This window comes from Triticum dicoccoides, chromosome 3A (genome assembly GCF_002162155.2).
Source record: "Triticum dicoccoides isolate Atlit2015 ecotype Zavitan chromosome 3A, WEW_v2.0, whole genome shotgun sequence".
NCBI classification, from domain to species: domain Eukaryota; kingdom Viridiplantae; phylum Streptophyta; class Magnoliopsida; order Poales; family Poaceae; genus Triticum; species Triticum dicoccoides.
The window spans coordinates 666,878,041-666,950,129 of record NC_041384.1 but is presented as its reverse complement, the minus strand read 5'-3'; positions in this window follow the sequence as shown (position 1 = coordinate 666,950,129).

Genomic DNA, 72,089 nt, shown 5'->3' with positions numbered 1-72,089 from the left:
ACACACACACACACACACACACACACACACACTGCCCGACACCTAAGGAGTAGGGTGGCACCTCGATCTTGATAGTAATCTATCTACTCCTCTTTCAAACACACACACACACACTCGCTAGTTGTGCCTCTGTGCATACCGCGCACAATCGATGTGTCTTTCTCTCCCTCTCCCTCCCCACCCCACCCCAACCCCAACAATGACAGCAGAAGGGTGACAACTCGATCTGATGTTAATCTGTCAATTGGTTTCTCTCTCAAACATTGTGTCTCTGTGCCTCGCTCAGACACACTCAATACATCTTTTTCTCCGTAGCGCACTCGATATGTAGACTTCTCGCGCGTGCACAGCTGTAGTGACGATGACGCTGAACCCAATGTGCTTTGTTTTTACCGGCCTCATGTGATAGTTTTCACCCTGTTTTCTATTAATTAGCAAGACAACCTTTTCTTTGCTACTACTAGTGAATCTGAAATCATTCGTGGCAGAAATAAAATATATCACTTCAAACAAATTATCGCGGTAACTATTTTAAAAGAAACTAGCTAGATGCTCGTGCGTTGCACGGAACATCAAGATACATTTGTATCAGTAGTTTATCTTGTGAGAGACTAGCAAGATGCCCATGCGTTGCATGGAACATCAAGATACGTTTATATGAGTAGTTTATCTTGTGAGAGAAAAGGATGAACGAGGGAAGGCCTTATTTGTAAATGTGGAGAGGGGTGTGGGTATCTTTTTGCAAAATTGCCATAGTTTCCTTCCTATCCGCCAGATATAAATCGGACGGCCTATATTGCAGGATGGCAGGCACACCATCATCACCAACTCTGTTTTTTATCTCAACTCCTATAAAAGACTTAGTTGGTGATGATGGTGTACCTGCCATCCATCATTTCTGACCATCAGATCTGCATCTAACGACTATGATGTAAGTCGTGGCTTTTTGCAGCAAGACCCCACTTCCATGCTCCAATTTGCAGAAACCCCTTAGTATATTAAAACCAACCACATCCCTCCCCCACCTCATCAAAACAGCCACAAGGAATATATTTTGAGTGAAACCTAATACGATTATATTTTTTAGTGATATATACACCAAACTAGAGTGTTTTTCTTTCAAGTTTGTGAACATGTATTATTATATTTTGGATCCGTTGCAACGCACGGGCACATTGCTAGTAAGAGTAGAGAAAAGGATGAATGAGGGAAGGCCTTATTTGCAAACATGGATAGGGGTGTGGTATCTTTTTGCAAAATTGTCATAGTTTCCTTCCTATCTGTTAAATATAAATCTGACGGCCTATATTGCAGGATGGCACGCACACCATCATCACCAACTCTGTTTTCTACTCCCTCTGTTCCTAAATATTGGTCTTTTTAGAGATTTCAACAAGTGACTACATACAGAGCAAAATGAGTGAATCTACAATCTAAAATATGTCTACATACACATCCGTATGTGGTAGTCCATTTGAAATCTGAAAAAGACAAATATTTAGGAATGGATGGAGTATAAGAGTACACATGGAGATATATCTACAACATGGTGTACAACAAAAATGTGCTGGACTGGTTAGCGCCGGATGCTCGCAACGCGATGACCTGAGTTCGAATTTTGTCTTTAACTTTAGATTATTATATATATATTACTTATTTAATATATACTTCTTTCGCTATTGTACTGACAGTGGAACCCACAGAGTACTTAGAATACAAGATTAAGGATGTACTTGTTTCTTTTTAACTTTCTGTACGAAGGTGTAGCCACCCTGCAAGTCACGTGTACACTGTACATGCAATTAACTTTTTATAGAGGGAAAATCATATACACAATTAACTCAAATAGATTGGATGTGAATCTATTATTTCCAGCATAAGAGACTTGTTTCTTTTTAACTTTCTATACGAAGCTGTAGCCACCCTGCAAGTCACGTGTACACTATACATGCAATTAACTTTTTATAGAGGGGAGAATCATACACGCAATTAACTCAAATGGATTGGATGTGACTCTATTTTTTCCAGCATAAGAGCATATCCAACGGCAGCCGGCAAATTTCCTCCTGCTTCCTTCCACGGAGGACGACATCAAACGCCAGTGGCATACATTTTCACAACTCTAACCACCCAGATGAAATTCGTGCAAACACGAACAGTTTTCATATAAGCATGCAGGATTTCGTATAAAAAATTCAGATCTTCATATAAACATGATGGATTTCATTACATTTACATGAACTAAGCGGTGCTAATCCGGCTCTCTTGGTATAAATAATAGTCCCTCCGTCCGGAAATACTTGTCCTAAAAATGGATGTATCTAGACTTATTTTAGTTATAGATACATCCAATTATCCATTCTTAGAACAAATATTTCCCGCCAGCCGGAGAGGGAGGACGTAATATAAATGGCCGCCCGCGGATCCCTTTGTCTTCCTCATGTCCGGTAGACACTTGCGGGTTTCGACGAAGGTCCTCGGAAGAGACGAAGCAGCAAAGAAACCACCTAAATGTGCCGTCGTCGCCTCGGCGGTAGCCTTCATGGGACCTGTCGTGGAATTGTCACAGGAGATGTTCTAGTGTGAGGATTTAGTCGTGAGGTCAATGCATCTATTTGGTAGCTTGAGAGGGGTTGAGCAGAATCGAGAGACGCAACACACAAGATGAGGATTTAGACAGCTTCGGGCCCCGGGAAACATCATCCGGTAACAACCCTACATGTTGTTTGTGGCTAGGTCTCATTATGCTCATGAGGGAGTCGCCGTGAACAAGCTCTCCTAGTTATGTCTAACCCTTAAGATTATTTCCTCCCCCCCCTTTGGGGTGCCCTGCCCCTCCTTATATATGTTGAAGGGGCGGGTTACATGTAGAGTCCAACTCGGATTAAGACTTAAACTATTTTGACTTCTCTTCATGGGCTTCTTAATGTCTCGGGCTTGTTAACCCCAGCGACTTTGTCTGCCGGGTTATGATTGTCTGTCGGGTTATGACTGTCTGCCGGGTTATCATCTAACTTAACACATGCCGGGTTATCATCTAACTTAACACCTGTCGGGTTATCATCTGACTTAACACCTGTCGGGTTATCATCTGACTTAACACCTGCCGGGTTATCATCTGAAGGATTACCATACGTTATAACCATCTGTCTTAAGTGTCTGTCTTAACTTTCTGCCGGTTTACCATCTGCCGGTTTGCCAAGTCCCAGCTGGGTTATAACTCCGGCCGGGTCATACCGCGGGGTATATCCCCGACATTAGTCCCCAATTTAATTTGGATTTATCCATGCTAAACTTATCCTGATCATCCTTAAGTCCTTGTCATTTCCTTCTTCTAGAAAATCCAGGTCAATAGGCCAGCTTCATAATCAATTTGCTGACATTGGTTTGTCATAGAGAAATATTGTGAAGAATAATTCATTTGATTCAGCTCTCAATGCTTAACAAAAATATTGGTCCTTGGAATCCTCATCTAATATTCGGTCGGCTTAAGGATGTAGAACTTGCCGCTTTATCATTGCCAAAATTGCCGGTTTATAAATATTGGGTCATAATTGTAGTTAACATCAAGCTTGAAAATATACCTCTTATATGCCTATCACTTGTAGCCCCCAAGTCTTAAGAAGGTAGCGTAGCAACAGCTTAGGACTTGCTTCAATATAAATGTCACCGCCTTGAAGAAACCCGATTTGTTCATCTCAGTCATTAGTCATAAACTGAGTATTCCACATATGTAGCCCCCAAATGCCGGATTGTCTTGCTTGCAGCAACCTGGGACTTGAAATTGCCTTATGCTCATAAAAACTTCAACCAGTGTAGCCCCCAAGGGACGGGTCATTATGCAATATTGAGTATGGACTTTGTAGATATGATCATGTAGACTTGAGCAGCAACGTGTAGCCCCCAAGGGCCGGCTCAGTAAGATAATACTGGGCTGGGACTTTATATATATACTTCATTGAAAATAACTTCATATGACGTAACCCTCACCATGGGGCTTGAACCCACGTCCACAAGGTTAAGAGCTTTGTACTCTACCAACTGAGTAATAAACCTTTCAACATAATGGATTAGAGCTTGTTTGCCTTAAATTTTTGACAGGAGCAATTGGTAGCCCCCAAGGGCCGGCTCATTATGATGTGATGAGTCGGGTCTTCAATAAGGCCAATAAAAATGACTTTGCATTAGCCCCCAAGTGCCATGGTGCATGCTGGCAGTGACATGGGACTTGCATATTTGATATAATCTCAACTTGAATAATGTAGCCCCCAAGTGCCGGGTCGTAAGCCTGCAGCGACTCGGGACTATTCCTTCCATTTGCACATATGATGTATGCTACGATGATGTAATGATGATTCAATGCATGATGCAATATATGATGATGTATATGTATGTGGCATTGATCCGATCAAGAGGGTTTAAGCTATGGTTCGAATACGACCAAGCCCCCAAGTGATTTCCCTGGTGGCCTTACGCCGATCAAGAGGTGTAGCTATGGTTCGAATACGACCAAGCCCCCAAGTGATTTCCCTGGTGGCCTTGCGCCGATCAAGAGGTGTAGCTATGGTTCGAATACGACCAAGCCCCCAAGTGATTTCCTTGGTGGCCTTACGCCGATCAAGAGGTGTAGCTATGGTTTGAATACGACCAAGCCCCCAAGTGATTTCCCTGGTGGCCTTACGCCGATCAAGAGGTGTAGCTATGGTTCGAATACGACCAAGCCCCCAAGTGATTTCCCTGGTGGCCTTACGCCGATCAAGAGGTGTAGCTATTGTTCGAATACGACCAAGCCCCCATGTGATATTGTGAGCTGTGCTCAAGGGCACCTATGTTAGAGCTGTGCTTTTGCAACAGACTCTCTTTGGTCCCTTTATTTTTTTCTGAGAACTTGAACTTGCGAGAGATTATTCTTTTGAACCGGAAATTCTTAAACCGGATATTGAGAGCTTCAAAGCTTTGTGGGAGACAGCTTTACCTTGAGCCGGATTTTAAACCGGAATCCTTCTTTTTAAGCCGGAAATTTTCTAACGGCCTTTAAATATTCGCCAACAAGGCAGTAGCCTCCAGGGCCGGGTTATCTTCCCTCCACTGACCCAGAGTTCTTGAATTCACTAAAACCGGCCAATTCTGCCAAGTCACATCATTGTAGCCACCGAGTCTTAAGGCGACTCAAGGAGTTGGCTTGAGATTCTCCATATTTGACCGTGATATAAACCGGTATGAGTCATTCAACATCTCAGTGATATAAAAATCCCTTTTGCAGTAGACAACTTGCCCTGCATTGAAGAACTTACAAGCCGAAGTAATTGCTCTTTTAAAAAAAGCAATATAATATAAAAATATACAGGATGGACTTCACCTGATATGTTAGGCCAGTAGTTATCCACTGCGGAGTTGATGATCACCATGGTGAAGCGGAAATCAATCATGGGTGAGTCCACCATGGGAGCAAACAGATGAGTTGGCCGCAATATTATAGGCCGCTGCGGACGGGCAAGTTGTCCTCCATGTTGTAAACCGGTGCGGACGCGTGAACTGGCCATCCGTTCATCGGGTAATGTGACACGGAGGAAAACACTGTTCTAAAATGTTGCAAGTGTGTGCTTTATACCCGCAATATAACAATAATTTTTCCTGTATATAAAAACACCAATAGGGAAGTGTAATGGTGCTCAGAGGAATTGAAATGCACAGACAAAATATATAGAAAGGATAGCACCTGGTATTTTTTATCGGATGAACATGGACGGTTGCCTTCCCCCTTCTTCTTCATTTTTATCCTTAGGTAGGTCAGAGAGGCGGCGTCCACAGGCGGCTTAGGAGGCCATGGTTGACCCATCTTCCAAAGCTAGCTTATAGCGAGTCAGTCAACTTGATTGACCAATTTTAAGTAGCCACACCATTCCTCTTCTTGTAGACAAAACCATAGCCCGATTTTTTTACACAGGGCGGCTCTGCCTCTTTTCCTAATCCAATTTCACACAAACACCCGGCCCACATCTCTTCTTCCTCTAAGAAGGAGCGGCGAGCAAGCGGAGGATCGGGCAGAGCAAGTCGAGGTGGTTTAACGCCCAATGATGGTAGAAGAGCAAGGTCACAGCGAGGTGCAACGGATCAGCCACGGCGAGTCAACGACGGCGGGTCACGGCCATGACGGATCGACCACGATGGGTCAAGGCCACAACGGATCGACCACGGTGGGTTAACTACGGCGGGTCAAGGCCATGACGGATCGACCACAGTGGGTCAACCATGGCGGGTCAAGGCCACGATGGGTCAACCATGGCGGGTCAAGGCCACGACGAATCGACCACGATGGGTCAACCATGGCGGGTCAAGGCTCGCGGCGAGGCGAAGGCCTATGGCGGCTGGCCAGCGGAGGCAAGTGGCGACGGACTAGAGGTTCCTGGGCCGACGATTTCGCAAAACGGCGACGGCGATTTGTAGAAGCCCGAGCGAGCGCATGGCCAGGGCGGTCCAAGGCAATGGAGACGAGTCGCGTGACGGCGGCTCGTAGGCGAGGCCAAGAAGATGGCAGGGCTGGACCCGGCCAGACAACATGATAGGCAGAGCGAAGCAAAGCACACGAAGCCAGGGGAGCACAGCGGCGAGCGGAGACGGACGGGGCCGTCGGGCCTGTGCTGGACAACCGGGGCGGTTTGCCGGCGCAGTCGCGTGGAGGCGGGGCGCCGCGAGGGAAGGAGCAGCACGGGGCCCGGCGCACCGCGAGGGTGGCTCGGACTCGAAGGCGGCGGACACGGCCACCATATAGATGGAAATTGCAGCCGAAGCTTTCAATTATCTTGAGTTCGTGGACTTGTAGTGCGGTCGTCGGGTACCTCGGTGTGGTACGGAGCCATCTTTGAGGTACACGCAGTAGCCACGTCTCACCACTTCGCTGTTGTTGCAGGAGGCACACAGCTGGAGTAGGCGACAGGGGAACAACGGCAGGCCAACGGAGGTGGAAACACGGCCGTGGCGGTTTAGCAGCAGATGGCCAGGCGGCGGTTTAGCAGCAAGTCTGCGGGCGCACGCGATAGATGCAAGGAGACTCACATCCGGGGCGGCTCAGCAGATGGTGATGGCGCTCAAGGCATCAGGCCAATTCGAGGTGCATCGGCTGACTTGGCCACTGCGACAGAGGTGGTCGAACCCAGATGGGGAAACGTTGAACCGCTCCGAGACAGCTTGACACAGTCGCGGAGGCAGAGTGAGGAGGCCATAGCGGGGTGATGCAGCCGGTGGGTCGATGAAGGCGAGCCACGGTGAAGGCGGCTTGACGGATGCGAGGTGCAGCACTCTCAACCACGGGTTGTAATAGAGGCAGAGGTGGCGCCTCCTGCGTCCACAGCCGTGAAGTGCTTTGACGGCGGCTTGGCTGGCGGTTCAAGGCTGACGAACGGTTCGGGTGGCTCAGTGAGGCAGAGTCGGGCAACTCGAAGCAGGAAGAAACTCACTGGATGCGGCGGCTCACGAGGTTTCGATGTAGGAGGCGGCCCAGGCAAACGGTGGCCCGCGGGTAACACATTCGATTTTGAGGCAAGTCGCCACGGAGAGGACGACCGATGAGGTGGCCCGTGACAGCAGCGGGTCAACAAGACGATAGCGACTCTACACAAGGCAGAGACCGTTCACAGGCGAAACAAATCAACGGCCAGCTCGTGCAGGGGTGTTGACAACTCGAAAGCAGCAATTTGCACACGTATGAGAAGGATTGCGGTGGAACCTTGGTGATGTCGAGCCGACCCGAAGGAAGCTTGGTGGAGATGCGGGTGTGGACACGGCCCGGAGCAGAGGCCGAGCAAGGGCGAGTCGGAATTGGATGGTCGTGGTGAAGGAAGCAAACCGGCAGGGCGGCTTAGGAAGTCCGCGAGGCAGCAGCTCACGGCGGCGGCTCGGAGAGAGGCCACGATAGAAGCATCAAGCCGGCGGGGCAAACCGAGTCAGTGGCCACATTCCCTTCCTTTTGACTTTGACTCTTCAATTAAGATGAACGTGATCTGATTAAGGCCTTGACTTGGCGACTTGACTTGGCTTGGCGACTTGCAGAATTCTAACTTGTCGGGATCGAATCTGAAATTGTTGTTTTACTGCTCATTGATGATGTTGATCTTTCCGCTACAACCTTTTTCCATCCCATGAAATTTTCTCGAGACATGGGATAGCCACGGAAAACTGCGAACTTCTTGATCCCTGGAAAGATCCCTCCAAGTACTCAACACCACCATGCGTGAGCCCCACGGTGGGCGCCAACTGTCGTGGAATTGTCACGGTAGATGTCCTAGTGTGAGGACTTAGTCATGAGGTGAACGTATCTATGTGGTAGCTTGAGAGGTGTTGAGCGGAATCAAGAGACGCAACACACAAGACGAGGATTTAGACAGCTTCGAGTCCCGAGAAACATCATCCGGTAACAACCCTACATGATGTTTGTGGCTAGGTCTCATTATGCTCATGAGGGAGTCGCCGTAAACCAGCTCTCCTAGTTATGTCTAACCCTTACGATTATTACCCCCCCCCCTTGGGGTGCCCTGCCCCTCCTTATATATGTTGAAGGGGCGGTTTACATGTAGAGTCCAACTCGGATTAAGACCTAAACTATTTTGACTTCTCTTAATGGGCTTCTTAACATCATGGGCTTCTTAACGTCTCGGGCTTGTTAACCCCAGGCGACTCTGTCTGCCGGGTTATGATTGTCTGTCAGGGTATGACTGTATGCCGGATTATGACTATCTGCCGGGTTATCATCTGACTTACCACATGTCGGGTTATCATCTCACTTAACACCTTTCGTGTTATCATCTGACTTAACACCTGCCGGGTTATCATCTGCCAGATTACCATCCGTTATAACCATCTGTCTTAACTGTCTGTCTTAACTCTCTGCCGGTTTACCATCTACCGGTTTACCAAGTCCTAGTCGGTTTATAACTCCGTCCGGGTCATACCGCGGGGTATATCCCCGACAGGACCCAAGTGGTGGCATCCTCCCGTGTTCTACTTCTCCTTGATGATGGTCGTAGACACGGAGAAGTTGGCCATCGACTCGTCGCTCTCCACGCACCCGGATTCTGTCTCTGTCTGCATGGCGTTTCCGTAGGCATGGGAGGTGCGCCCACACACACAGGAGGCGCAGCCACCACAGACACGGGTGACGCGGTACGACATGGCAGCGACGACGCCCGTACCGGGGTGCTCGCCGCCGTACCAGTGTGGAGCAACTCGCCACTCCTCATCGAGCTGAACTGGAGCAGCGAGTTGCTAAAGCACGCGCCGGATTGGGTGGCAACTGGCTCCGTCGGGCCAAGCGAGGTTGATGAAGCACCGAGCAGCCTCGGCCGTATCCGGAGGGATCGGCAGGCCACCCAGCCGGGTAGTATGCCGGAGAAAGGCTCCTCGGTATCCATCGGAAGAGTGGAGAAAATGGTGAAGGAGGAGATGGGGGAGCAGCGGAGGGGTGTGATTCTTGCCCGCTGTCTGTCTGGCCTCGTTTAAATAGGGGGCAGACGGTAGGAGCTTGGCTGTCATCTGGCCTCGTTTAAACTGAGGGCGGACGGGAGGAGCTCGGCCGGTGTTGCGCTTAATTCCGGCGTACTCATGAACGGACGTGTGGCCGGAGTAGGTTTCTCGGTTTGCATGCGGGTTTAACGAAGGGGTTTGATGGAGGCAAGGTTTCATGCAGCGAGCGGTGCAGTACTATTCGATTTGACACTGGGTGGCACAGTTCCCGATACGACTTTAATGCAGATGAGGGAGGGGTAGCGGTTCCCGAAATGTTGAATGACCAATGATGCATTCTCCTTCAATTAGCATCGTGCATGCATGAGGGAAGTAATGGGAGGAGGACCGGGAAAAGAGGCTGCACGATGTGAATGCAACGCAGTTTGCACGCATATAAAGGCGCCCCTCCATTCCAATGCATCTACTACATCGTACGCACCTAAGCATTTGCCTAAACACCTATACTAAGCGCAAAAGTGCTCACTCCAGACCCATGGCAACGATGCGCGCGAGCGGCAAGCGGCTGTGCCAGATGGTCCACAATGCCGACCTGCGGCATGGCGCCGAGGATCGTCTCTAGATGGTGTTTGCGACCGGCTGGTGGATGGCCGCCGTCGACGCCAACTACGACTCTCAGTTGGACCAGATGATCGTTGCCAACACCAACAAGTTCACTGTCCTCAAGAAGCTCAGGGACGACATCGCCGTACTCTTCCAGCCCGCGCACCCAGGCTCCTCATTGCCTGCCACCCTAATCGTCCTCCATGGCTGGAACCTATTTCAAGCACTAGTGGCCCTGCGACTGCCCGCCGACGCCACGAAGAATGTCCACCTAGAGGTTGCGCTCGCCGTGAGGCGCCTCGCCCTGCAAGAATTCGTCGACCTACACATCCACATGTATGAGCAAATCGTGTACATAGGTATCTACAAGGCCATTGAGAACGCTATGACGTTGGCCTTCCTCAACAGGATGGAAGACTTGGATGCCTTTGCTGAGAAGCACCTTGACCTCGCCACAAAAGCCGCCGCTCCTTAGCCGCCGGTCGGTGGCCCGGCGCACTAAGTTAAGGAGGAGGAGGAGGTCGTACGTTCATGGATGCATCTTTGTTCTTGCCTCCTATAACCACCACTCCGATCGCATCATCATGGCCTTAATTCTTATTGTGTTATTGCATTCTCGTTCCAGTCAATACCGACATAGGCGATCCCTTTGCTTAATTTTATGCATCACTGTAACTAGTACTCCATCTGTCAATTTATAAGTTGTGCTTACCTTTTCCATCAACTTCGTGCAATGCATGGGCATCTTGCTAGAAACACTAGAACATGTCGGACTGCATGTGACCAAATCGACGATGCACCAACCTAGCTACTACGTACCCTGCTTATCTGGCAGAAATAGCCCCGCCCTAGCGTTTCCAATCGTTATTTCTATCTGTTTTTGAAAGTAATCATTATTTCTATGTATCGATCGTGCCAAGGAGCAGAACCAAATGTTATAATTTATACTTTTTTCTCTACTCCTACTCCTATAAAAGACTCAGTTCGTGATGGTAGTGTGTCTGCCATCCGTCATTTCTGACCATTAGATCTGCATCTAACGGTTGTGAGGTAAGTTGGGCTTTTTTGCAACAATAGCCCACTTCTCGGCTCCAATTTACAAAAAATCCCATTATTATCTTGGAAGCAACCACATCCCTCCCTCACCTCATCAAAACAGCCTAAGAAATATATTTTGAGTGAAAAGTAATATATTAGGAGTATGTCAAAACAAGAGTGATTTATTTCAAGTTTGTGAAGAAGTACTACTATTCTTCTACTTTGGATCCGTTGCAACGCAAGGGCACATTGCCAGTAAAAGGAAAAGGCATGTCATGTTCGCGTCGCACCCCCACATGCCCGGGAATCGGGAGTACTCCACGGCCCATCCGGCACGCCACATAGCTAGGGAAGGCGTGTTGCCTAGCATTTTCACTTTCATGTGGGACCGCCGTTGAGCAAACCGACCATTGGCAAACCGTACCCCGCCCGCCGCCAGGTTGGAAAACAGAAATGAGAGGAAGGTCTAGCTGTAGCATGGAAGCCAAGAAATTTGGTGTCTGATGGGGCTCGTTGATAGAGTGTGTACGTATTTATTCATAACTAGCAAGATGCCCATGCGTTGCATGGAAAATCAAGATGCATGTGTATGAGTAGTTTATGTTGTGGGAGAAAAGGATGAACAAGAGAAGGCCCTATTTGCAAATTTGGAGAGGGTGTGGATATCTTTTTGCAAAATTGCCATAGTTTCCTTCTTATCCGTCAGATATAAATCGGACGGCCTATATTGCAGGATGGCAGGCACACCATCATCACAAACTTTGTTTTTTATAAGAGTAGTATAAGAGTATAGATATAGATATAGAGAGTAGAGAGTAGAGATTTGGGTGCAATGCATGTGTACCTTACTAGTTGGTTACCAAATCTCATTCGGGTTTGGCACGAGCTCGTACTGCGGAAGCACCACAAGGCATGTCTAGGAGTTACATTTCCCTCTTGGGGCCCACAGGACCAAGCTTCTGTGGCTTAGTGCACCGGCCTATGAGTCAATGACATGTGGACCTTAAATGCGGCTGGCCCACATGTCATTCTCATGGTGGTGGCATGGTTCGCAACTCACTTGTTCGAGATGAACCGGCCGGTGGTGGCGTGGCCTTGGATGGCCACACCGGCGGGTACTGCCTATAGTACAAAAGTACTCCACCTGAGTATTGATGCTCGGGACGAAATGTGTCACAGACGCTGGATGAAATTTCGATGGTGCGGGAGTACGGATCGAAGCACAGGAGCAGAGCAGGCAAACCGCATCCACTTGGGTGTGGTTGTGGTAGAAAGTTGATGGTCGCCGCAGTTCAGCTGGCCCGCATGTCATGCATACAAAGGCAGAGGAGCGGAGGGGCCGAGAGGGATGAGCCGCTCGTCGGGGGACGTCGTGACGTGGGTTGGAGCGGCATCGTGGGAATCGCGTGTGGGTGTGGCAGTGGTAGAAACAAGAAATGTGATGGTCGTCATGGTTCAACTTCCATGGACAAGCTATCATGTCTGCTGACACATGCATTGCATACCGCTCACTGCAAGGAGCAGTAGTAGAGAAAAATTGTTCCAAAGATATCATTTTTCCGATAAAATTCTCGAGATATCATTAGTTTTTACACATGGGATTAATCCTGCAAGGGTCAATCACAACAGGTGTTTTATAAAAAAATGCATCTTGATGTTTCCTGTAATGCACGGGCATCTTGCTAGTTATAAAAGAAGCTCACATGGGCATCTTGCCGCAGGGTGTGCCACCGACCCAAACTCAATTTTTTTCAGACGCTTAGGTGCACTGGATGCCGTGAAAATGCTACAAAATTTAAAAAAATAGCTCCAATTTTTTTAAACCTGATATCTTCAGACCATCAAAATAGCCCGAGGAATATATTTTGAGTGAAGCATGATTTAATTTTGCTGATATATGTATATCAAAACTAGAGTGTTTATATTTCAAGTCGTGAACAAGTATTATTCTACTACTTTGGATCCATTGCAACGCATGGGCCAGCACATTGGTAGTAGTAGTCTCTATCACTATCCCTACTCTACTGCTATAAAAAAACAGAGTTGTTGATGATGGTGTGCCTACCATCCTGCAGTATAGGCCGTCCGATTTATATTTGACCGATAGGAAGGAAACTATGACAATTTTGCAAAAAAATACCCACACCCCTCTTACACTAGCAAGATGACCGTGCGTTGCACGGAACATCAAGATGCATTTGTATGAGTAGTTTATCTTGTGGGAGAAAAGGATGAACGAGGGAAGGCCTTATTTGCAAATGTGGAGAGGGGTGTGGGTATCTTTTTGCAAAATTGCCATAGTTTCCTTCCTATCCGTCGGATATAAAGCGGATGGCCTATATTGCAGGATGGCAGGCACACCATCATCACCAACTCTGCTTTTTATAAGAGCTCTTATAAAAAGCAGAGTTGGTGATGATGGTGTGCCTGCCATCCTGCAATATAGGCTCTTATAAAAAGCAGAGTTGGTCATGATGGTGTGCCTACCATCTTGCAATATAGGTCGTCCGATCTATATCTAACTGATAGGAAGGAAACTATGACAATTTACCCGCACTCCTCTCCACATTTGCAGATAAGGCCTTCCCTCGTTCATCCTTTTCTCCCACAAGATCTTGATGTTCCGTGCAACGCATGGGCATCTTGCTAGTCTCTACTCTTATAAAAAACAGAGTTGGTGATGATGGTGTGCCTGCCACCCTGTAATATAGGCCATCCGATTTATATCTGATGGATAGGAAGAAAACTGTGGCAATTTTGCAAAAAGAAACCGACACCCCTCTCCACATTTGCAAATAAGGCCTTCCCTCGTTCATCCTTTTCTCTCACAAGATAAACTACTCATACAAATGCATCTTGATGTTCTGTGCAACGCACGAGGATGTTTCCTTGGGGGTCTCTCCAGCACGGCATGGCCGTAGTTGCAAGTTGACGTCGACATTGAGGGGCACTCAGATTTTGTCCGATGAGCAGGTAAGATGAGTTTGATCACGTAGTAAATGCATTCTAAAGACTACTTCCGTGTCCATTTCCTAATTCTCCCCTGCCCACTGTTTCACAGGTTAGGCTCGGTGCGAGTGGAGATTGGCTTGCATAGGTACGGGAGAGTACACACATCAATTTGCACAACATTTACAACGGTGACACCGTTCCCGTAGAACCTTTGTCCAACATTGGGATCAGCCATGCAACGGGCCACCGCCTGAATTGGTACGATGGAACCATGGTGAGATTGAGGAAGATAGCACGAACCTTGCACATGGCGGTCAAAGGTGGACGATGTTGTCTGCGGCTGATTTTTTGCCGTACGAGTACGAAGACGCTCTGCTCCTTTCTAACCGCATCTTCGTGGTGACAAACCAAGGGACTTTTTTCGTATGGGGCACATCCTACGGGATACTCCCTCTCTCCCGGTTTATTGGTTTTGAATTTTTTTTGTTTTATATGTTTCAAATTCAAATTTAGAGCTCCCCATCACATGTTGAGATTACAATGTCCATTAAATCGTTGCGTGCATGTATAGTAAAGAAACAAATCTCGAGTTTGCCATGAGTTCGTGCAGCGGTAGCACCACAAGGCTTGTCGCAGGAGTTACATTTACCTCTCGGGGCCCTCGGGTCTGAGCTTCAGCGCCTTACGACACCTGCCTTTGAGTCAATAACATGTGGACCTGATAGGTGGCCGGTCCACATGTAATGCTCCCGAAGGCAGAGGGGCAGTGGGGCCAAGAGGGGTGAGCCGCAGGTCGGGGGACCTATGGTGTCATGGGTTCGAGCAGCATCGTGGGAATCGCGTGTGGCTGTGGTAGAAACTTGATGCTCGCCGCATTTCAGTTGGCCCACATGTCATGCACACAAAGGCAGAGGGGCAGTGCGGCCGAGAGGGGTGAGGCGCATGTCGGGGGACGTGGTGCCGTGGGTTGGAGCAGCGTCGTGGGAATCGCGAGTGGCAGTGGATGAAACATGATGGTCGCCTTAGTTGAACTTCCATGGACAAGATGTCATGTCTACGGACACTTGCATTGCATATCGATCACTGGAAGGAGTAGCAGAGAAAGCTAGGCGGATAAATAGTTCCTTATAGTCAAGCGGACCCATGCTACTACTTGTTCCAAAGACATGCACACCATCGAAATAGTCCATCTATATCAATATACACAGAGAGGGAATAATTTTTTACAACAGAGGAAATAGTTCATCCATCCATAATGCCCTGCTGCTGGTGCAGCATCTTATTCTTGTTGTTGTTCTCATTTTCTATGGGAGACAGCTTCGCAACAAGCTCTCTGGACCTTGCAGCTATCTCAAAACTCACACGGGCATCGAGGGCAGCATATTTTATCTGCTTGTACGTCAAGGGATAATTCTCCCATCCAGACGACCTTAATACTAGCGTCTCATCACCCTTCTGAACATTTGTTCAGAGCACAAAATTTGCTACGTCAAATAGGGATGGTGTCGGTTTATCACAATATTCTACATGAATTTTTATTTTGGTTTGTACGTAAGCGATGCTTTTCAAATCATGGTTGTATGGCTCCAACTTCTGTTTATCCCTTGCGATGGCTGCCCCACAGAAGTATATGTCCTCCCGAGACAAAAAATCATGAAGCTCACCTGGTATGGAGGGCGTGTGTATGATGTGGTACACCAAAACATCATCTTCGAGGCACAGCTGTTGGACGAGGCACATTGGATCTTCCCAGTGGGACGCTCCGTGTACTCTGCATCGAGACCGATGACCTTCATCTCCACCTTTTGGAGGGAGTTGGATACATTGTTGATCCACTTCCGAACAACCCTTGGGTGGTCGGTGACTGTGGAAACTATGCTCAACGAGCCTTTGACGAGGACATGTTGGACGCTAAAAACCTACATCTCGATCTCTTTCGCCATTTGGAACCGCTGGACCGGAGGGCTATGGTTTCGAGAATTAGGATTAGATGGCTAGTCTAACTCAAGAAGATGATTATTTATAGGGGCTTCGGAATTACTCCAGGAGGATGTGAATAGGTTAAAACAATGTGAATGCACTGTGGTTTGGATGCAAATGAAGATGAAGGAGTAGTGAAGAAGCCAAGGAAAAACGGTTCCTGATAGAGAAGTAAATGGGAGAAGTGGCCTGCAGGCAGTTGATTAGACGGCTAGGTAGACTAAACGAATAGGCTACGCGGGTAGACTGAGGAGTGGGGCTTGTCCCTGTACGTTCCCATCCTTCTAGAGCTACATGTGCCACTGGCTAGTTGAGGTCACTCTTTCGAATCACCGTGGCGAGATATTTTATGATTCCTTTTTATTTCTGCACCCCTCCTGACAGGTGGAACCTATGCAAGCGGATAAAAGTCCTTCTTTGCGCTTCCGCATGCACGAGAATTTGGTTCTTCCCGCAATATGGATGATACCTGGAGGATGAAGTGAACCTAGAGGAATGCTAGCATGGGAGTACTCCCTCCTTTTTGGTTTATAAGGCTTATCTCAACTTTTTGGTTTTTTCCAATTTAAAGGGCTCATCTCCATCTCATTTTTAGTTTCCAATGCGCATTCAATCTTTGCATGCAAGAATTAAAAAGGAACACACCAATGCATGCAATGTTCCTACTCATCTAGTGGCCAAGCATACATGCACTGTAATTAATCCAAATTAATGCATGAGCTTAATTGGGTTAGTTTTGTAAAGTACGATATACATTCCTCCACTCACCAAATGCCTTGGTTGATGAGATTTGAGATTTGAGCCCTATAAACCGGAAGGGAGGGAGTACTACTCATGTTCCTACTACTCCTACTACTACTAGTAGTAGTAGTAGTAGTAGTAGTAGTAGTAGTAGTAGTAGTAGTAGTAGTAGTAGTAGTAGTAGTAGTAGTAGTAGTAGTAGTAGTAGTAGTAGTAGTAGTAGTAGTAGTACAACTATGGTACACTTGATGGTCAAAATACTATTGTATTATTCATCCGGTCCTCATGGTGAAGTGACAAGACCCTGCGCCCGAGGTGACACCAGTCCAGGCGGCGTGTCTGGGTTACCAAAGTCAGCCTCACCTTGTGCACTATGCCGTCACTGTCACCGCCGATGTATAGCATGACTCGCCTTGTCTCACTCTCCCCTAGCACCACTCCATCTTCATATCCATCTTGCCGGAGATCCTGAGGTCACTCTTCATTTTCACACAAAAAATAAGTCACTCTTCATCATCTCACTGTGCCCCCATGTACCCTCACCTCGCTCGCCTCCCCCAGTACCACTATTCCCTCGCTAGCCGCTCCAGCACCGAGAGCCTTCTCCCCCGTAAATCAAGCCCCCCAAAACCCCACCTTCCAAACTCCACCATGGCCGAACACGAATCGCGCATCATCCATATGAGCCGCGATTGGAGCAATCTCCCTAGTGACATCCTCGACCTCTATTGTTCGTGTATGGATACGTTGAGCGCCCTATGGCTGGCTGCATGCTTGAGGGGCATGCACACGACCATCATCGAAGCGAGGCCAAAGCTTTCCAATACACCCTGCTTGTTGCAATCTGGTCTTGCGAGATTTTCTCACCATGATACGGAGGCGTACATGATGCCCCTCGACTTCAATCCGACCTCCATTAGCCAAAACTTCTTTGTAGGTATGTAGTGGGTCGCCGTACATCATTTCCCTCGACTTTGATCTGATCACCATCGCCCAAAACTTCTTGCAGGTATGTACTGGGTCGGCATGAACTCCCACTGGATGGCTGCCGTCAGAGAAGATGGGAAAAAGTTGGTTCTCGTGAACTTCCAGACCTCCCATGAGATTATCCTTCCTTCGTTGGATGATATAGAGTTTTACCGTCGCGGTCCAAGTCATCTAGATTACGTCATCAGTTGGACGCACCTTGTTTTGCAGAAGATTGTAATCTGCCAAGTGCCCACATGACAGGCGGATTACGTAGACTTCAAGCTAATTTCCTTGTTCGACAAGGGACTCACCTATCTTTCCGCCGGTGCATTCTTTAGCTGGAGACATCTCGGCTCACAGTGGATCATCGTCAAAGTTGATACACACTTCTGTGATTCTATTGAACGCAATGGCATCATATATGCGATCGACAAAGGAGATGGCACCATGTATTGCTGGGACGGCGCGTGTAAGTTGTTTCCGTCCGATGTTAATGTAGAAACATGCATCACACTATAGGTTTCATCTAACCATACATTAGGGAAGTAAATGTGAATATGGAGAACTCTATATTTGGAAGTAGTGAAATCCTGTAATGCTTACCGTGTGTACATACCTATGTTCACCCTTCAGCAATCAATGTCTAGAATAATAAGCTCACAAAAATTTTGTGTAGGGGAACGTGACAGGAAACAAAAATTTCGGTATAGCGAGCACTATGGAGACTGCATACAAGGTTTGATCTGATCCATACCAACTCGAAGAGCGGCGGAAGAAGAGTCGGTGCAGATCCCCGCAGCTAGGATTTACAACCTACCAATCAAGAGGATGTACTCCCTCTCCGGACAGCCCCTCGGGGGGCGGTCGGATAGTCCCCCGGACAAAGTCGCAGACAGCCCTTCGGGAGGACCCTCAAAACTCAGACGATAACTTGGATAGCTCTTCGGGAGGATATTCGAACAGCCCCTCGGGCAAAAGATCAAAACTGCAATCTCTCTACGGGGTTGCACACATACGGTGTCAGCTATCCGGCAGGGCCTTTCCTTCCAGAACTAGTTCCAGCCGGAACCCAGACAGCCTTTTGGCTCTACGAACCTATTTTGCTGGGAGGGAGAGAGAAGATAGAAAATTCATGACATGTGTATGAGAGAAAGGGATGAAGAGATGGCAGCCCTCACCTCCTCTATTTATAGGAAAACCAAGGGGTAGTGTGCCTCCACAAATTACCAAAAACTCCCATGCATTAGGTCACACATGAGAGTGTTAAGGACAAAATGGGATGCCATGTGGAGCTCCAAGGAGCTCCACCACCCATGGACAGCCACCCCTAGGGGGGCCCCCAAATGGGGTTCCTTCCCTTGTAAGCCATTTCCTTCTAGAACTTTGACCAAGTCCAAAAAGGTGGCTCTCCAAAAATATCCCAAAAGGCACTTTCACTATTCACGACGACATTTTTCAGTGTCCGTTCGAACTGAAAATATTTATGTGGGCTTAGAACATTTGCAGTACCCACTAAAATTATTTTCAACGCATTCTGAAATAATTTCGGTTTAGTGATTTTCATCTGTGAAACGCATCTAAAGTGGCTCCAGCAGCTCCAGAACATTTCCTGTTTTTATACCGGAAAATTCCCAAAAGTTTCCATAATGATTTTGGCACCCTCCAAGAATTATCAGGCATGTGCCGAAACCAATTTGACTTAATAGTATATCCCGAAACAACTTTTCGGTTTCACCGAAACTCATCCGATGATCTCTCTTTGCGGAACTTTTCCGCTGTCCGAAACCTTTCCAGTGTCCGAAACTTTTCCGATGATATTCTCTCAGACTCCCTGTCTAGTATTCAGCAGATAGATGACCCTTAAGCGTGTGACCCTATAGGTTCGGTGAAGTATAGACATGACCCAGAACCCCTTCCGACCAATGATCAACATCAGAGCCGTGCACACCCATATTGACCCCTATACCCACACGAATGAGATTCGAGTGAACCTCCAGTTGCAGTGAGCTATTCTTGTTGCTTCACGATATGTCACGAAGACCCGAGGTGAGATTTCTTGCATCCCCGTGGACGAACAATTTGTCCACCATACAAGTTACCTCGTTACTGGTTTTGTTCTCTTTTCTCGTTTCCATGTTCCGGCATCCCAATGATCAAATCACAAGGTGTCTAGCCAGACGATTATGGATATCATAACACCGACAGGGCCCAAGAATATCTCTCCATCATCGAAGGAGCAAATCCCAATCTTGAGCTATCTTGTTATTTGCCATACTTTTTCGTGAACCCGTAAGCCACCGTAATAGCCACCCAGTTACAGATGACGTTTAACAAACCCCAAAGTTCACCAAGCAAGCACGAAGGAACTCGATACTCTCATGGTCTGAGGAATTATGCAAACATTAACTATCTCTGTGATATTAACCATAAACTTGTGACGAAATGTCGGGACTCCGATTCTAAGTCACACCGATCTAGCATGTAACACCTCATATCACCTTGCGGCCTCACGCACGGTATTCCCACGGGTATCGCCTTACCATGGCCCGGGACCATTTGCGCCTTTTCGCTCACATATATGATAGTATCGCTAGCATCCATATGACAGAGAACCCGGGCCGACATGACTAGTCGTGAACCCAAAGTGGCACTAACTTACAGGGACATGCATACATGAAACAACATCGAGCATGTCGGTCAGCATCGTGTGAATCCGGGTTGTAGCAACTGGGCTAACAGGGCTCCGGGAACCCAGGCTGTAGCAGGCTAGACAGGACTCCGGATGTCACCGCGTGACATTTCCCCGAAGGGACAGACACAGGAACAAAGTGAATCACATGCCGGCCAGTCTAAGTGTTCCGGAGCATTAGTGCTGGGCAAGTAGGACTCTGGGTAAACCGGGCTGTACCGGACTACCATGGCTCGGTGGAAGCACTAGAATGCATTTCCCCATAAGAGAGGCTACCAAGGATAGACAACCAGGTTGTCGGATCCCACACATAGCAATACACGTTACACGTACTCATAACATGCAAGTATGCGCTGTACAACATGGCATCACAACATAACGCGAACTCATATAGATAAAGGCCCAGAAGAGCCACATAGCATTAAATACAAACATGGGTCACATGACCCATCATTCAGAGCATACAAGCAACGGAAGCATTACATGTCTGAGTACAGACACTACAAAAGAAAAAGGCTGAGAAACCTGACTATCTACAAGTCCTTCCCAAGGGTACAGGATCGTAGCTAAGGTAACAAGCTACTCATCGAAGTCCAAGTGGTACTACTAGTGAGACAGATGTCTCACCTGCAAAACATAAATAAAGCAAACGTGAGAACAAAGGTACTCAGCAAGACTTACATCAGATCCTATCATACATGCATTTGTATCAGAAAGGTAATGTCGGGTTTAGTTGCAGCAAGCCAGCTTTGACTCAGTGGCTATCATGTTCTACGACAATGAGAAACTTCTTTGGGGTGAGGCAGCACACACGAGTCCACTAATCACCACAGCAATACACTACTATGGATTCATCCCCGTCTCTCTATGAGAAGGCCATCCATAGCACTCACACTTGTCTTGAGCATTTTAGAGTATCCACTTTAAGTTGTCTATGTACCACGTAAGCCTCCAAGAAGTCCATAACTGAGGACACGGCTATTCGAATAGATCATGATAACCCTGCAGGGGTGTACTTCTTCACACACGCTCTCACCACTTATCACCATGTACACGTCATGTACCTCGGCAACCTTCAAGCGGAAGCCTGGCGTGGGTGTCAGCCATGACCTGACTAACCACACAAGTCTCTCATCCAGGTTTATCGCCTATTCGGGTTCCATCCGCAAGGAGGTCCGTCCGGGGTGTCACTCACGGCCCAAAACAATGTGAGCAAGGTTCCCAAGCCCACCATCCGGGTGTCACTTGGTACGCTGTGCCACTGTGCCTAGTCTGTCCCAAGCCCACCTGGCCGGGTGCTACCTGGTAGACTACTAACACTACCTACAAACACTAGAAACTAATTGCAACTCCTGGACAGAGATCAAGTTGGCTAATAAGTCGAGAGGGGTCGAGTTACCGGAACCCAATGTGTGGTAGTATCTAGTCATTGGACAACATACACAGAACTCAGTTCTTAGGGACGGTTCCAGTGAGACAACCCACCATGTACTCCTACATGGCCTCTCACCGCTACCTTTACCAAATCGTGTTCACACGCTTAACTCTCAGCACTAGAACATATCATACCACTCCAATTCATTCCTGATGAATCAGACCTGACATACTCTAAGCAATAGCAGGCAATGCATGGTTGGAACATAATATGGCTCAATCAACTCCTACACATGCTAGTGGGTTTTAATTATTTACTGTGGCAATGACAGGTCATGCAGAGGAATGGGTTCAACTACCGCAGCATAAAGTAGCAGTTGAATCGTTGTTGTCCTAATGCAATAAATGAGAGCAGGAGCGAGAGAGTAGGGTTGTATCGGAATGAACAAGGGGGTTTGCTTGCCTGGTAGATCAACAGGGGGCACAGCTCCTCTGACAGGTACTCTGGATCGGTCTCCGCAGCAGGACCAACCGAGAAGGAACGGTGTCGACAATCAAACACAAGCATATGCAACAATATGATGCATGAATATGGCATGAATATGTGATGTGTTTTGAGCTAATGCATTTAGCATTCAACTTGGAAGAGGTCCATTTGAACCAAAGGTTCAAATGCAACTCTAATTTAAATCCCTTTAAATTCCATAAGTGTGTTTTCATATATACAGCATGTATAGGTTGGTTTGTCATGCATGAAAATGGTACAGATGGATAGATAGAATTTTCCTGATCATTTTTCATATATAAATTATTTCAATCTGAGCTATGGTTGAATTTCTATGAATTTTTGAAGATTATAACATTTTCTGGATTTTCCTGATTTATTTTTTAAACCAGAAAAATGATATATTGCGTTAGCATGACAAAAGCATTGCGTCAGCAGGTCAAAGTCGGCTGACCAGGTCAAACCTGACGTGTGGGGTCCACACGTCAGTGTCTGTGGCTAATCCTAAATTAAATTAAGCCTAAACTGGTTTAGTTAATGGGGTTGGGCCCACGCGTCAGTTACTCAGGGGTTTAGTTAGATGGTGATTAGCCTTAAGCTAATCACCTGACCCATGGGGCCCACCTGACGGGCCGGCGAGGTCAAAGGGTCAAACCCCACCGGCGTTTAGCCGCCGGCGAGGCCGAACGCGGCGGAGGGGCTCGGGATCGCATTCCCGGTGACCAAAAGAGCCGTGGAGACCACGGGCGAGGAGCCGGGGCCCGTCTGCGTCTTTTGGAGTAAGTGGGAGAGGCGGGGACGACCGGAGATCGCCGAAATCGAGCTTGAGGCGGCGGCTGGAGTTCGGCTGGGTGCGCGCACAGCGCTGCGGTGCACGGCAGGGGCTGCGGTTGGTGGCGTGGGCTTGCTGAGGGGCTGCTGAGCATGTTGGCATGCTCGGCCACGAGCTGCGCTGGCCAGGACGACGGCGGCGGCATGAACGGCGGTGAGGAGCTACGGCCGTGGTGGCAGACGGGGCTAGAGGGCGCCGGAGGAGCAGAGGAGAGGGGGCGGGTCGACAGCGGGGCTCACAGCGGACTCGGGGACATCGTCGGAGAGCTCGGGGAAGGCTGGAGTCGGCAGGGTGGCGATGGGGATCCACGGCGGCCGGAGGAGAAGATGGCGACGACGACTGCTCCACGGGGCACTCCGGCTTGCGTGGCTCGGCGGAGAGCTTCAGAGCGAGGAGGCGGAGCTCGCAGATATGGAGAGAGGGCGAGGGGGAGGCGGTGGCTGCGGCGGCAACGAGATGCGGCGACGGCAGTGCTCGGCCTTCAGAGAAAAAGCGAGGGGGAGGCGGCAGAGGAGGGGATCGACTCGGGGGGACAGTGATAGGGGGTCGGGGGAGTACGCGGCGGCTCCAGGAGCCTCTCCCGCGTCTGCGGAAGCAGGAGGTTGCACAGCGCGTGCATGCGCGCGGCGACCACGCACCCCTAGCCTCCTGGCGAGAGGTAGGGGTGACTGGCGCGGCCAGCTGGCTGGGCCGGCCTGCTGGGCCGCTGGGCCAGGCCGGATGCACAGTACCAGGCCGCGGTAACCCAGGTAAGCTTTCTCTATTTTGTTTTTTTTTCTATTTTTCTGACATTTGTTTGATTTAATAAAAATACTAAACCATTTTATTTTCTTATGCCAATTTTTGTAGGGGCTAGTGGTATTATTCCAGAGCTCCTCAACTACTGGCATAATTTTTGGACAATATAATATATATAACAATATATATCCAAAGCAAAAAATTACTGCATTAATTCCAAATGCCCAAAATAAATACTTATGAGCTCCTGAAAATGTTAGTTTGATTTTTATCTCTGTCCAATATTTTCAGAGAGCAACATGAACATTTTCTTGGAACTTTTTGGAGCAAATTTTTTATTTGGGTCATTTCCAGAATGATTCTGAGGGTTTCACAAATCCCCATTTCAAATTTCAATGAAATTTAAACATGATGCAAACATGAAGGCTAGCCTAGGTCATACGAGAACTAGGGATGTGACAACTCGCCCCCACTCGAAAGAATCTCGTCCCGAGATTCAGGAGTCGGCGGAAACAAAGCGGGGTACTCAAGTCGAAGACGATCTTCTCGCTCCCAGGTAGCTTCTCCCTCGGAATGATGAGACCACTGAACCTTGAGAAACTTGATGTTATGACGTCGGGTGACACGCTCTGCTTTATCAAGGATGCAAATAGGGTAATCTCGATATGTGAGCTTATCTTGGAGATCAAGCGTTTCGTGGTCCACTCCACGGATGGGATCCGAGAAGCAACGACTGAGTTGAGAGACATGGAAGACATCATGTACTCGGGAAAGATGTGGGGGTAGTTCCAACTGGTAGGCAACCTCTCCTCGTTTAGCGAGAATGCGAAAATGACCAATGTAACGAGGAGGCAACTTTCCCTTGATACCGAATCGATGGGTACCCTTCAAAGGGGTAACCCGAAGGTAAGCTTTGTCGCCAACTTCATAAGCCACTTCCTTATGACTACGGTCATACTGGCTCTTTTGACGAGATTGGGCTGTTTTCAAATTCTCACGAATGATGTGAACTTGCTCTTCTACCTCCTGGATCATATCCGGTCCAAAGAATTGGCTTTCACCGGTTTCTGACCAGTTCAAAGGTGTTCGATATCTTCGTCCATACAGAACCACAAAAGGAGCTTTCTTGAGGCTGGATTGGTAGCTATTGTTATAAGACAACTCGGCGAAGGGAAGACACTTCTCCCAATCCATACCGAATGAGATAACACAAGCTCTAAGCATGTCTTCGAGAATTTGGTTGACCCTTTCCACCTGACCACTTGATTGAGGGTGGAAAGCGGTACTGAAGGAAAGATGGGTGCCCATGGCAGTTTGGAAACTCTCCCAGAAATGAGAAGTGAAAAGACTACCACGGTCTGAATTGATCTCTAGTGGAACACCATGAAGTGACACTATTCGAGAAATATATAAGTCAGCTAGCTGACTAGCAGTGATATTCTCTCGAACAGGTAGGAAGTGAGCCACTTTGGAAAGACGATCAATGACTACGAAGATAGCATTATTCCCTTTCTTGGTCCTGGGAAAGCCGGTGATGAAGTCCATACCAACTTTATCCCATTTCCACTCAGGAATAGCTAAAGGCCGAAGGGTGCCAGCAGGCCTTTGATGCTCTTCCTTAACGCGACGACAAACATCACAGTTAGCAATGAACTCAGCGATTTCTCTTTTCATCCTAGTCCACCAGAACCTCTGGCGTAGGTCCTGATACATTTTAGTACTACCGAGATGAATCGTGAGAGGAGATTCATCGGCCTCCTTAAGGATTAGTTGCCGAATATGCTGCTTCTTGGGGACCACCAGGCGATTCCCAAAGAAAACAACACGTCGATCATCTATAGAGAAACTACCAGCAATGCCCTTGGCAATATTTCTCTTGATCCGGGTAATCCCCGTATCATGCTTCTGGGCTTCTACGATATGATCCAGAAGAGTAGGTTTTGCCACCAAGGTAGAAAGGATTCCACGAGGAGCAATGTGAAGGTTAAGCTTACATAATTCCTCATGGGGAAGTGATTGGCCCTGCTGCAACATGAGATTGTTGCAATAGGACTTACGACTTAGCGCATCAGCCATGACATTGACCTTGCCTGGGGTGTAAGTAATACCTAAGTCCTAATCTGAGATCAACTCGAACCAACGTCTTTGCCTAAGGTTTAAATCTGGTTGGGTGAAGATATACTTGAGACTCTGGTGATCAGTGTAAATCTCGCAACGCTTACCAAGAAGGTAATGTCGCCAGGTCTTAAGTGCATAGACTACGACTGCAAGCTCTAGATCACGTGTAGGATAATTATCCTCATGTGGATGCAACTGTCGAGATGCATAGGCAATCACATGACGATCTTGCATAAGAATGCAACCTAGTCCCTGTCGTGAGGCATCACAATAGATAACAAAGTCCTTAGTGAAATCCGGTGGCACCAGTATGGGAGCAGAAGTCAGGCGTCTTTTCAGTTCCTGAAAACTGTGCTAACACTGTGGGGACCACTCAAACTTTTTATCTTTCTTGAGAAGTTCCGTGAGAGGTTTGGCCACTTTGGAGAAGTTCTCAACGAAGCGGCAACAATAACTGGCTAAACCAAGGAAACTCCTAAATTGCTTAACTGTTTCAGGCGGAGTCCAATCAAGAACGGCCTGAACTCTCTCGGGATTGACAACAATGCCCTTACCAGATATCACGTGGCCTAGGTAGGTCATTTCTGGCAACCAAAATTCGCACTTGGAGAACTTGGCATAAAGGAGGTGCTCTCTGAGTTTTTCTAACACAAGTCTAAGATGTTCGGCATGCTCTTCCTCATTCTTCGAGTAAATAAGAATATCATCGAGGTAAACCACGACGAACTTATCTAAGTACTCCATGAAGATCGAGTTCATCAAGCGGGAGAATGTAGCTGGAGCATTGGTTAGACCGAAGGACATGACGGTGTACTCGTACTGACCATAACGAGTGATGAAAGCCTTCTTAGGAATGTCCCCGTTTCTGATCTTGATTTGATGGTAGCCTAACCTCAAATCCATCTTGGAAAAGACTGAGGATCCAGCAAGCTGATCATACAGATCATTGATCCTGGGGAGCGGATACTTGTTCTTTATCGTGACCAAATTAACGGGACGATAATCTACAACCATTCGGTCCGTACCATCCTTCTTCTTGACAAAGAGGACGGGGCAAGCCCGGGGAGAAGAACTAGGACGGATGAAACCCTTTTGCAAGGATTCATCGAGTTGTTTCTTAACCTCAGCTAGCTCTAAGGGTGCCATCTTGTAAGGTCTCCTAGAGATTGGGGCGGTTCCTAGGATAAGATCTATGACAAACTCTACATCTCTGTTAGGTGGAATACCTGGCAGTTCCTCTGGAAAGACATCCGGAAAGTCACGGACTACCAGGATATCTTCAAGGTCTGGAAGAGAATAGAGTTGGCGCTTTGCAGCTCTAGTGGAGATAGTGACTATCTTGCCAGATGGGTGTGTAAGCTGAACATACCTTGTGTAACAATCAATCTTGGCATAATGAGCTTTCATCCAGTCCATACCCAAGATGATGTTAATATCTGTAGACTTGAGGGCTATAAGTGATGCAAGGAATACAAGCTGTCAACAAGGATTTCATTACCATGGTTTACACTAGAAGTTTGCCATTTGGATCCAGGAGTTTGAATGACTAGTGGAGAGGGCATATCACAAAATGAAATGTTGTGCAAGTTAGCATAGCTTTCAGAAATAAAGTAGTGAGATGCTCCAGTGTCGAATAGAACCGATGCTGGATGGCAGTTGACAAGGAGTGTACCAAGAACGACATCATGAGCGTCTTTAGCTGAGACGTGATGCGCATGTCCACGTTCAGTGGAAGCTGACTTGACACTGATTATCTTGCGTGATGGCTTACCACGGCCGACAGACTTCTCAGACGGGGGTGGAGCATAGTTGGTTTGAGAGCAGTCACGTGCATAGTGTCTTGGCTCTCCGCATGTGAAGCAAATCCCTGAAGTAGGACGTGGACCCGCATTGACAAGCAGTCTACCAGTAGGCCTGGGTGGAGCACATAACTGAACTGGGTGAGGCGCCACATAAGAGGGCCTCAGTGAATAACCGGGTGGAAGAGCGGAGTTCGGAACCCAAATCCGGCGCTTCTGAGAAATAGAACCGGAGGAAGAACCCAAATCACGGGTGTGCTTACGAGACTCCTCATAAGTGACTTGAGTTGTCTCCGTGTTAATGGCCTTGTTCACAAGAGCCTGGAATGTATTTCAATGGTGTAAGTGGAGATCACGACGCGACTTGGGGTTGAGACCCTTCCAGAACCTATCCTGCTTCTTTACTTCCGTGGACACCTCTTCTGTAGCATAGCGGGCAAGGTTCTCAAACTCTCTACTGTAAGCATCAACAACCATCTTATCCTCGGTGAAACTACAGAACTCTTCTCTCTCGCGGTCAATGAGAGCCAGATGGATGTGATGCTCGTGAAAAGCCTCAGTGAAATCTCTCCAGGTGGGTATCTGGCCAGCTGGAAGCATAGCCTCATAGTTCTGCCACCAAAGACTAGTAGGACCTTCCAAGTGGTATGCAGCATAGGTGACCTTGTCACCTTCAGCTATGTTCGCAAAACGCAGCTTAATAGTGATACTACGGAGCCAATCATCTGCATCAAGTGGTTCAATGGAATGATGGAAGGTAGGTGGTTTCAGACCAATGAAATCATAGATGGTCGCCGACTCTTTGCACTGGGGTGCGGTGTTCTCCTCAATACGTGCTAACAAGAGGTTAGACCCACGCTTGTTCCTCTCCATCTCTAACATGAACTCTGCCAACGAAGACTGATCGGGAGGATCCACATCCCTACCATCTCCATGGCTCCGACTACGAGCAACAGAACTTCGGTTAACTGACGACATCTTGAAGAACCAACCAAGGAAACAAGAATGTATTCAACATCATCATAAGGATGTAGAATATAGTACAAGGAAAATACTATCTCTTGAACTCCTAGGGCAATTTCGGCAGCATAACGGCAGTAAAATGCTCAAAATGAGACATCCCGCAAACGATGGGGTAGTACCAAACTCAACGTCATCACTCAAGGTTCTGAGATATTACTAAACAGACTACACCGGAAGTACTCGAAAACTGGAATATGACTCTGATCAACCAATCCTAAGAAACTATGGAGTAGTAACACATGATCCTGATAGACAGAAGAGGAAGCCTAGTTCCTTAACCCCGTAGGAAAGATAGGATGACTCCGATCAGAAGGCATGAGGTATAAGGAGTAAAAAGAGCCTTACATTCCCTTCCACAATCAATTCCCTTATATAACTAAAGAGTTTCTAGACTCAACTTCGACCAGGTTGGCTTGGTAATCCTACAGGCAGTCAGGCTCTGATACCAAAGCTGTCAGGACCCCGATTCTAAGTCACACCGATCTAGCATGTAACACCTCATATCACCTTGCGGCCTCACGCACTGTATTCCCACGAGTGTCGCCTTACCATGGCCGAGGACCGTTTGCGCCTTTTGGCTCACGTATATGATAGTATCGCTAGCATCCATATGACAGAGAACCCGGGCCAACATGACTAGTCATGAACCCAAAGTGGCACTAACTTACAGGGACATGCATACATGAAACAACATCGAGCATGTCGGTCAGCATCGTGTGAATCCGGGTTGTAGCAACTGGGCTAACAGGGCTCCGGGAACCCAGGCTGTAGCAGGCTAGACAGGACTCCGGATGTCACCGCGTGACATTTCCCCGAAGGGACAGACACAGGAACAAAGTGAATCACATGCCGGCCAGTCTAAGTGTTCCGGAGCATTAGTGCTGGGCAAGTAGGACTCTGGGTAAACCGGGCTGTACCGGACTACCATGGCTCGGTGGAAGCACTAGAATGCATTTCCCCATAAGAGAGGCTACCAAGGATAGACAACCAGGTTGTCGGATCCCACACATAGCAATACACGTTACACGTACTCATAACATGCAAGTATGCGCTGTACAACATGGCATCACAACATAACGCGAACTCATATAGATAAAGGCCCAGAAGAGCCACATAGCATTAAATACAAACATGGGTCACATGACCCATCATTCAGAGCATACAAGCAACGGAAGCATTACATGTCTGAGTACAGACACTACAAAAGAAAAAGGCTGAGAAACCTGACTATCTACAAGTCCTTCCCAAGGGTACAGGATCGTAGCTAAGGTAACAAGCTACTCATCGAAGTCCAAGTGGTACTACTAGTGAGACAGATGTCTCACCTGCAAAACATAAATAAAGCAAACGTGAGAACAAAGGTACTCAGCAAGACTTACATCAGATCCTATCATACATGCATTTGTATCAGAAAGGTAATGTGGGGTTTAGTTGCAGCAAGCCAGCTTTGACTCAGTGGCTATCATGTTCTACGACAATGAGAAACTTCTTTGGGGTGAGGCAGCACACACGAGTCCACTAATCACCACAGCAATACACTACTATGGATTCATCCCCGTCTCTCTACGAGAAGGCCATCCATAGCACTCACACTTGTCTTGAGCATTTTAGAGTATCCACTTTAAGTTGTATATGTACCACGTAAGCCTCCAAGAAGTCCATAACCGAGGACACGGCTATTCGAATAGATCATGATAACCCTGCAAGGGTGTACTTCTTCACACACGCTCTCACCACTTATCACCATGTACATGTCATGTACCTCGGCAACCTACTAGCGGAAGCCTGGCGAGGGTGTCGGCCACGACTTGACTAACCACACAAGTCTCTCATCCAGGTTTATCGCCTATTCGGGTTCCATCCGCAAGGAGGTCCGGCCGGGGTGTCGCTCATAGCCCCAAACGATGTGAGTAGGGTTCCCAAGCCCACCATCCGGGTGCCACTTGGTACACCGTGCCACTGTGCCTAGTCTGTCCCAAGCCCACCTGGCCGGGTGCCACTTGGTAGACTACTAACACTACCTACAAACACAAGAAACTAATTGCAACTCCTGGACAGAGATCAAGTTGGCTAATAAGTCGAGAGGGGTCGAGTTACCGGAACCCAATGTGTGGTAGTATCTAGTCATTGGAAAACATACACATAACTCAGTTCTTAGGGACGGTTCTAGTGAGACAACCCACCATGTACTCCTACATGGCCTCTCACCGCTACCTTTACCAAATCGTGTTCACACGCTTAACTCTCAGCACCAGAACATATCATACCACTCCAATTCATTCCCGGTGAATCAGACCTGATATACTCTAAGCAATAGCAGGCAATGCATGGCAGGAACACAATATGGCTCAATCAACTCCTACACATGCTAGTGGGTTTTAACTATTTACTGTGGCAATAACAGGTCATGCAGAGGAAAGGGTTCAACTACCGCAACATAAAGTAGCAGTTGAATCGTTGTTGTCCTAATGCAATAAATGAGAGCAGGAGCGAGAGAGTAGGATTGTATCGGAATGAACAAGGGGGTTTGCTTTCCTGGTAGATCAACAGGGGGGCACAGCTCCTCTGACAGGTACTCTGGATTGGTCTCCGGAGCAGGACCTACCGAGAGGGAACGGTGTCGACAATCAAACACAAGCATATGCAACAATATGATGCATGAATATGGCACGAATATGTGATGTATTTTGAGCTAATGCATTTAGCATTCAACTTGGAAGAGGTCCATTTGAACCAAAGGTTCAAATGCAACTCTAATTTAAATCCCTTTAAATGCCATAAGTGTGTTTTCATATATACAGCATGTATAGGTTGGTTTGTCATGCATGAAAATGGTACAGATGGATAGATTGAATTTTCCTGATCATTTTTCATATATAAATTATTTCAATCTGAGCTACGGTTGAATTTCTATGAATTTTTGAAGTTTATAACATTTTCTAGATTTTCCTGATTAGTTTTTAAACCAGAAAATGATATATTGTGTCAGCATGACAGCAGCATTGCGTCAGCAGGTCAAAGGTGGCTGACCAGGTCAAACCTGACGTGTGGGGTCCACACATCAGTGTCTGTGGCTAATCCTAAATTAAATTAAGCCTAAACTGGTTTAGTTTATGGGGTTGGGCCCACGCGTTAGTTACTCAGGGGTTTAGTTAGATGGTGATTAGCCTTAAGCTAATCACCTGACCCATGGGGCCCACCTGACGGGCCGGCGAGGTCAAAGGTTCAAACCCCACCGGCGTTTAGCCGCCGGCGAGGCCGAACGCGGCGGAGGGGCTCAGGATCGTGTTTCCGGCAACCAAAAGAGCCGCGGAGACCACGGCGAGGAGCGGGGGCCCGTCCGCGTCTTCTGGAGTAAGTGGGAGAGGCGGGGACGACCAGAGCTCGCCGGAATTGAGCTCGAGGCAGCGTCTGGAGTTCGGCCGAGTGCGCGCGCAGCGCTGCGGTGCACGGCAGGGGCTGCGGTTGGCGGCGTGGGCTTGCTGGGGGCTGCTGAGTGTGTTGGCGTGCGCGGCCGCAAGCTGCGGTGGCCAGGACGACGGCGGCGGCATGAACAATGGCGAGGAGCTACGGCCGTGGTGGCAGACGGGGCTAGAGGGCGCCGGAGGAGCAGAGGAGAGGGGGGTTCGACGGCGAGGCTCACAGCAGACTCGGGGACGTCGTCGGAGAGCTCGGGGAAGGCTGGAGTCGGTGGGGCGGCGATGGGGATCCACGGCGGCCGGAGGCGAACATGGCAACGGTGACGACTCCACGGGGCGCTCCGGCTTGCGTGGCTCGGCGGAGAGCTTCAGAGTGAGGAGGCGGAGCTCGCAGACACGGAGAGAGGGCGAGGGGGAGGCGCTGGCTGTGGCGGCAACGGCAGTGCTCGGCCGTGAGAGAAAAAGCGAGGGGGAGGCGACAGAGGAGGGGATCGACTCAGGGGGAAAGTGAGAGGGGGTCAGGGGAGTACGCGGCGGCTCAGGAGCCTCTCCCGTGTCGACGGAAGCAGGAGGTGGCGCAGCGCGTGCGTGCGCGCGGCGACCACGTGCCCCTGGCCTCCTGGCGAGAGGTAGGGGGTGACTGGCGCGGCCAGCTGGCTGGACCGTCCTGCTGGGCCGCTGGGCCAGGCCGGCTGCACAGTGCCAGGCCGCGGTAACCCAGGTAAGCTTTCTCTATTTTGTTTTCTTTTCTATTTTTCTGACATTTGTTTGATTTAATAAAAATACTAAACCATTTTATTTTCTTATGCCAATTTTTGTAGGGGCTAGTGGTATTATTCCAGAGCTCCTCAACTACTGGCATAATTTTTGGACAATATTATATATATATATAACAATATATATCCAAAGCAATAAATTACTGCATTAATTCCAAATGCCCAAAAATAAATACTTATGAGCTCCTAAAAATGTTGGTTTGATTTTTATCTCTGTCCAATATTTTCAGAGAGCAACATGAGCATTTTCTTGGACCTTTTTGGAGCAATTTTTTTATTTGGGTCATTTCCAGAATGATTCTGAGGGTTTCACAAATCCCCATTTCAAATTTCAATGAAATTTAAACATGATGCAAACATGAAGGCTAGCCTAGGTCATACCAGAACTAGGGATGTGACACGAAAAGAATCTCATAGCGTAACATCAATTTGGGTCGATTCAACACAAGTGTTCTACCAACACCGTGCCCTCAAAATTGCCAGCATAGACATGCCCATGATCAGGAAAACGGGATCATCATGCAATACATGAGCCAGTCTTAGAGGCAAGACTAGGAATACATTTTACCGTTTAGTATACAACACGTTCACATGAGTTTCCCTCCGAGCCTCATCGATATTGCAGACTCGAGAATCATTGCTATTATAGCATGGAAGCTAAACATTCATTACAAAATTTGGAGATACAAAATGGCTGTTATTACTGCCTCTAGGGCATATCTCCTATAGACTCCCACGTGCATTAGAGTCATAATCCAGTTACATGGCTTCCCTAACACCAATGGCTATCTGGTGCTGCTCATGCTTTGCTCGTGGTAGAGGCTTTGTCATTGGGTCTGACACGTTCAGATCCGTGTGAACTTTGTGTACTTTCACTAAACCCGCTTCGACATGATGTCGAATGAGTTTATATTTGCATTCAATATGTCTTGTCTTATGGTGCGAACTTGGCTCCCTTGCCTGAGCCACGGCGCCACTATTATCACAACAGATCTCCACCGGGTCCTGGGCACTAGGAACCACACCAAGGTCTTCAAGAAATTGCCTGATCCATACCGCCTCCTTGGAGGCTTCTAAAGCAGCAACATATTCCGCCTCCATCGTAGAATCCGCCACAGTCTTTTGTTTGGAACTTTTCCAATCTACTGCGCCACAGTTCAATATGAAAACATATCCTGATTGAGATTTGAAGTCATCTGGTTCAGTCATGAAGCCTGCATCAGTGTAACCACTTACAATGAGCTCTTCATCACCTCCGTACACAAGGAGTAAATCCTTGGTCCTTCTGAGGTACTTAAGAATACCCTTGACTGCGGCCCAGTGTTCCAATCCTGGATCACATTGGTACCGGCTGCTAACACTTAGCGCATAGGAAACATTCGGTCTTGTACATAGCATGGCATACATAATAGAACCAACTGCCGAGGCATATGGAACATCATTCATTTGTACTCGCTCATTGAGAGTACGAGGACACTGATTCTTGCAAGGCACTGTGCCAGGTGACATGGGGAGAAGGCCCTTCTTGGAGTTCTCCATGTTGAATCTTTTCAACAACTTGTCAATGTACGTGCTTTGGCTAAGCGATATCAGGCGTTTTGATCTATCTCTATAGATTCTGATGCCGAATACATATGCTGCTTCGCCTAAGTCTTTCATTGAAAAACTCTTCTTTAATGAGTCTTTTATTTCGCTAAGAAAATTCACGTCATTTCCAATCAACAATATGTCATCCACATACAAGATTAGAAATGCTTTTGCGCTCCCACTAAACTTCTTGTAAACACAAGATTCTTCATCATTCCTGATGAAGCCAAACTCTTTGGCCACTTCATCAAAACGAACGTTCCAGCTCCTCGACGCTTGCTTTAGTCCATAAATGGCTTTCTGAAGTTTGCATACCTTCCTAGCATCCTTATGAATGACAAAACCTTCTGGTTGTATCATGTATACATCCTCTGTGAGGTTTCCGTTTAGGAAAGCCGTTTTGGCATCCATCTGACATATTTCATAGTCAAAATAAGCAGCAGTTGCTAGTAATATCCGAACCGACCTTAGCATAGCTATGGGCGAGAAAGTCTCGTCGTAGTCCACTCCTGGAACTTGCGTGAACCCTTTCGCTACAACTATCTTTGTGGATAGTAGTGTTATCATCCGCGTCCATCTTTCTTTTGAAAATCCATTTACAACCAATGGGCTTTACGACTTCTGGAAGTTCTTCCAAGTTCCAAACTTTGTTTTCGTACATGGATTCCATCTCGAATTTCATGGCCTTGTGCCATTCCCTTGAGCTGGGCCCCGCCATCGCTTCCTTGTAGTGCGTTGGTTCATCGTCTTCAAGAATGAAGATTTCGTTATGAAACCACTCAGGTGGCTGGATAGCCCTACCTGATCTGCGCGGTTCAGTTACAACATTGTCTGAAGTTTCCGCATCACATGCGAAAACTTTTGGCTCGGTTGTAGGGATAATTAGCGGAATTTCTTCCGGTTCCTTAGCCATACCAACGGTTGCCGAAGATTCAATAATCTCATTAAGTTGTACTATCCTCCCACTTAATTCTTTTGCAGGAAACTCTTTCTCGAGAAAGACTCTGTTTTTAGCGACAAACATTTTGCACTTGGAGGGTTGGTAGAAGAAATACCCAACGGTTTCCTTGGGATAACCTACAAAGTTACATTTGTATGATCTAGGATCGAGTTTTCTCGGTTGTAAACATTTTACATAAGCTTCACAACTCCAAACTTTGAGATGCGACAAATTGGGTTTCTTCCCATGCCATAACTCGTATGGTGTTGTCTCAACAGATTTATATGGTGCTCTGTTTAATGTGTGAGTGGCAGTTTCTAGTGCATGACCCCAAAAAGATATCGGAAGTTCCGTAAGAGACATCATCGACCTAACCAAGTCCAACAAGGTTCGGTTATGTTGTTCCGATACTCTGTTTCTCTGTGGAGTTCCGGGAGGCGTAAGCTGTGAAACGATTCCACGGTCACTCAGATGTTGGCCAAACTCATGACTAAGATATCTGCCTCTGCGATCAGACCACAGAAACTTAATCTTTTTGTCACAATGATTTTCTACCTCATTCTGAAATTCTTTGAACTTTTCAAAGGTTTCCAACTTATGCTTCATCAAGTAGATATAGCCATACCAACTTAAATCATGAGTAAAAGTAATGAAGTAAAACTACCCACCCTGTGCGGCCGTGTTCATTGGACCACATACATCACTATGTATTATTTCCAATAATTCACCCGCCCGTTCAAGATGACCCGTGAATGGCATCTTGGTCATTTTCCCCATCATACAAGCTTCACATGTGTCGAATGATTCAAAATCAAAGGATGGCAAAACTCTATTTGACAGGAGTTTTTGCATGCGTTTCTTTCCGATGTGGCCAAGTCGACAGTGCCACAAGTAAGTGGTGGTGGTATCATCCTTCTAAGGCGTTTAGCATTCACGTTAGAGACATCATTTCCACATTCAAGATTTAGTATGAAAAGGCCCCCAACAATGCGTGCAAATCCATAAAACATATCCTTACAATAAAGTGAACAACCATTGTTCTCAGACTTGTACGAATATCGTCGTGCACTAAACAAGATCCGGAGATAATGATTCTACACAATGTCGGAACTAGATAACAGTTACTAAGTTCCAACATAAATCCCGAAGGGAGACGTAGAGGCATAATGCCGACGCCTTGAGCGGCGATCCCAGCGCCGTTCCTGACCCGCATCACGACCTCATTCTTTGCCAGCCTGCGCACCTTCTGAAGTCCCTATATCGAGTTGCAAATGTGAGAAACTGATTCGGTATCAAATACCCAAGACTTAGTATTTTCGCTGGCAAGCGAAACGTCAGTGACCTTAACTTGTATAACAATTATACCTTTTTCGGTTTTCCCAGACTTCTTATCTTCTAGATACTTCTTGCAGTTTCTCTTCCAGTGTCGTGTGCCCTTGCAGTAAAAGCACTCAATTTCATTCTTGGCTCTGCCCTTAGAGTTGCTTTGAGACCGGTCTTACCGGTGCCCTTGCCCTTCATTGGCTTGCCTTTGTTTTTTAAACTGGCAGTTTTATTCACAAGCAACACTTGCTTGCGATTTTTCCGCAGTCCTCCTTCTATAGTTTTCAGCATGGCGAGCATCTCTTCCGGTGTCTTCTCCATCCCTGTCATGTTGTATTTCATGACAAAACCATCATAAGACGGGGGGGTGAAGAAAGCAACATGTCCATCATATGGGCAGGTGGATGTGGAAAATCGAGGGCTTTAAGCCTTTCAGAATAGCCAATCATTGACCTTGTGTTCGCCAACTGAACTACCCTCAGCCATCTTGCATTCCATCAAAGCCTTCATGATATCAAATCGTTTAGACTTTGCGGTTTCCTTGTATAGAGCATCCAATTCCCGGATCATATCACGGGGTCTGTGGAATTCAAAACGTTTTTGAAGCCCTGGACTCATGCAAGCTAGCATGAGGCACTGCACTAAGTTGTGATCATCATCCTGAGTCGGTTGTTTGCCACGTATCACATACATCTTGTTTACATGACTCGTTTGTGTTCTTTTGGCTCATCTCAAATAGTTCATCCATGTGAACTGTATGCCGCATATCACACACATGTTGTTAAGTTGAACCGTTTCTGTTGTGTTCCCTAATCGAAAACAGTTCGTCCGAGTGAACCGTATGCCATATATCGCACACACATTGATATGGCTGCCCGTTTCTGTTGTTCTGCCTCATCGCAAACAGTTCAAATGGATTAACCGTGTGCCCTACATCGCACACGCAACTAAAATATGAACCGTGTTTGATGGCTCCGCCATCGCAAACGTTTTGCACCTTTTTTGACGGGTTTTTTACACCACCGTTTGCGATTAATGCATCGCACATAGTTTCGTCAAAGGGTCTCTGATCGTAGTGTTGCATTAGCAGCATCCTGCAGTAGTGAACTAAACAAAATATAAAATATTTTTAGGTTTTTTGTTGTATAGATCTGAAAGTAAACATTGCAAAATAGTAGATCGGAAACTAATATGATGGAAAATAGAAGATCGGAAACTAGTATGATAGAAAATAGACCCGGGGGGCATAAGTTTCACTAGAGGCTTCTCTCTTGAAGGCAAATAATACGGTGGTGAACATATTACTATTGAGCAATTGATAGAAAAGCGCAAAGTTATGACGATATCCAAGGCAATGATTATGTAATATAGGCATCACGTCCGTGTCAAGTAGACCAGCTCCTGCCTGCATCTACTACTATTACTCCACACATTGACTGACTCCTACCTGCATCTAGAGTATTAAGTTCATGAAGAACAGAGTAACACTTTAAGTAAGATGACATGATGTAGAGGAATAAACTCAAGCAATATGATGTAAACCCCATCTTTTTATCCTCGATGGCAACAATACATTACGTGCCTCGCTACCCCTACTTTGTCATTGGGTGAGGACACCGCAAGATTGAACCCAAAGCTAAGCATTTCTCCCATCGCAAGAAAAACCAATCTAGTTGGCCAAACTAAACTGATAGTTCGAAGAGAATTACAAAGATATCAAATCATGCATATAAGAATTCAGAGAAGATTCAAATAATATTCATAGATAATCTAATCATAAATCCACAATTCATCAGATCTCGACAAACACACCACAGAAGAAGATTACATCGGATAGATCTCCAAGAACATCGAGGAGAACATGGTATTGAGAATCAAAGAGAGAGAAGAAGCCAATTAGCTACTAGCTATGGACCCGTAGGTCTGAGGTAAACTACTCACACTTCATCGGAAGGGCAATAGAATTGATGTAGATGCCCTTCGTGATCGAATCCCCCTCTGGTAGGGTGCCGGAAAAGTCCCCAAGATGGGATCTCACGGAAACAGAAGCTTGCGGTGGTGGAAAAGTGTTTTCGTGGATGCTTCTGGTGGTTTGGGAATATATGTCAATATATAGGAGGAAGAGCTAGGTCAGGGGGTCACCAAGGGTCCCACAAGGTAGGGGGCGCGCCCTATCCCCCTGGGTGCGCCCTCCACCCTTGTGGCCGCCTCGTGGCTCTTCTGACTTGATCTCCAAGTCTCCTGGGTGTCTTTTGGTCCAAGACAAACACACCACAAGGTTAGTCCCAAAAATAATATAAAATAGCATATTAATGCATATAAAACATCCAAAACAGATAATATAATAGCATGGAACAATCAAAAATTATAGATACATTGGAGACATATCATACCGCATCCTCTAATTTGGTGGATGGCAAGCGGCCTCAAGAAGGAGCCATACTTTTTTTAAAGTTGAAAAAGGTTACCTATGAGGAGCGATAAGTTGGAGGGCATCTCATTTTTCTTTCGAATGGGCAATAAGCTGGGAGAGCTGGAGAGTGTCTCTTATGGGCTGTCTCTAGTGTTAAGACCGTCCAGGATGAGAAACACGACGGCAACCGACCAGGCCGATAGAAAAGCCAATCCATCTCAAAGCCCATTAGTTTTTCTGTGAGAAAAACCAATATTTCTTGAATTGGGGCACTCCTGAAAAATCATGCATCCTGCTGGACTCTCTCCTCCCGTCGCCCCCCAATTCCCCGCGCTCCCCTTCTTCCTCACATGTATAGAAAACCCCCGCTCACCTTCTTCCTCACTCGTATAGAAAACACATGGTCCCCTTCTTCCTCGCTCATACAGAAAACACTCGTTCCCCTTCTTCCTCGCTCCTACAAAAATACTAGCCCTCCTTCTTCCCCACTCACACTGCCAGTAGGCTCGTCTTTGGCTGCTCTGCTCAAACCCATGAGCTCGATGCGACGCCCACAAGGAAAATGGAGCCGGCTGGCCCCAGCTCCAAGAAGATGAGGCTCTCGCCAGCAACGATGCCGGTTGTAGATCTCGCACTAAGCAGCACGGGGAGAAGCGGCGATCCCCCATCCCTCGGATCTGCGGAACCCATAGAATCTCAAGTGGACCACATCAGCGATCTCCCGGACACCATCCTTGGGGAGATCATCTCGCTTCTCCCACTAAGGATTGCTACCGCACCCAAGTCCTCTCAACACGGTGGCGCCCTCTATGGTGCGCCACGACCCTTAATATCGACTATCGCCAGCTATCCGTCGTTCATGATTTTAAACTTCTCCGAGCCATCATCTCCTCCCATCAGGGCTCTATTCAACGCCTCTGCATCCCGACACGCTACCTGCTGTCCATACCATGCATGGTGGACGCCTGGCTAACATCCCCTGAATTCGAAAAACTCCAGCTGTTTGAGTTCTACCATACCACGAACCGAAGGCAAAGAATTTGTGCCTGATACATCCATGTTGCATCATGCTTTTATATAAATATTTATTGCATTATGGGCTCTTATTTCACATTATGTCATAATACTTATGGCTATTCTCTCTTATTTTACAAGGTTTACATAAGGAGGGAGAATGCCGGCAGCGGGAATTCTGGGCTGGGAAAGGAGAAAATATTAGAGACCTATTCTGCACAACTCCAAAAGTCCTGAAACTCCACGGAATACCTTATAATAAAAAATGAAAAATCCTCGCCAAAGATGAAGACCAGGGGGCCCAAACCCTTCTCATGAGGGTGGGGGGCGCCCCCCCTAGGGTGCGCCCCCCTACCTCGTGGGCCCCCTGGTGGCTCTCCGATGACGATCTTCTCCTATATGAAGTCTTTCGTCGAGAAAAAAATAGGAAGCAACCTTTCGTGATGAAACTCCGCGCCACGAGGCGGAACCTTGGCGGATCCAATCTAGAGCTCCGGCAGAGCTGTTTTGCTGGGGAAACTTCCCTCCCGGAGGGGGAAATCATCGCCATCGTCATCACCAACCCTCCTCTCATCGGCAGAGGGCAATCTCCATCAACATCTTCATCAGCACCATCTCATCTCAAAACCCTACTTCATCTCTTGTATCCAATTCTTGTCTCCAAGTCCGGGATTGGTACTAGTAGGTTGCTAGTAGTGTTAATTACTCCTTGTAGTTGATGCTAGTTGGTTTAATTGGTGGAAGATCATATGTTCAGATCCTTTATGCATATTATTACCCCTCTGATTATGAACATGAATATGCTTTGTGAGTAGTTAAGTTTGTTCCTGAGGATAAGGGAGAAGTCTTGCTATTAGTAGTCATGTGAATTTGGTATTCGTTCGATATTTTGATCAGATGTATGTTGTCTAGCCTCTAGTGGTGTTATGTGAACGTCGACTATATAACACTTCACCATTATTTGGGCCTAGAGGAAGGCATTGGGAAGTAATAAGTAGATGATGGGTTGCTAGAGTGACAGAAGCTTAAACCCTAGTTTATGCGTTGCTTCGTAAGGGGCTGATTTGGATCCATATGTTTCATGCTATGGTTAGGTTTACGTTAATACTTTTGTTCTAGTTGTGGATGCTTGCAATAGAGGTTAATGATAAGTGGGATGCTTGTTCAAGTAAGAACAGCACCCAAGCACCGGTCCACCCACATGTCAAATTATCAAAGTACTAAACGCGAATCATATGAACGTGATGAAAACTAGCTTGACGATATTCCCATGTGTCCTCGGGAGCGCTTTTCCTTATATAAGAGTTTTTCCAGGCTTGTCCTTTGCTACAAAAAGGATTGGGCCACCTTTCTGCACTTTATTTACTTTTGTTACTTGGTGCTCGTTACAAACTATCTCATCACAAAACTATCTGTTACCACTTATTTCAGTACTTGCAGAGAATAGCTTGCTGAAAACCGTTTATCATTTCCTTCTGCTCCTCGTTGGGTTTGATACTCTTACTTATCAAAAGGACTATGATAGATCCCTATACTTGTGGGTCATCAAGACTCTTTTCTGGCGCCGTTGCCGGGGAGTGAAGCGCCTTTGGTAGGTGGAATTTGGTAAGGAAAAATTTATATAGTGTGCTGAAATTTACTATCACTTGTTACTATGGAAAGTAATCCTCTGAGGGGCTTGTTCGGGGTATCTTCACCCCGACCAGTAGAGCAAAGAGTTGCTCCTCAACCTACTGAACCTATTGAAAATGAATATGAAAATGAAATTCCTTATGAGTATCCTTCGGGTATGATAAAAAACTGCTAGCTAATCCTTTTACAGGAGATGGAACAAAGCATCCTGATGAACACCTGATATATGTGGATGAAGTTTGTGGATTATTTAAGCTTGCAGGTATACCCGATGATGTTGCTAAGAAGAAGGTCTTCCCTTTATCTTTGAAGGGAGACGCATTGGTATGGTATAGGCTATGTGATGATACAAGATCATGGAACTATAGAAGATTGAAATTGGAATTTCATCAAAAGTATTACCCTATGCATCTTGTTCATCGTGATCGCAATTATATATATAATTTTTGGCCTCGTGAAGGAGAAAGCATCTCTAAAGCTTGGGGGAGGCTTACATCAATGTTATATTCATGCCCCAATCATGAGCTTCCAAGAGAAATCTCGGTGTCAAAACCGGTGGATCTCGGGTAGGGGGTCCCGAACTATGCGTCTAAGGCGGATGGTAACAGGAGGCAGGGGACACGATGTTTTACCCAGGTTCGGGCCCTCTTGATGGAGGTAAAACCCTACGTCCTGCTTGATTTATTCTTGATCATATGAGTATTACAAGAGCTGATCTACCACGAGATCGGAGAGGCTAAACCCTAGAAGCTAGCCTATGGTATGATTGTATGTTATTGTGTCCTATGGACTAAAACCCTCCGGTTTATATAGACACCGGAGAGGGTTAGGGTTACACAAGGTCGGTTACAAAGGAGGAGATATCCATATCCGTACTGCCTAGCTTGCCTTCCACGCAAAGTAGAGTCCCATCCGGACACGAGACAAAGTCTTCAATTTAGTATCTTCATAGTCCAATAGTCCGGCCGAAGGATAGAGTCTGGCTGTCCGGAAACCCCCTAATCCCGGACTCCCTCAGTAGCCCCTGAACCAGGCTTCAATGATGATGAGTCCAGCGTGCAGTATTGTCTTTGGCATTGTAAGGTGGGTTCCTCCTCCGAATACATCACTGAAGAATTTGAATACAAGGATAGTGTCCGACCCTGCAAAATAATTTCCACATACCACCGTAGAGAGAATAATATTTCCACAAATCTAATATGCTGACACGTTTTGGCAACATGACATTATGCCATGGCCCGGTAATTATTCGAACCATTTCCTTTAACTAGCCCCGCACACAACGCGAGGCAGTTTCTTGACACGTCTTGTCAAAGCAGAGATCGTGTTCCCCTTATTACGGGATTCTCATCAATACGGGCGTGGGTAACCCAACCGTGCCATTTATTACGGCACTTGGGGGATAAGCGAGTTTTACCAGGCTGGTGGGGACGCATAGTTTCGTCCGCCCATATAAAGGGACAAGGATTCACCTTTTCATCCACGCCTTCTTCCTCCTTTGCTCATCCATTTTTGCACACTCGAGCTCCAGCGCCCAAGTCTGCATTTCAAACCTCAACCTTCTCCAACCATGTCCGGAGCGGGAGGAAGGTGGACGGTATCCTCCGTCACGGAGGGACACATCAAGAAGTTGAGGAGAGCCGGATACCTGCCCGACGACATCGCGCACCGGCTCCCAGATGAGGGGCAGCTCGTCCCCACCCCCAGGCCCCACGAGAGGGTAGTGTTCCTTACCCATTTCCTCCGTGGACTGGGATTCCCTCTCCACCCATTAGTCTGGGGGCTCATGTTCTACTACGGCCTGGATTTCCACGATATGGCCCCGAACTTCATCCTCAACATCTCGGCGTTTATCATCGTGCGTGAGGCCTTCCTCCGCATCAAGCCCCACTTCGGCTTATGGCTGAAGACCTTCAATTTCAAGCCGGAGGTTGTGAGCGGCCGCCAGGCGGAGTGCGGAGGCGCCATGGTGGGCAAGATTCCCAACGCCACATGGCTCGAGGGCTCCTTCATGGAGACCATAAAGGGTTGGCAATCGGGGTGGTTCTACATCACCGAGCCGCGTGACCCTGCATTGGGCAGCGGCCCCCGAGTTCCGATCTGGCATCCCCACGCGGCTCACCTCCTGGCAAGAGAAAGGCCTGTCCTGGGGTAGTTCGGGAGAGCTGACCGGACTCCAAACATGTATCCAAAACATGGTGAGCAAGAAGCTCAAACTCGTCAGCGTAGTCCAGGTCATGCTCATCCGTCAGATCCTCCCGTGTCAACAACGGGCTTTCAACTTGTGGGAGTTCGACCCCGCCCAGCACCAAACTCTGAACAGGCTCTTCGACACAACACACGAGGATGCCCGGAAGGTGCTATTCAAGGGCGCCGAGGTTCCCCCTCCCACTACCGAGGATCGTGGGTTCTGCGCGAAGCGCCAAGCCAGCGCGGTAAGTTGTTTTACCTCTTACAGGATACTTGTTTTTCATAGTTTGACTCTATGCGGGATCTAAGCTCCCGTATCTTTGATAGGACTGGCAGGAGACGGCCGGACAGATCGACTGTCCGGCTCCTTTGCCCGAAGGCCCAGCAGACGCTCTCCTGACGGAGATGTTGACTCCGACTCCTTACAAGGTGCCGGAGAAGACCAAGAAGGCCAAGGGAACCCAAAAGAGTTCCCGGCGCCAGGTGAAATCGGACTCATCGTCTGAGGACTCCTCGGCGCACTCCTCCCACGAAGACAAGGAGGAAGATGAATATGCTCCCCCTCCAGTCGGGGGAGACAAGAAAAGGAAGACCGCCCCAACTGGGGGGGGGGCGAAGGGTCCAAGAAGGGAAGGACTCTCCTTCCAAACAGTTCCACGACCGCCGCCGAAGGCAAAGACGGGTGGTTGCCCAGGGCCAAGCTCCTGGCGAAGTCATAAGTATTCGGATACCAGAGTAACTCATAGCATTCCTTTGTCGCACTGCTTCTCCTAACGCTGAATCGTGATTATGCAGACCGTCCCGAGCCCGCATCAATGTATCCTCGTCGGACGGCTCCCTGGACTCGTCGGATATGGATAGCGATCCACTTCCGACCGCCACCTCCCCTTGCCCTACGGACAACGCCGAGGTGTTGTCTCAAGAGGCACCGGGTCGAGGGGAGACAGTCCCAGAGGCGCCTCAAGGCGACCTTCCGGACTCCGGGAGTAGAGGGAACAAGGCCCCCGAGGGCTCCGAGCTCGACCCTCAGCCGAACAAGGCCCCCGAGGGCTCCAGTAGTTCCGGACTCGGGCAGGTGGCCTCCTTCCATGAGGGGCCAGACACCTATGCCGGGGACCTCTGTCCATCTAGAGGCATCGGTCAATCTGCTGGGAGTGCTTCACAGTGCTTCCATCGACGAGGAGCACCGCACTATTATGAGTGCGGTGGTCCAGAAGGTTCGGCCCGCCAAGAGCGGACTGACTGAAGCCTGTGCCAGCCTTCTAACAGGCTTTGAGGTAAGTTCTTGAAAGATGGGAAAAGTATTACCGCATAGACAGTAGCCCTTGATGCTCTGTTCGGTGTTCACGAAGAAAATCCGAATAGAGGATCAAACAATATCGCAGGAGTCTAATATAAGTATGTCAATATGCGTATGCAGGCTTCGCTGTTGGCATCTGCCGCACTGACTACAGAGGTCGCCGCACTGAAGCAGGATCTTAAAGGGTCCAAGGACGAGCTCGGCCTTGCCAAGAGGCAGCTCAAGGAGAACAAACGTAAGTAGTACCTAGTCTATGGATATGCATAAAAAGAATGCGATTGCAAAATGATAGGATCATCGTAAATTTGCCAGGGGCCACGACCGAGGGGGCGACCCTGAAGCAAGCGCTATCCGAGGCCAAAAACAGAGCGGCCAAGGAGCACACCGAGCGGGAAAGGCAGGAGGCTCGGGTGGGCGAGGTGCAGCAAGAGCTCCAAGCTCTCGTGATAAAGCACGAGGCGTTGGAGCTTGACTTGAAGACGCGAGAGTCCGAGCTTGCCGTGGCCCTCGAGAGCGCAAAGAATGCCAAGGCCGAAGCCCAAAAGGTCCTCCAGCAAATTGATGCGATGAAGAAGATAGCAGCGGGTAAGGCATTCTATATGCAAAGCAAGCATGTGAAAGTAAATTACTTGTTACTTACCCAAATCTGGAGCTCTCTAGGAGCATTCGCAGATTTGCCCCGCAGTGTGTCGGATGCCGCAATGTTTTACCAGGCCGAGGAGGGAAGCTCAACGGAGAAGTTGTTCTGGGCCCAATATACTGGGACCGAACACCCGGTGCCTATGAGCGACCAGCTAAAGCAGCTGGTCGAGCTACACAAGGAGGCCGAATAGGCCATGAAGGGTTTTATAGTCCGGCTGTGGCCTGGCGACGCCCTTCCGAACAGCTACTTCGGCCTGGTGAGGCGGCTTGTGGATGCCTGCCCACGGCTGGAAATCGTCAAGCGGTTCGTCTGCATCGAAGGTGCACGCCGGGCTTTCGCCCGTGTGAAGGTGCAATGGGCCAAGCTAGACGCCGTGAAGCTGATCAAGGAAGGGCCGCCGGAGGGCAAGGAGCATCGCCACCCCGAGATGTACTATGAGGGTGTCCTGAAGGGTGCCCGTCTCCTAGCGGACGAGTGTACCAAAGATACAATATTTGAGTAAACCCGCTCGTGTAATCATGTATGCATGAAAACTTGTTCATATGCACTATGCAATGCTTGTTTGAATTTAAAATATTACCTTCTGTTCGGCTGTTTATCAAATCTGGGAGATGGCTAATCGTCGGCTTCTGCCCCCATGCCACGAGTGATGGGGTGTTCGGGATAAACTTGAGCACTCTTGTTCCCATTTTTGGGTCCTTTAAGGGAGGTGCTCAGCACAACGAACAAGGTAATCGGACTATAATGCGTTATCACTCTCACTTAGCCATAGAACTCTATAATTTTAAATTTCGGCGAAGCCCCTAGTATTCGGAAGGCCGAATCTGGGGCGCGATACACGCCTTAAGCCGGACAAGGCCGACTCTTCGCTCTAAGCGGCATAAGTCTTTAAGGACTTGAAAACCTCTCGAACAGCGACCAGTCTCTCGCCTTATCATGACAGTCAGTTTTAGCTTTCTCTACTGAGGTGCTTAGCCCAGCAGAACCGGGGCACAATCGCAGTAGTTCTCCCAATGCTACCTTAGCCAATATAGCGGAACGTAAGGTACCAAAACATGAGAGCCGGGCAACCCCAACTATTGACCCAAGACATGATTTGGAGCTGATGCATATAATGCTATAAGTTCGGGGTGCCGCACTGTTGAAACTGTCCGGACTTCTCACGCTGTAATGTGGGGTATGCTTAAGCCCCTAGCGTATTGGCCGTACCAGAGTGTACGGGTGCTGGATGTCGTGAATGAACATATATATATATAAAAGGAAGAATGCAATGATAGCCTTAATGCAATGCATTGTTTATTAAAAAACATGCGTTAGAGTAGAATGATACAGGTAGTGCGATAAGCAAAAAGTAGGACTATCAAAGGGCAAACTGAGGAATAATATTAAAGCAAGTATTTCACTCATTTTCGTAATCCACCTAGGAGTTCCGTGGTGTGATGTAGCTTGCTGCCTCCTTGGTTGCTGCATCATGTGTTCGGCAATCATGCTGCCGGACAAGGTTTCCAGAGATTAATGTCCTAAAAGAGAGAAAAATAACAAAGCGCGGAGCCCCTAGTGCGGTTTAAGCCACATCTTGGGGCGTGTTGTAGTCATGCCCCCTTCCCCGCCTGTGCCCATGGTATTTTTAATGCGTAATTATGTATGCGTGTCACGGGTTTCGTCGTTTGGCTGGGACCGGGGTGGGGGCCGCATTGCTATGCGAGCTCGGAACGTGCCAGGCGGTCCTGTTGTCGATTACTCCGGGCGCGCTTGAAGGTGTCCGGGTCCTTAAATGCCGAACTAGTGGATTGCCTTAAGAGGCTGCTTTGCGCTTCTGCTGCGAGGGCTGCAGTGTCCTCCTCCGTTCGGAGAGAGCGCTCTGTGTTTCCATTAACTGTAATGACCCCCTAAGGTCCTGGCGTCTTGAGCTTGAGGTATGCATAATGCGGCACTGCATTGAATCTCGCAAATGCGGTTCGCCCAAGAAGTGCATGATAACCACTGCAGAACGGGGCTATATCGAAGATTAACTCTTCGCTTCGAAAGTTATCTGGGGATCCGAAGACCACTTCCAGTGTGACTGAGCCTGTGCAATGGGCCTCTACACCTGGTATGACGCCTTTAAAGGTCGTTTTTGTGGGTTTGATCCTTGAGGGGTCTATACCCATTTTGCGCACCATGTCCTGGTAAAGCAGGTTCAGGCTGCTGCCGCCATCCATAAGGACTCGGGTGAGGTGAAATCCGTCAATAATTGGGTCTAAGACCAGTGCGGTGAATCCTCCATGATGGATACTAGTGGGGTGGTCCCTGCGATCGAAGGTGATCGGACAGGAGGACCATGGGTTGAACTTTGGGGCGACTGGCTCCAACGCATATACGTCCCTGAGCGCACGCTTCCGCTCCCTCTTGGGGATGTGGGTTGCGTATATCATGTTCACCGTCCGTACTTGTGGGGGGGGGGAACCTCTTCTGTCCTCCGGTATTCGGCTGCCGGGGCTCCTCCTCGTCATCGCTTTGTGGCCCCTTATCTTTGTTTTCGGCAATTAACTTGCCGGCCTGCTTGATACCCAACAATCCCTGTTGGTGTGGTTGGCTGGCTTGTCGGGGGTGCCGTGTATTTGACACGAGCGATCAAGTATGCGGTCCAAACTGGACGGGACCGGAGTGCTTATTTTGAATGGCTTTTTCTGCTGACCGGATTTAGAGCCTTTGAATCCGGCATTGACTGCCGTATCCTCAGTATTGTCACTATTAATGTGGCGCTTATGTTTGTTGCAACGTGACCTGCTACTGCTGTCCTTGGTATCCGAAGTACCATGGTTCTTTGATATGTTGTTACTGCGAGCCAGCCAGCTGTCTTCTCCCGCACAAAAGCGGGTCATGAGTGTCGTGAGGGCTGCCATAGATTTTGGCTTTTCCTGACCAAGGTGCCGGGCTAGCCACTCGTTGTGGATGTTGTGCTTGAAAGTTGCTAGAGCCTCTGCATCCAGACAGTCGATGATTTGATTTTTCTTTGTTAGGAACCATGTCCAGAATTGCCTGGCCGATTCCTCTGGCTGCTGAATTATGTGGCTCAAGTCATCGGCATCTGGTGGTCGCACATAAGTGCCCTGAAAGTTGTCGAGGAATGCGGCTTCCAGATCCTCCCAACAACCAATGGACTCTGCTGGCAAGCTATTGAGCCAATGCCGAGCTAGTCCTTTGAGTTTGAGTGGGAGGTATTTAATGGCGTGTAGATCATCACCGTGTGCCATGTGGATATGCAGGAGGAAATCCTCGATCCATACCGCATGATCTGTTGTGCCATCGTATGATTCCATATTTACGGGTTTGAAACACTCTGGGATTTGATGATCCATTACTTCGTCTGTGAAGCATAAGGGGTGTGCGGTGCCTCTGTACTGGGCTATATCGCGACGCAGCTCCAATCAGTCTTGCCCGCTGTGCTCGGCCCGATCGGATTTACTTTTGTTGTATCCGGCGTGACGATTATTGTCTCATGTAGTGGCGCGCCCTCGTGATCTGTAGATCGATCTTGCATGTTTTGCTTTGTCCTCCAATACGTATTGCAGGTCTGGCATATTTCCCCATGCCTTTTTATTTGAATGCCATCAGGGTGCAGGCTGAGCTTTTGGCTGGAATGCCTCTATATCGCAGCCACGAGGTGGCCGATCAGCCGCGTCATACGCTTCTTCCTCCAGTCGGGGTAGCAACCTGCGTTTTGGGTAACTCTTGGAGGGGCGTTCGAGTTTATATTCCTTGGCCGCGAGGACTTCAGTCCATCTGTCAGCTAGCAGATCTTGATCAGCTTGAAGCTACTGCTGCTTTTTCTTAAGGCTATTTGTCGTGGCTATAAGCTGGTGCTTGAAGCGCTCTTGTTCGACGGGATCCTCTAGCACGACGAATTCGTTATCGTCGAGGCTTGCCTCATCTTCGGAGGGAGGCATGTAATTATCATCCTCCCTCATCTGCCGCTCTCTCAGGAGGGCTGGCCTCTCCATCCTCCTGCCCTAAATCGTGCTGGAGGGGATTATTGCCATCTTCGGCACTATCTGGAGTGCTATTATCTCCTGTGTCGGTATCACCACTTTTTCTTTGGCGGGACTTAGAGCGGCGCCACTGACGTCGGCGCTTGGGTTGCTTCTTGGAGGGGTCATCCCCCGCTGTCTCGTCGCCATTGCCTTCTTTCTGTGTGTCCACCATGTATATATAGTACAATGAGGTGGCTGTCCAGTGCCCTGTGGGCAGTGGTTCCTCTTCGTCTCCCGCATCGTCGTCCATACCGTCGATGTCTTCGGAGTCGAAGTCGAGCATGTCGGTTAAGTCGTCAATAGTGGCTACTAAGTGGGTGGTGGGTGGGTAGCGAATTTTTTCGTCATCCGCATCCCAATCCTGCCGGACATAGTTCGGCTAGGATCCTCCTGACAAAGAGAGAGACCTTAATGAGTTCAGTATGTCGCCAAAGGGAGAGTGCTGAAAAATATTCGCGGAGGTAAACTCCATGATCGGCGCCCAATCGGATTCGCTTGGAACGGGCGCAAGCAGTTCGGAGTCCGTGGCCAGAGAAGGATCTGACAGTTTGACAACACGGCTCTCGTGCAAGGTAAGGTCGATGTTCGACTCGATCGCCGCTGAGGGTAAGGCCTCCATGGCGGGGTCCATCCACCCGTCCATGGATGGTGCAACTGGCTCCAAATTGAGGGTCGGAGCAGCTGCCAGTGCGATCTCCTGAACACTGTCTGATGGTAGAGCTAAATCATACTCATCGTGACCGCGTGGCGCACAAGGCAGAGGCTTGAACCCGTCGAAGATCAAGTCTCCGTGGATATCGGCCATGTAGTTTAAGCATTCAAACCTGACCTGATGGCCAGGGGCGTAACTTTCGATCTGCTCCAGATGGCCAAGCGAGTTGGCCCGCAGTGCAAAGCCGCCGAACACAAAGATCTGTCTGGGGAGAAAAGTCTCACCCTGGACTGCATCGCTATCGATGATCGTAGGAGCTATCAAGCCTAACGGCGACGACACAGAGGAACTCTCAATGAAAGCACCAATGTCGGTGTCAAAACCGGCGGATCTCGGGTAGGGGGTCCCGAACTGTGCGTCTAAGGTGGATGGTAACAGGAGGCAGGGGACATGATGTTTTACCCAAGTTCGGGCCCTCTTGATGGAGGTAAAACCCTACGTCATGCTTGATTTATTGTTGATGATATGAGTATTACAAGAGTTGATCTACCACGAGATCGGAGAGGCTAAACCCTAGAAGCTAGCCTATGGTATGATTGTATGTTATTGTGTCCTACGGACTAAAGCCCTCCGTTTTATATAGACACCGGAGAGGGTTAGGGTTACACAAGGTCGGTTACAAAGGAGGAGTTATCCATATCTGTACTGCCTAGCTTGCCTTCCACGCCAAGTAGAGTCCCATCCAGACACGAGATGAAGTCTTCAATTTAGTATCTTCATAGTCCAATAGTCCGGCCGAAGGATAGACTCCGGCTGTCCAGAGACCCGCTAATCCCGGACTCCCTGAAGAAACAATTCTTCAAAAAATTTATGCTCGGCTTTCTGAAAATAATTGCACCATGCTCGAGACTTCTTGTGCTGGTTCTTTTATGATGAAGACTATTGGATTTAGATGGGATTTATTGGATAGAATTAAACGCAACTCTGAAGATTGGGACCTCGACAAGGGTAAGGAGTCGGGTATGACACCTAAGTTTGATTGTGTTAAATCTTTTATGGATACTGATATTTTCCATAAGTTTAGCACTAAATATGGACTTGATTCTGAGATAGTAGCTTCTTTCTGTGAATCTTTTGCTACTTATGTTGATCTCCCTAAGGCGAAGTGGTTTAAATATCATCCTCCCATAGAAGTAAAAGTAGTTGCACCTATTAAAGTTGAAGAAAATACTATTACTTATAATGATCCTATTGTTCCTACTTGTTATGTTGAGAAACCACCTTTCCCTGTTAGGATAAAGGATCATGCTAAAGCTTCAATTGTGGTTGGTAAAAGCAATATTAAAACATATACACCTCCTGAACAAGTTAAAGTTGAACCTAATGTTGCTATTGTTAAAGAGCTCTTGTCTGATAATATTGATGGGCATGTTATTCAGTTCTGTGGTGAAACTGCTAGAATTGCTAAACCTTGTGCTAAGGATAGAAATAGACATGTGGTAGGCATGCCTGTTATTTCTGTTAAAATAGGAGAACATTGTTATCATGTCTTATGTGATATGGGTGCTAGTGCTAGTGTTATACCTTATGACTTGTATAAAGAAATCAAGCATGAAATTGCACCTGTTGAGTTAGAAGATATTGATGTCACAATTAAACTTGCTAATAGAGATACTATTTCAGCAGTGCGAACTGTTAGAGATGTTGAAGTCTTGTGCGGGGAAACTAAATATCTTGCTGATTTTCTTGTTCTTAGTTCCCCACAAGATAGCTTTTGTCCCATTATATTTGGTAGACCCTTCTTGAACATTGTTAATGCTAAGATAGACTGCAAAAAGAATGTAGTTAGTATTGGATTGGATGATATGACTCATGAGTTTAATTTCTCTAAATTTAGTAAACAACACCGTGAAGAGGAATTGCCTAGTAAGGATGAAATTATTGGTCTTGCTTCTATTGCCGTACCTCCTAGTGATCCTTTAGAACAATATTTGCTAGACCATGAGAATGATATGTTTATGAATGAAAGAAGGGAAATAGATGAAGTATTCTTTAAACAGGAACCTATTCTGAAACACAATTTGCCTGTTGAAATCCTAGGGGACCCCCCTCCACCTAAGGGTGATCCCGTGTTTGAGCTTAAACCATTGCCTGATAATCTTAAATATGCTTATCTTGATGAAAAGAAGATATATCATGTTATTATTAGTGCTAACCTTTCAGAGCATGAAGAAGAAAGATTATTGAAAACTCTAAAGATGCACCGTGCTGCTATTGGATATACTCTTGATGATCTTAAGGGCATTAGTCCCACTCTATGTCAACATAAAATAAATTTGGAAGCAGATGCCAAACTAGTTTGTGATCCTCAACGACGTCTGAATCCTAAAATGAAAGAAGTAGTAAGAAAAGAAATACTAAAGCTTCTGGAGGCAGGTATAATTTATCCCGTTGCTGATAGTCAGTGGGTAAGTCGTGTTCATTGTGTCCCTAAGAAGGGAGGTATTACTGTTGTTCCTAATGATAAAGATGAATTGATTCCACAAATAATTATTACAGGTTATAGGATGGTAATTGATTTCCGCAAATTAAATAAGGCTACTAAGAAAGATCATTACCCCTTACCTTTTATTGATCAAATCCTAGAAAGATTATGCAAACATACACATTACTGCTTTCTAGATGGTTATTCTGGTTTCTCTCAAATACCTGTGTCGGCTAAAGATCAATCAAAGACTACTTTTACATGCCCTTTTGGTACTTTTGCTTATAGACGTATGCCTTTTAGTTTATGTAATGCACCTGCTACCTTTCAAAGATGCATGATGGCTATATTCTCTGACTTTTGTGAAAAGATTTGTGAGGTTTTCATGGACGACTTTTCCGTCTATGGATCTTATTTTGATGTTTGCTTGAGCAATCTTGATCGAGTTTTGCAGAGATGTGAAGAAACTAATCTTGTCTTGAATTGGGAAAAGTGCCACTTTATGGTTAATGAGGGTATTGTCTTGGGGCATAAAGTTTCTGAAAGAGGTATTGAAGTTGATAAAGCCAAGGTTGATGCTATTGAAAAGATGCCATGTCCCAAGGACATCAAAGGTATAAGAAGTTTCCTTGGTCACGCCGGATTTTATAGGAGGTTCATTAAGGACTTCTCAAAAATTTCTCGGCCTCTGACTAATTTATTACAAAAAGATATACCATTTGTCTTTGATGATGATTGTGTAGAAGCATTTGTAATACTTAAGAAAGCATTAGTCTCTGCACCTATTGTTCAGCCACCTGATTGGAATTTACCCTTTGAAATTATGTGTGATGCTAGCGATTATGTTGTAGGTGTTGTTCTAGGGCAAAGAGTTGATAAAAAATTAAATGTTATCCATTATGCTAGTAAGACCGTAGACAATGCTCAAAGAAATTATGCTACTAGTGAAAAAGAACTTTTAGCAGTTGTATTTGCTAGTGATAAGTTCAGACCTTCTATTGTTGATTCTAAAGTAACTATCCACACTGATCATGCTGCTATTAAATATCTTATGGAGAAGAAAGATGCTAAACCTAGACTTATTAGATGGGTTCCCTTGCTACAAGAATTTGATTTGCATATTGTTGATAGAAAAGGAGCTGAGAACCCCGTTGCAGACAACTTATCTAGGTTAGAGAATGTTCTTGATGACCCACTACCTATTGATGATAGCTTTCCTGATGAACAATTAAATGTCATAAGTACTTCTCGTAGTACTCCTTGGTATGCTGATTATTGTAATTACATAGTTGCTAAATTTATACCACCTAGCTTCACATACCAACAAAACAAAAGGTTCTTCTATGATTTTAGACATTACTTTTGGGATGACCCACATCTTTATAAAGAAGGAGTAGATGGTGTTATTAGACGTTGTGTACCTGAGCATGAACAAGAACAGATCCTACGCAAGTGCCACTCCAAAACTTATGGAGGACACCATGCTGGTGATAGAACTACACATAAGGTATTGCAATCTAGTTTTTATTGGCCTACTCTCTTCAAGGATGCCCATAAGTTTGTCCTATCTTGTGATGAATGTCAATGAATTGGAAACATTAGTAGATATCAAGAAATGCCTATGAATTATTCACTTGTTATTGAACCGTTTGATGTTTGGGGCTTTGATTATATGGGACCTTTTCTTGCCTCTAATGGATATACACATATTTTAGTTGCTGATGATTACATTACTAACTGGGTAGAAGCTATTCCAACTAGTAGTGCTGATCATAACACTTATATTAAAATGCTTAAATAAGTTATTTTTCCGAGGTTTGGAGTCCCTAGATATTTAATGACTGATGGTGGTTCACATTTTATTCATGGTGCTTTCCGTAAAATGCTTGCTAAATATGACGTCAATCATAGAATTGCATCTCCATATCATCCACAATCTAGTGGTCAAGTAGAATTGAGTAATAGAGAACTCAAATTAATTTTGCAAAAGACTATCAATAGGTCTAGAAAGAATTGGTCCAAGAAACTTAATGATGCATTATGGGCCTATAGAACTACATATAAAAATCCTATGGGTATGTCTCCGTATAAAATGGTCTATGGAAAAGCATGTCACTTACCTCTCTAACTAGAACACAAGACTTATTGGGCTATTAAAGAACTAAATTATGATTTTAAACTTGCCGGTGAGAAGAGGTTATTTGATATTAGCTCACTAGATGAATGGAGAACTCAAGCTTATGAAAATGCCAAGTTGTTTAAAGAAAAGGTTAAAAGATGGCATGAAAAAAGGATACAAAAGCGTGAGTTTAATGTAGATGATTGTGTATTGCTATACAACTCTCGTTTAAGATTTTTTGCAGGGAAACTTCTCTATAAATGGGAAGGTCCCTACGTTATCGAGGAGGTTTACCGTTCCGGTGCCATAAAAAACAACAAATTCGAAGGCACAAATCCGAAGGTGGTAAATGGTCAAAGAATCAAACATTATATCTCAGGTAATCCCAGAAACCAATGTTATTGAAACCATAACCCCGGAGGAGTACATAAAAGACACTTTCCAGAATGTTTCAGACTCTGAAAAGGAATAGGTATGTGGTACGGTAAGTAAACCGACTCCAAAACAATTTTTAAGGCAATATTTCTCCGTTTTGGAATATTTAGAAAAATAGAAAATTAAGTAGCAGTCCGGGAAGGACACGAGGGCCTCACGAGGGTGGAGGGCGCGCCCTACCCCCTGGGCGTGCCCCCTACCTCGTGAGCACCTCATGTGCCTTCCGGACTCTGTTTTCTTGCACGATACGTATTTTGGTCGGTAAAAATTCACTATATATTCCGCCGAAGGTTTTGACTCCCGTATCACGCAAAAATCTCCTGTCTTTGTTTTGAGCTGTTTTCTGTCAGGGTTGTCAAGGCCAGGCACTATGTCGTCTCCCTCCTCCTCCAACCATGAGGGCAACGATGCTTGGCTAATGAAGATAGAGCTGAAGAGAGAAGAACCTATGGACATCAACAATGATGAAGGGATCAAGAAGGCCATGGAGGACCAAGTTCCAGCAATAGAAGACACCCTTCAACTGGATCATAATCTTCTTACCCCTACAGAAATCGAAGCTTTCAAGATGATTGAGTTGGCTCGTATACAAAATAAGTATCTCACACGTGAAAATATTTTGTTGAAGGAGCATATCATCACACTCAAGGGCATTATCCGCAAGTTAGAAGACCTCCGACGCTCGATGTGCGACTATCCGTCATCAACAACCCCACCTTCTTCACCAACAAAGGAGACATAATCACATGGGTATGGGCACTCCCCTTGGCAACTGCAAAGCTTGGGGGAGGTGCCACGGTATCGTATCACAATCACAACTTTTATCTTTACCGTTTTTCTTAGTTCGATCCTTTTGGTAATATTTTGATATAGTAGAATAAAAGTTCTTAGTATGCTCTAGTTTTGAGTTTTGCTTTATTATCCTTCTATGTAATCGAGTTCGTGAGCTATATAATAAAGATTAGTGTTGAGTCAAGGGCTTGATTTTCTGGCTATGATCTTGGGTGAATAAAAGAAAAGAGAAAAAGAATAAGAAGAAACAAAAGCTCATATTGATCTTATTGATAGTAATGACTTCACATAGAAAGAGTGTGATGATTAAAAGTTGTTGGGAGTTGGCAGACATAGATTTGGTCATCATTGCAATTAATAGGAAGTAATAAGGAAAGAGAGGTTTCACATATAAATATACTATTATTGACATTTTTTATGATTGTGAGCACTCATCAAAATATGACATGCTAAAGAGTTGATGTTGGACAAGGAAGATAACGTAATGGGTTATGTTTTCTTATATCTGAGATAAAGTATGTTGTCATGGATCATCCAACATGTTGAGCTTGCCTTTCCCCCTCATGCTAGCCAAATTCTCATCACCAAGTAGAGATACTACTTGTGCTTCCAAATACCCTTAAACCAGTTTTGCCATGAGAGTCCACCAACTTCTCTACTAATAAAGCAAGGTGGGTTTCTCCGATTTTTTTCATCCATTCATCGATGAAAAGATATATTTTATCCGAGGTGGTACTAATTTTTGTGCAAAAGAAAAACAGATTATCCAGGATTTCGTACCTGGGCCGTGCGCTGAGGCCCAGCCAAGCCAGACCGTTATTTTCCAGCCCATACAGCTCGCAGAACCCTATTTACTGCACGGAGCGTCAAATACCCAAAGCTTCGCACAGGACACCCAGTACTGGGCCGGCCCAGTTTTGTTTCATCCTGTGTTTTTTCATCTCATTTCTCCTTTTCTTTCCTATTTCTTTTTACTTTTTTCCCATTCCAAGTTTAATTTCATTTTTCCTTTTTTAGTAAATTTGAATTTTCAAAAAATCTCAAAATTTGTTTTTTTAGTTTTCGGTAAATGTTCCAAATTCTAAAAATATTTCTATTTTCAAAAATGTCAAGGACATTATTTTTTCTAACTTTTTTTCATATAAACAAATGTTCCCAATTTTCAGAAAATGTTTTTATTTTCCACAATTATTCATTATTTCCAATTTTGCATTTGAAAAAATGTTTCAAATTTGAAAATGTTGTTGTTTTGATGAAATTTTTATGAAACTAAAATAATTTTATTAAATAAAAAATTCAAATTTGTTCTGAATGTTCAAACATTTTACCATTTAAAAAATTGTTCGCTAATTCAGAAAATCTTTAAGTTGTTATAAAAGGTTCATGTTTTCAGAAAATGTTTGTGAATTTCAAAAAATATTCCAATTTAAAATGTTGTTCACATTTTTCTGAAATATTCAGAATTTTCAAAAAGCTATTTGGAATTTGAAAAATTGTTCATGTTTCAGAGAATATACGCAAATTCATTCTTATTTTTATGATAAGTTCAAAAAATTCAAAAAATGTTTCAAAACTGACGCTTCACGCTGGCCATTGGTTATTAGGACGTGTTTCTTCGATTAGCTAGCAGCACATCGTCGGGTCTTGGATTTATGTGCTGCAATTAGTAATGCATCCAGTTACACCGTGATAGGAGACGCCAACAAACCCCACCACTATGGAGATCTCGTACGCCAAACATGACCCACGAGAAATCGCAGCTCCTATCTCCGCCGGCCACCACTGCGGAGACTGTTTTCGGAGCACTCATCATTTCTCTCCCGTTGCTTCTCCTAATAAATATCTCTCCCATTGCAACGCACGGTCAAGTGTGCTAGTATCTACCTATGTATTGAGTAAGATCCTTTAAGTAAGTTGTCATCGGTGCAAGCAATAAAAATTGCTCTAAATAAGTATGATTAGTGTGGGAAAAATAAGCTTTATACGATCTTGTGATGTGGAAGTAATAAAAGCGATGGACTGCATAATAAAGGTTCACATCACAAGGGGAAATATAAAGTGACATTCTTTTGCATTAAGAATTCGTGCATCCAACCATAAAAGCGCATGGCAACCTCTCCTTCCCTCTGCGAAGGGCCTATCTTTTATTATTATCTTCTACCTTATGCAAGAGTCATGGTGATCTTCACCTCTCCCTTTTTCATTTTATCCTTTGGCAAGCCCAGCATGTTGGAAATAACCTGATATATATATATAATTGGATGTAGGGGGGACGAGTTATTATTGTTGACATTACCCTCGAGGTAAAAGGTTGTGGGGCGAAACTATAAGCCCCTATATTTCTCTGTGTCCGATTAAAAATCCGTAACCAAAAGTATTGCGCGAGTGTTGGCAATTATGAGGGACTAGATGATAGTTCAGTATGTGGACCTGCTTTTTAGCTCTGACATAGACTCTTTCTGATGTTATGATAAATTGCAATTGCTTCAATGACTGAGGTTATAGTTTGTTGGTTCTCAATAAGGTTTCTGATTCATACTTTTGCATTGTGAATAGATCATCACTTGAACATAAGCAATCATATGACAATATCTATGTTTGTTGCTGTTATGAGAATAATCATGATGCCCTCATGTCCGTATTTTATTTTTATCGACGCCTCTACCTCTAAACATGGGGACATATTTATTGTTATCGGCTTTCGCTTGAGGACAAGCGAGGTCTAAGCTTGGGGGAGTTGATACGTCCATTTTGCATCATGCTTTTATATCGATATTTATTGCATTATGGGCTGTTATTTCACATTATGTCACAATACTTATGGCTATTCTCTCTTATTTTACAAGGTTTACTTAAGGAGGGAGAATGCCGGCAGCTGGAATTCTGGGCTGGAAAAGGAGCAAATATTAGAGACCTATTCTGCACAACTGCAAAAATCCTGAAACTCCATGGAATACCTTATAATAAATAATGAAAAATTCTCGCCAAAGATGAAGACCAGGGGCCCACACCCTTCTCACGAGGGTGGGGACGCCCCCCCTAGGGTGCGCCCCCTACCTCGTGGGCCCCATCGTGGCTCTTCGATGACCATCTTCTCCTATATGAAGTCTTTCGTCGAGAAAAAATAGGAAGCAACCTTTCGGGATGAAACTCTGCCGCCACGAGGCGGAACCTTGGCGGATCCAATCTAGAGCTCCGACAAAGCTGTTCTGCCGGGGAAACTTCCCTCCCGGAGGGGAAAAACATCACCATCGTCATCACCAACGCTCCTCTCATCGGGAGAGGGCAATCTCCACCAACATATTCATCAGCACCATCTCATCTCAAAACCCTAGTTCATCTCTTGTATCCAATTCTTGTCTCCAAGTCCGGGATTGGTGCTAGTAGGTTGCTAGTAGTGTTAATTACTCCTTGTAGTTGATGCTAGTTTGTTTAATTGGTGGAAGATCATATGTTTAGATCCTTTATGCATATTATTACCCCTCTGATTATGAACATGAATATGCTTTGTGATTAGTTACGTTTGTTCCTGAGGACAAGGGAGAAGTCTTGCTATTAGTAGTCATGTGAATTTGGTATTCATTCGATATTTTGATGAGATGTATGTTGTCTAGCCTCTAGTGGTGTTATATGAACATCGACTACATAACACTTCACCATTATTTGGGCCTAGAGGAAGGCATTGGGAAGTAATAAGTAGATGATGGGTTGCTAGAGTGACAGAAGCTTAAATCCTAGTTTATGCGTTGCTTCGTAAGGGGCTGATTTGGATCCATATGTTTCATGCTATGGTTAGGTTTACCTTAATACTTTTGTTGTAGTTGCGGATGCTTGCAATAGAGGTTAATCATAAGTGGGATGCATGTTCAAGTAAGAACAACACCCAAGCACCGGTCCACCCACATGTCAAATTATCAAATTACTGAACGTGAACCATATGAACGTGATGAAAACTAGCTTGACGATATTCCCATGTGTCCTCGGGAGCGCTTTTCCTTATATAAGAGTTTGTCCAGGCTTGTCCTTTGCTACAAAAAGGATTGGGCCACCTTGATGCACTTTATTTACTTTTGTTACTTGTTGCTCGTTACAAATTATCTCATCACAAAACTATCTGTTACCACTTATTTCAGTACTTGCAGAGAATAGCTTGCTGAAAACCGTTTATCATTTCCTTCTGCTTCTCGTTGGGTTCGACATTATTACTTATCGAAAGGACTATGATAGATCCCCTATACTTGTGGGTCATCAGTGCCCACACCACCATTGTCCATCTCGTGGTTTTCCTCCTATCTCCACACCACCACCTTCGCCCGGTGCCATCTACCAGATGATCTGGTACAAATGCTTCAACTCCCACTGCTAAAAAAACGCTTGTGGTGGTTTATCTGTCGGAGGCCTCACTGCACAACATCATCCACTCCAGTTTCCCTGCCCTGGAGTGCTTGCTGATTGTTTTGAGAATAGAAATCCGTATCAGTTGTCTCCAAGTAAAGTTGCCTCACCTTAAAAGAATTGGAATTTGTTTTGAAGGACAGCAACTCTTCATCGAAGATGCCTCTTCAATTCAAAGGTTGCTCCTTGATTATTGTTATATACCTTGGCAAATAATTGTCGTCTCTGCGCCCAAACTAGAGACCTTGGGTGTAATTCATGATCCGTTTAATTATCACAAGTTGGTATTCGGCTCCACATTTATTCAGGCATCGTATATTATCATCTACACATTTGTAATAATAAGTTGCTTTTTCATTTATGCGCATAAGTTTTATATCATCTTATAGTACACTTTGGGTAATACTATTATGGTATATGCTCAATGAAGAGTTCATCCATGGATAGCCTATCAATGGTGCTGGATTCTGTCCAGAACTTATATATCGGAGTGTTTAGTTATGATCTGAACACAATTATTGGCTTGCTGCGATGCTTTCCATGTCTGGAGAATTTGTGTATAAAGGTGATGATTTCATGCACATTGAAAGCCCATATATATTGTACTAGAATTAACCGTTCAGCTGTCGCTCTTTTGACATACTCTTTTTTTAGACCTTAACTGTTTTCAATCTTCATGTCTACTTAGGCACTAACACATGGAGAAAAACATATAACCAATCGGTTGCGTAATAAGCATCGGGATTTTCTCAGTTCTCATGACATTCGTTTGAGGACAATTACGATGGAAGGATATGCATCCAACCAGGCAAACAGAAACTTTGTCACATTCTTCCTATTGAATGCGAGGTTACTAATGCGAGCTTATGTTTTTCAACAAGAAATTTCTCACGGATGGATATGTTGAACAGCAAAGAAAAGAAGTTTCAGGTGGACAAATGGGCTTCTGAACATGCTCGGCTTCTATTTACAACAACTTGTGGTCATGTTGCAGTAAATTTTTGGCATAGGATGTTGATTTTATGGATCAAACCAATCCATTTGTTTGTGACTGCCAAAAACTATGGTTGGGTTAGATGTTATTGCCATATTCAGTCTGGGTTTTGTCTAAACCTGATGAACAATTAATCCTTGGGCTTTTGTACCGTCTGTAAGCTTGAATTATATGTTGTTGCCCTTTTCAACTTGGCTGTGACTGTCATCTTTTTTGAGGGGTTACTGTCATATTTTCTTTGAAACAAGCCAAATGGCTTGCCATTTCCTTAATTAAAGAGAGAAATATTGTAACAACAGGGCCAACAACTCGCCCAGTTGTAGAGACGGGGCAGGGTATCAACTGCGCTGTGTGGAGGCTATGGCCCATCTAGCCCAGACTTTTATTGAAGCACATGACAAGCCCGGTTGATATCTTTTTTCTTTCTGAAAATAGCTAGCCCGGTTCTATTTTATTTTGTACAATACCCAACCCAGGCCTACATGCTTTTCTTAGCCCTGCTGGGCTGCAAATCTTTAAAGATGAGGAGCGATGTATTTGACTTCCCCAAAAAATGGGCTATAAGTAGTAAGAAATGGCTGTAAATTTTAAAAACGTAGAAAATCGACAACTAGATTCAAATTTTGTTTTTTTGGGATTTCAAGATTTTAAGTTTCATTGTTTTTTTTTGGGGGGGGGGGGTCATTCTATTTTAATTTGAAATAAAATTATTTTATAATTATTTTTAATGTGACTCAAAATTTCATGATCAAAAGAGTTGGAACCCCACTAAAACATGCAAAACTTTGTTCAATTTTTTAGCAGTGGCCAACAAAAAGAACATGGACTTTACAATATCCTTAATAATTAGCAAGTGGGCTATAAATTATTAAAAATAAAGGCAAATGGGTTGTATATTGTTTTCCACGGATTTGGAGACCGAATTGTGGGCCTACTAGGTTGACGATTATGATGTCCTATTTATTTTTACATGTACGCAAGGCTTTGTCAACTTAGTGAACACAGAGTAGTGATTGTTGGATGTCCATCCAACCGCCGTTGTGCTTCTTCAATCTCTGATCTTCCTGCTCCAACTGCCCGAACCAGCGCCAGCGAGACTGCCTGCTCCCTCCTTCCATGGCCAGTTGTGCTGCCGCGCAGGCCTCACCGGCCCACCCTACTCCCACTACTGGCCAGGCCATCCCTCTAGCCACTCGCACCTCCTGTTGTTTTCCAGCGATGGCAGCCTCACCCCACAATCGACCAGTCAGCCCTCTCACTCCCATCAGCGTGGGCATCCACTGTTGTGGCTTTGCCGGCTCTGGGTCACTCCCTTCCTGGGCCCGGCCATCGTCCACCACATTGGTACTCTTGACACGGCGTGGTCAACATGATCAACAAATGACTGTCATCGGAAGAGGGAGGAGAGGCTGACAATAGGGACCCACACAAGCAAGTGCCTCCTTATGAAATGAAAAAATGATTGCTCCTGCTGACATCTAGGACCCACTGGAAAAATCTTCGCACGGAAGGAAGTGCCTTCTTATTATGCGAAAAAACTATTCCTCCCGATGACAGCTGGGACCCGGCAGATTTGGTGGCTGACTTGTGGGCCTACTAAGCTGACGCATTCGCAGGGCTTTGTCAACTAAGTCAACAAATGATTCTAGTAGCTGGACCGTTGGATGTTAATCCAACAGCCGAGTTGCTTCTTCAACCTCTGATCTTCTTGCTCCAGCCGCCCAAACCAGTGCCGATGGGACCGCCTACTCCTACCTCCCGTGGGCGGTAGTGCTGTCGCTCAGGCCTCACCACCCCACCTTAACCCCACCGCTGGCCAGACCTTTCCTCTACTCACCCACACCCCGTGTTATTCTCCCGTGATGGCAGCCCCACACCGCAGCGGAACTAGTGAACCCTTGTACTCACCTCCGTGTGGGCATCCACTTCCTGGTCTTCCTCGGCTCCGCATCGATCCCTTAGCAGGCCTTGTCGTCGTCCATCGCCTTAGTGCTATCGGCACGGCGTGGTCAATGTTGTCAATGAACGACATCCATCGGAAGACGACTGTACACGGTGAGGTTGACAGCTGGATCCACCAGCTACATCTTCGCACGCAATGAAGTGTCCTTATTACACACCAAAAAAATGATTCCTCCCCCTCACAGTTGGGACCCATCACATATATCTTCGCATGCAAGGGAGTGCCTCCTTATTCTCCCTGACAGCTGGGACCTACCTGGTCGAACCGTACATAGGGTTGTCTGTTTGGTCGCGAACGTGTACGTATATACTAGTTGATCGGTCCCTCTGCAAGGATGAACCATGAATGGGTAAGTAGCGACACGTGTCATAGTAGAGCCCCTGACGTAGCAGTTCAGACAGTCCTTGCTAAATCATGTACGCGTACCTACATCCACACGACAAAAAATACGGCCACGTACGTACATACAGGCGGGGTCTCAAACGTGTACAACAACTGTGCCCTGTTCATTGGCAGCCAACCGGCTAGGTCGGAACAGACAAACAACATCGTGTTCATCGGGAGGCAACCGACTCGGTCGGAACACGTCCTGTTCATCGATTGGGAGGCAACCGACTGGGTCGAAACGCGTCAAGTTCATAGATCGGGAGCCAACTGACTTCTATGGAACAAGCAAAACGGGGTCCTACTCATCGGGAGGGGTGTGACGTACCTCAAAACAGAGGAAACAACCTTCTATTCGAGTGCCTAAGGTCGAAACGGGCTCCTGTTGATCAGAAGGGTGTGGCTAGCGCAAAACGGAGGAAACGAACTTGTATTGGAGTGCCTACGATCAAAACAGGTTCTTGTTCATTAGGAGGGGTTTCGCGTACCGCAAAGCGGGACTACACGGGATAATGTTCATCCACCGTCTATTGCCTCACTCCAGCCTCCACGGGCTACTTTTCATCCATCGTCGACTTCCTCGAGCCTCCACCTGCTACTGTTTCTCCACTGGATCTTCCTCCTGCCTCCACCAGCTACTGTTCATCCACGGGCTACTGTTCATCCAGCCTCCATCGGCTACTGTTCAACCAGCCCTCCACAGGGTCCTGTTCATCCATTCCCAACCGGCTCGGGTGTGTGGCGGCCTCCTCGATCGGGTTCTTGTTCATACGGTGGCAACGACCTACTACTACCATGGGGTCCTGTTCATCCAACCCCCACCGGGAAACTGTTCATCCAACCCCCAACAATGGTCACTATTCATCAAGAGGCAGGTTCGATCGGCTTCAGTTAGCAGTAGTAGCGAAGGAATCGCTCGGGTTCAGAAACGTAGCTAGCTAGTGCAATCGCTCGGGTTCAGTAAGTGAATGCCTCGCTCGAGTTCAGTTAGAGCCCAACGCCTCGCACACACACGCGTACATGTATGAGAGAAACGCGCAAACCTCCGTGCATCGATCGCTCGGCCCCGACCACCCATCGTAACCGGGAGCTCCCCAAAATTTTCCTCGCCCTTGCTTACCATGATTTTTCCATCATGGACGGCCCAAAGAATGTCATGCAAGTGCGTCCTCCGCCCACCCAGGACGAAAAGCCCATTTTTTCATAATTTTTTTCATAGAAGTAGGAGCCTGCCACATCTATGATGATATGTGGTTTTGTCCCAATTATCATCATAGAAGTGTCATAAGCATGAAAGAAAAAGTTTTCGTTCGGGCCAAAATGCCACGGATGTGTCTTTTTTTGTAGTGCATGACGTATATATGGTGGTAAGTGGTGAGAGAATGTGTGAAGAAGTACACCCCTACAAGGTTATAAATCTATTCAAATAGTCGCGTCCACGGATATGGACTACTTGGAGACTTATATGGTTTATAGACAAATTTAAATGGATACTCTACAATGCCCAAGATAAGTGTGAGTGCTATGGATGGCCTTCTCATAGGGAGACAGGAGATGATTCATAGTGGTGTATTGTTGTGGTGACTAGAGGACTCGTATGCGCTCTCTTACCTTAAAGAAATTACTAGTAGTCGTAGTACAGGATAGACACTACGTCAAAGTTGGCTTGCTGTAGTTAAACTCCACAATCCGCTTCATTGACAGTGACACATAAGTAGATAGTTCTGATGTAAGTCTTGTTGAGTGCATTTGCACTCACGGTTGCTTAATTTATGTTTTGCAGAGGAGACTCCGATCTCACTTATAGTTCCACGTGGAGTTCGACGTTGACCGAGTAACTTGTATCCAAACTACAATCTTGTACCCTTGGGAAGGTCTGTAGATAGTCAGGCTTCCATCCTTCTTTCTTTCCAGTTGTCTATACTCAAGCAAGTTTATGCTTCCGTTTGCCTGTATGACTTTGTATATTCGGTCATGAGACCCATGTTTGTAATAAACATGCTATATATGGCTCTCCCGAGCATTATCTATACTTGAGTTGTACAACTATGGTGTGATGCCATGTTGTAGAACACATACTTGCATGTTATGCATGTATGTAATATCTATTGCTATGTGTGAGATTCGACACCTAGTTGTTTGCCTTTGGTATCCTTTCTTACAAGGAAATGCCTCCTAGTGTTTCCACTGAGCCCTGTTAGTTCGCTACTGCTCCAGAACACATGGATTGAACGACATGTATCCCTCTTTGCTCCTGTGTCTGTCCCTACGGGGAAATGTCACCCGGTGTTTACTATAGTCCTTGTGGCTTTGGTATGACTTGGTTACACTCGCTGCTGACCAACACGTGCATTGTTGGGTTACCTATGTTTGTCCATGTACGACTGTGCCACCTTGGTTAACAACTAATCATGTCGACCCGGGTTCCTTGTCATATGGTTCTAGCAACTTATTCATATAAGCGAGAGATAAAAGGTGCAAAATGTCTGGACAAGGTAAGGCGGCAGCCGTGTGAACCGTGCGTGAGTCTCGGGGTACTTATATGGTTTGTTTTGGCTAGATCCATGTGCCTTGGGAACGGGGTCCTTACAGGGAGAGGGAGAGTCTTTTGCTTTTGCTTGCTTTATTTGGATTTTCCTTTGAGTTACTTTGGTTGTGTTGGTTTGTAAGACTATGCTTGTGTGTGGTCGTACTTGATTTGCTTTGGATGCTACTTATCTATCAGTTATGCTTGTTGCTATGGTCATTCACATGTTTGCTTGGTGATGAGTGCTTGTACTTCATTCATATTATTTCGTGCACTCCACCAAGATGTATGTGGCATGGAAGAGTTACCACATGATCCTAATCGATTATGCATTTGCATTCAAACACAAGTTTTAAATAATTCACAAATTTAGGGGGAGCTCTTGCTTATCATATACTTATCAAAGCAGAAATGTCATTCAATAATTATATATTATGTCAAAGCTTTGATCTACATGTTGTCATCAATTACCAAAAAGGGAGAGACTGAAAGTGCAACTTATCCCCGGTTGGTTTTGGTAATTCATAACAACATATACACTATTGAACTCATGCTTATTCAAAGAATATTTCAGGGAAGTTCAATCTAGATATGGCTATGAGATTTGAATGCAGAACCCTCAAAATGCAAAGGACATGGATTGGCAAAAGGTTAAAGACTGTACAATTTTGGTTAAGTGATCCAAGATCACATTGATGTGAATGTGGAACCCTCAAAATGCAAAGGACATGGATTAGCAAAAGGTTCAAGACTCTACATTTTTTGTTAAGTGATCTAAGATCACATTGAGTCCATAGGAAATCCAATACTATGAAAAGGTAATGATCTTTTGATCATGAGTCATTTGATCAAGTTCTTAGAGATATCGCTCCAAAAAAAACCAACCACACCCTCACATTCCTATATGTCAAGAATCCAAAAGCCTATCTCGGTCCCACCGACCACTCCTACCCGGACTCATTGAGATACACTTGACAGAGGCACTGCCTAAACCCTAATGATTCGGTCTTACCGAGATGACCCTTTGGTCTCACCTAAGTGACCACACCAACCTTCTGTTACCCATCGACTTCATCTCGAAATTCCCGAGTGAATCGACCGGTGTCATGAAGTGGACTTGCCAACCTTCTGTTGCTTATTGATTTCATTTCGGAATTCCGGGTGAACTCGATCGGTCTCACTGAAATGTGGAGAGTGCTTAGGTCACCACCCATCGGCCCCTCCGAGTTGTTTCATCGGGTCTCACCGAAACGTCTAAAGTTCAAATCTTTTGCATTGGTCAGTCTCTCTGAGTGGTTGTTGGATCGAAAGTATGCCTAGAGGGGGGTGATTAGACTATTTGACCAAATAAAAATCTAGCCTTTTCCCAATTTTAAGTCTTGGCAGATTTTAGCAACTTAGAACAAGTCAAGCAATCAACCTACACATGCAAGTCTAAGAGTATAGCAGCAGAATGTAAAACATTGCATATGAAGGTAAAGGGAGGAGTTTGAAGGAAGCAAATGCAATGTAGACACGGAGATTTTTGGCATGGTTCCGATAGGTGGTGCTATCGTACATCCACGTTGATGGAGACTTCAACCCACGAAGGGTAACGGTTGCACGAGTCCACGGAGGGCTCCACCCACGAAGGGTCCATGAATAAGCAACCTTGTCTATCCCACCATGGCCATCGCTCACGAAGGACTTGCCTCACTAGGGTGGATCTTCATGAAGTAGGCGATCTCCTTGCCCATACAAACTCCTTGGTTCAACTCCACAATCTTGTCGGAGGCTCCCAAGTGACACCTAACCATTCTAGGAAACACCACTCTCCAAAAGGTAATAGATGGTGTGTTGATGACGAACTCCTCGCTCTTGTGCTTCAAATGATAGTCTCCCCAACACTCAACTCTCTCACACAGATTTGGATTTGGTGGAAAGATGATTTGAGTGGAAAGCAACTTGGGGAAGGCTAGAGATCAATATTCATATCGTTGGAATGGAATATCTTGGTCTCAACACATGAGTAGGTGGTTCTCTCTTAGAAAATGAATGCTAGAAGTGTAGGCACGTTCTGATGGCTCTCTCCACAAATGAAGGAAGGGTGGAGGGGTATATATAGCCTCCACACAAAATCTAACCGTTACACACGAATCACCAAACTCGGTGGGACCGAATCATGAAACTTGGTCAAACCGATTTAGTTCAAAATGTGAACGTTAGGCTTTTCGGTGGGACCGACATGTCAACTCGGTGGGACCGATTTCATTAGGGTTAGAGCATAACTAATCTCGGTGAGACCGATTAAACAAACTTGGTGGGACCGATTTTGGTAATAAACTAACCAGAGAGTTGGTCAGGCAAACTCGGTGGGACCGAATCGCTCATTTCGATGAGACCGAAATGTTGCAAAAGGGAAACAGAGAGTTTGCATTGCGAACTCGATGGGACCGATCGCTCATCTCGGTTGGACCGAAATGTTATGAAGGGAAACAGAGAGTTTGCAATCCCATCTCAGTGAGACCAAGGTCCCTATCGGTGAGACCAAAGTGACTAGGGTTTGTGGCAGTAGCTGTGTCAAGTGAACTCGGTGGCGCCGGATAGATCAAATCGGTAGGGCCGAGTTTGACTTTTGGTTTGGGACATATGTGGATATGAGAAAGTGGTTGAGGGCTTTTGGAGCATATCACTAAGCATTTTGAGCAAGCAAGCCATTAAGCAACACCTCGGCCCCTTTTAATAGTATTGGCTTTTCCTATGGACTCAATGTGATCTTGGATCACTAAAATGAAAATGTAGAGTCTTGAGCTTGAGCCAGTATGTGTCCTTAGCATTTTGAGGGGTCCACATTACTAATCGATGCCATGCCAATCATTGAACTTTCTGAAATGATCATCTTGCAATATCATTAGTTCAATGAGCTATATGTTGTTAGTGATTACCAAACCCACCCAGGGATAGTTGCACTTTCAATCTCCCCCTTTTTGGTAATTGATGACAACATATAGATCAAAGCTTCGACAAATGATAATAAAATTAAAATACATCGTTGCTTTGAGAAGTATGTGATAAGCAAGAGCTCCCCCTAAATTTGTGCACTATTTGCAATTTGCGTTTGAATGCAAATGCACAATCGATTAGGATCATGGGTTACTCTTCCATGTCACATACATATTGGTGGAGCGCTCAAAATGATAGGAATTAAAACATGCACTCATCACCAAGCAAAGTGAATGATCATATATGAGATAGCAAAGATAATATCATCCAAGTGAGCATTAAAGTTGAATATGATCAAACACATGATCATACAAGTATCTCACACACAGACATAAATAGTATCAAATGAGCACACACAAAAATATCAACCAAATAGCAAGAGAGACAAAGAAGCAAAACACAACACACTCTCTCTCTCTCGAAGCCTATGATCTATACATTTCTCCCCCTTTGGCAACAAGTTACCAAAAAGCTTGAAAATGCATACTGCTATGTGTCTCTCTAGGCTTGATCTTCGGGAGGTGGTGTAGAGAGGACTCCAAGGACGAAGGCATCAGTAGATGTTGTTGGTGCTGGTGGAGTGGCAACTGGAGGTGGCACTAAAGCTGTTGCTGCTGGTGATAAACTAGTTGCTCTAGTGTCAGGCACTGGCACTGCAGCAGATATCTGATCTCTAGGCACTCTTCGAAAAGCATCTGTAGTAGCCTGCCCTTTCGTCTCCTCTGCTTCCTCCTGGATCTACTCAACAGCTGACTGCATCTCAGTTACCTTAAGATCAAGATCATAAAATTTGGTTTCTATGATCCTCTCCAAGCTCTCCGAATTCTTGTTCAGGGTGGCCAAGCCCTTCTCAATCCTCAAAGTTGCTTGAATTAGATATGCAAGCTGATCTTGTTTGGACTTTAGTAAGACTTGAGATGCCTCCTCAACACTTGGCATTTTTGCAGCCTTCTCAGCCTTTGCCTTTGCTCTCTTCTCTTATGCTTGCACTGATGTGGGATCATCCTCATTCATCACAACTGTGTTATCCTCAAATTCTGGTCTCAAGGGTAAGTGCTCCTTGTCCAACAAATAAGTGCATGTGCCCATCTTGGAGTTGATGAGCACCTGAATGTGTGGAGCATACCCACAAGATCTCTTTTGATCAGCAGCTGTCCTCTTGATTGTCTCAACAATCAAACTCATGACCTTGAATTTTTGAGGCACATCAAATATCTGCAGCAAGTTGATTGAATGTCCTCTTATCATCTTGTGATCTCCATATTTGGGCAACAATGTATGCCTCAAGATTGTGTTGATTGTTGCTAAACAAGACAACAAGTAGTATACAGATCCAAGCTTATGTGTTTCCAAAGCTTTGTCTGGGATCTCTTTGTACATGTTGGCCATAGAGTTGTGGTCTTTCTTCTTCTTGGCAAACACATCCAAATCATCCTCATGCTCATCAGGGGCATTTATCAGCTTGGCCCACTCATCAACAGTTAACTGGTACCTTGTACCCTCAGACATCCACACAATCCTACCATCTGGATAAAAATGAGCAATGGAGTAGAATTGCATGATGAGTTCATCATTCCATTTGGTCAGCTCTTGACCCACAAATTTGCCAATACCACATGATTTGAAGCTCTCATGTACACCGGGAAAATAGTCTTCATTCTCATCAATGAATTCCCAATCAACCCATTTCATATCACAGACAATAGGCTTCTTGTCAAGCAAAATAGTCTCATAGAAATCTTGTTGTTCTTTGGTGTGGAACCTATAGTCCACTGCAGTCCTCCTTCTCACAGCATAGGGATCAGACTATCTCCAAAGTCTCAGACCTACATCCTTCCTGATGTTCATATCCTCTGCCACTAGATGGGTGTCATTGTGATCTGAAATCTTTGGTTTAAGCATTCTGAGCACTTGGGCTTCAGCATCTTCTTCTTCCATCTCAGGCACTGGGGCCTTCTTTTCTCTTCAGCTGGATCTCTCATTATAGAGGATCTACCAATGACTCTGGCAGTGGTCTTCTTGACCCTCTCTTTCCTTTTCTTACTATCTCGAGTAGCCTCTTCAGTTGGCTTAGAAGTTTCAGCAGTTGAGGCCCTGGCCTTTAAAGTTGGCACCCTCTTGGCAGGGGCCTTCTTATGCAATCCAGGCTTTGTTGTAGCAGCAATATAATATTCCTTCTTTAGTATTTTCTTTTTGGAGCTCACTTTTTCCTCAACAGCCACATAGTCCTCATCCTCAGAATCTGAGGTTTTCTTCTTCCTTGATCTGGTGGCTGCCTTGGGCAGATTGCT